Source organism: Nuphar pumila, chromosome 3 (assembly GCF_984573655.1).
Source record: "Nuphar pumila chromosome 3, dmNupPumi1.hap1.1, whole genome shotgun sequence".
In the NCBI taxonomy this organism is placed as follows: Eukaryota; Viridiplantae; Streptophyta; class Magnoliopsida; order Nymphaeales; family Nymphaeaceae; genus Nuphar; species Nuphar pumila.
In genome coordinates, this window is record NC_143251.1 from 95,941,443 (window position 1) to 96,013,531 (window position 72,089).

The following is a 72,089-nucleotide window of genomic DNA, read 5'->3' on the forward strand; positions in this document are numbered from 1 at the left end:
AAATATTATTCCAAGTTTGATTATTACATCTCTGACATAAATCAAAATAAATGAAATAAAAATACAGAGTGTGAAAGAATCAGCATCCTCCAGATTTCCTATAAAATGAGAATTAATACAAGGAATGGATATACAAGATACCCAAGGAAATGGGTATATATAGAACATATACGATGAAATATATAGGTATATATATCTAAATGCTCAAATCTATGCTAAGTGATATGTGATAATGGAGGTATATTTACAAAACAAAAAATATCTACCTAAATGCGTGTATGTGAAAACAAGTGCACATGAAGATATCCATATATATATATATATATATACATGTATATACATGTATATATATATATATATACATGTATACATATAATGAGAAAATACATATAGTAATTGAAATTTCATGGGTAATGCATAAATCAGAAAATACAGGATATATACAATTTCTGTACATGATTTGCAAAGTCATAATTCCCAAATTATAACATAATTTTCAGTAAAATTTGGTATGAAGCTTCTCTGTATACCAATAAAAGAGCATGCCAAAGATGGTCCAGAAATCCTGAATGGATATTGACATATCCATCCATGAATATAGTTGATTATCAAGATTGCACATCTGCAGAAAAGTTGAATGGGTATGGATACACGATGCTACCGTAAGTGATAGTTGTGTCAATAGGTGCACTATGGCTAACGTATACAGGTGAAGGGTAGCTATAGATGAGCATCTAGATTCCATATGGTAATATGAACAGGTAGGGAAGGGATGTGCTTCTGTGGTACTAAAGTGAGATGCTGAAAGTACTAAATATTGGAGAACATACAGGTGGCTGCCATTTACATTAATCAAATGAACCAAAAACGAATTCCTGTAAATTACCTTTGACAGTAAAATAATGTCTCACAGCAGGTCACAAGCTGTAAAAATCATACAAATGAAGGCACTAACTTATACAATAACTACAAAGCCAGGTGGTCACCACTTACATTGATCAAATGAACCAAAAACGAATTCCTGTAAATTACTTTTGACAGTAAAATAATGTCTCACAGCAGGTCACAAGCTGTAAGAATCATGCAAATGAAGACATTAACTTATACAATAACTACAAAGCCAACACACTTCTTTTTACCCTTTTCTTTTAGGCAAAAAAAAAAACAAAATAACAACTTACATAAGGGGAACGACAATTTTGCAGATTCATAAGGGAGGAATGACAATTTTCTTTTAGGCAAATAACTCTACTTTCATTCACTAACAGAGAGTCCAACTTTGTATTTACAAAAAGGGGAACGAAATTTTGCAGATTCATAAGAGAGGAACGATAATTTTCTTAAATCTATTCTACAACAATTTTACCTGACAATACTAGCAATTAGTGTATTCCGTAAGGAAAGAGGGCATCCCAAAGCTATGACCCAGTTCCCATGAAGAAGCTTGAGAGATGAGCCAAACTTTTGTAGTTGAAAGGGGAGCTTCAGATTTTATTTTCACAATGGCAATATCAGAATGAAAGTCTGTATTAACCACATGACTTTCAAATGTTCAACCTTCTTGCATTGTGATATCAACTCTGTGGATCTCCTTGTAGATTCCTTCAATTCCAGCTAAACAGCATTGTAGATCCTTGCTCCAAACGACCTTGTAGACAGCAGGTACGTTCTCTGCTGCTGGGATGAAGGTGGATGAGGAAAACCCTGGATGGACTCCCTGCCGCTGAGCTGAAGAAAGATAGGGAAAGGAACCAGCTGGATCTCTTGTAACCAGCAATGAAGAGGCAATTTCCTGCGGATGGGCTGAAGGGAATGAGATGGCAGCCTGCTGGACCTTCTGCTGGTGGGCTGAAGAAGATGGGAAGGAGCCTTGGAGAGCTCTTCTATGATCTGGACAGGAGAGCCAAAATCCTTAACAGAGAAAAAGGCTTCACGGCCGAGGAGAGGGCACGCAGCTGCTAAAGGTGGAAGAGAGCTCCACGCTGAGAGGAAGACACCTGCAAAACCGAAAAAAAAAATCAATCGGCCTCCTCTCTTTCCATCCAAAACCTCCTCTTTTAAAGAATTTTGAGCCTCCTTTCAAAAAAAAATCGCAACTTCCTTTCAGAGGTTCCATTACATCTTTTTGAAAAAATTTGAAACTGAAATTTCAATGTTGTCATTTTCAAAAGGGGCGAATCTTATGATTTAAAAAAAAAATGGTTCATTTGCCTAAGTTTTAGGTAAAATGAAATAAAAAATTTGGAATGCTCGGCTGTGGTGTCGTTTAATGTTGTTTCCTTTTGAAAATAAATATCTTATGCAAGCAAATAAATAAAAAGAAATAAAAACGAATAGTGAAATAAATGAGAGGCTTTTAGGGAAATGCCACCTCAACCCACTTTTAAAATCCTTTTGAAAAATAAAGTTTTATTTTGTTTTGGAAAATCTTTTATTTTCAAGTGGGGTGCCACATGTGTGTTGGCCCACTAACTATAAAAAAATAAATAACATTAAAAAATTAAAAAGAGGAATTTGCAAATTGGTGCCATCTCCGGGTGGGTCCCGCTTGAGAATAAGAAACTTACCTGAGAATCTGAGTGTGATGCTAGTTCAAAGGCGGGTCCCGCTCCATTTATTTGAAAATAAAATAAAAAAACAGAAGAAATAACTTCTCTTTGGACTTTTTATAATACGAGATAAAACTTTGTCTTTTTTCAAGAATTTGGAAGAAAATGGGCTTTCAGGGCAAAAATATGTATAAAGTAAATGTAAAAAAATTTGTAAAAGTCTTTTTGCAAAAAGTTTTTAGATAAAATCTTTAAAATCAATATCCAAATATCCAGATTGTTTTCCTGATAAAACTTTTGTAATTCAAAGTCCTGGGGGTAAAATGGGAAAGGTTGGCAATTTTGAAACCCAGGGTTTTGAAATTAATTTTGAAAAGAGTTAAAACTTGAATCTGGATTGAGAATTTTGAAATCGAGAGTTTATGGACCTCAAAATGACATGTTGTGCAGTGAAATGATATGAAATGTTCATGCAATGTTATGTAAAGACATGTTTCAAGAAATGCTATTCTGAATCAAAAAATGGGAAATTCTAGCTTTTTGTCAAGAGTAGAATTTTGAAAGTTTTGCAGTTTGAAGATGTTTTTGAACCCAAATATAGAAATTTTGAGGCTCAAGAATAAAATTTTAGACTTTCTGCAAGGTTCAATCTTAGAAAATGACCATTATGCCCTTCATTGCTTCCGGAGAACTGAAATGTGATAATTGGTGGAGATGTCTGGAAGGTGAGTGAAAAATTGGGGTGTTTACAAAACCGAAGTTGAAATTATATGCCACGTACCTCGGATTTCGGTTTGGGTATATCGGCATAACTGGATTGGACAAAGATGATCTGAACCTAGAGTTAGGGTTAGGGTCCTACAACTATTTTTAAAATGATGAATCTTAGAGTCAGCCTTTTAAGGCATGTTGTATGTGCATAAATGTTTGTGCAGGATGTGACTGTTTGTATGTTACCTTTATTTCTCTCATATTTTCTCCAAAATATTTTTCTGAATATCCATACTCTCATCTTTTTCTTTTATTTTCTCAAACCCTGGATGATTTTCCCAAATATCCAATTTCTTTCAAAACCCCAGGCAATTTTTCCATTCTATCGTTCTACTGGATCTCGAACTTCCAACTGCATTTTATATCCTGCTTGCAAATTTTTCAAAATTTCCTATATTTTTATAAGTCTGATTCTGAGTCTTTCTTTGTTTTCAGTCCGATGGCATCCAGTCAAATCGATCCTATTTTTCCTGAAGGTCACATCTTCTACGAGGTGCGACAAGGTCATCCTGAACATCGAGCCCTTAGCACCGGAACTTTCATTCCCCGGTGGTACTATTCATGGCTCAAAAGTTTTTCTCGCATGTTCCCTAACCATTTGAGCGAGTGTGGATTAGAAGTGGCGTCAGCAGTCGGAAAGCAGACCATCAATGGCAACCTGATCCACGCAATGGCAGAGCGATGGAATCCACGAACGTGCACCTTCTGGTTCCCATGGGGGAAGATGACCATTTTAATGGATGAATTTTCAAAAATTATGGGATTACCAGAACCAGCCGGTCAGCCAAGAGATTCGTTAGAGCATCAGTTGCTGATCAATGTCAAAGGTTTGGACCCCCGAGATTCCTTAGCTCGTATGACAGGTCGCCGATCTTGGCCCCTAATCCAGTTGGACGGAAATCAATACGTCAATCTGCTTGAGTTGTACCATTAATACAGGACATTTGTTGAAGTTAGCTTACTATCAAGGATAGCTAGAGAAAGAATTCAGAATGCAATGGTTCTATGCACTGTAGGATTAGCCCTTTTCCCAGACGGACAAAACTACATGGGTATCAGGATAATCCAGCTCATGAGAAGATGGGAAAGTCGACAGACCAACCGTCTTTCCATAGCCATGGCGGCGCTCGCTTTCCTATATCGAGGTTTGACTTATTTCTCACTTGAAGAATCTATTTTAGTTGAAGGATGCATTTACGAGCTTCAATCCTGGTTCTTCCATCACATTCCAGCCCGAGCAAATTCTTTCAGATACAATGGTCAAGAACTCTTTCCAGTGGCGCAGTACCGGTCCATGATTGACAGCATTCAAGAAGATGACATAGTTTGGGACTACTTTGATTGATAATTGTCTCCTCATAGATATACATATGCTTATGGCAAGCGGTTCAAATTGTTGGGACAATTTTTCTGCACTTACTACCAACCGAAAAGATGTGTTTGGCAGTTTTCCCAAAGGCAACAGTACATTGAAGCTAGACTACTATCAGAAGCTATGGCAGAATTCGATCTCACTTCCGCATAATGGTCCAGGGCATATCATTCTGCCTGCTACGGCTGAGATTCCTTCGTTTCTCTTAAATTCTTTCCTGGTCCTAGAGTGTCTACCGACTATCATGAATGGTGAAAAATTGTTTGTCCTCCACCTCTTTGTCAAGATCAATAAAAGTTCAATTTTTCTCATTCCAATGAAATTTTCTCTCCTTCTCTTGTGGTTTGACGACCTCGCCTAGGTAACAAGGCATATTTTCATTGTTCATTTCTCTTGCAAAAAGATGACAACACAATTGTCGTGATTCCTGCGACGACTCAATCCCTAGTAAAGATTACAACAAATATTTCTTCCAAAAACCAATTCCTTCAGAATCTAATCAGGTTTTTGCCCTGCAGAGAGCATCCACAACATTTGATGGTTCGAACAAGATAAGGAAGAAAAACAACATCACCTCAGTACTCCTCAGCCTCAGAAAGAGAAATGGATTCCCCCAGATCCGTCAGAAGTCAAGATCAGCAGCAAGAGGACGATGGCATAGATCCACAGACATATGCTATGTTCTAAAAGATGATAAACAAGATGATGAGTGAGCAGCCCGGGACCAGTTCAGAGAAGAATCCATTTAGGCAGAAGTTCCACGGTCACAAGGATAGGAAATCAATAAAGACTTCCAAGAAGCAGATACAGCCAGAGGAAATTTCAGATGGAACAGAATCGGTGGAAGACACCGATGAAGAATATGAGGTGCCTCCAACATTTCAGAAACATGGCCGAGAGCAAAGGAGGAGCTGCAAACCAAAGAGTGAGGTCGCTGAAGACCCCCTGCAAGCACAGTTCAGGGAAATGGCTAGAGTTGTTAAAGATCTGCAAACCCGCGACAAGGGCAAGAAAGTCTTTACTAGTGAAGACTTCTATGATGGCCTAGAAGGAGACAAAGATCTGGAGAATCTACCGCGCAAGTTCATCAAGTTCGACGGTTCTGGCGACCCAAAAGCTTATCTCGCCACATTCTTCGCAGGGTGCTCAAGATTCAAGAGAGATAACAGAGCACTATTTCTATGTTTCGCCCGCAACTTGGAAGAAGTTGCAGCTAAATGGTATGTTGAGCATATCAATCCCATCGAACTCAAGGAGTTCGATAAAGTTATAAATTTGTTTATTGAACGCTTCCTGTTCAACACGAAAGCACTCCCAACATTAAGTCATCTCTGCAATCTAAGGCAGAATGAAAACGAATAGGCATGGGATTTCATCCATAGATGGAGATCAGCCTGCAACAAAATGAGGGATCCTATATCAGAAAGGCATGCTTTATCACCGATCCTCAACAATTTTTCGCAACCTCTGAGAGGATTAATCTCCACCGCACCATCCCGAACATTCATTGCGCTGACTGAACGAGCCGAATGGCTTGAGCTAAGCGTGGAGAATGGAGTCTATGAAGGCTTCACATTTTCCAAGAATAATCCCCAAGGTGAACAAAAGAAGAGAACTCACTTCACCTACTCTGACAACAACAACTGTTGAGAAACTCTGTTTTGATGTCACATAATATGATACACTGTCTTATTTGATCTCATATAATATGATAATATGTCTTCTTGAAAAATGTTATATTATGACTGGATATGCTTTGCCATATATCTAACGAGTATTTGATGCAAGGATATCTCACTCAAAAAGGATGGAGACCACATGTTCAAGTACAACTAAGGTGCAATCATACTCCTTGAAGAAAAAGCTTGTTGAGCCATGCACTCCTAAAGACCATCTAAAGAGATCGGCTACCTCAAGTTGAAGATTCTTTTCTTCTTTAGAGTCATATGTAACAGAACCTTCAGAAGCATGCATATTGCATATTACATACTCACTCATAAAAACTATTTCATAAAAGTATACGATAGTTTCACAAAGCTCCTTTTTGAAAACAAATAATTGTACCTTCTTACAACCCTTTATGAAAAAGGTATTTTGACATGATTTCAATATGTAATAATTGTACCTTATATCATATACAAGACAACTTGAAAAGTAATGATTTTAAAAGAAGCAAAAAGACAAAACATGAAATCGGCTAAACAAAAAAAACAAATATAATATGTTTTGAAAAGACTCTAGTTACCTTCTTTAAAGAAATTATATGTTTTGAAAAGACTCTAGTTACCTTCTTTAAAGAAATGATTTCAAATATAGGAAAAAGACAAAACATAAAATCGGCTACACAAAGAAAACACATATAATATGTTTTTAAAAAAGACTCTAGTTACCTTTTCACAAAACCATAGAATGTCGACTTACTTAAAGTCATCATTCTCTTTGTATAGCATTAAATACCTCTTGTAAGAAATCTTTGTTAATATCCATCTCAAGAATGTCGACTTTCTTAAAGCCTTCATTCTCTCTGTAGACTTTGAAAAACACAACATAAAGAAAACACTTGACATGACTATGTACAAATAAATATCTCAAAGCATTCATTGTACTTATACTCATTTAAAGTAAAGAAGTACTTATGTACCTCAAATCATTAATTAGAATAAAGACAAAACTACATAATAGCCTACAATCCAACGTTCAATGTACTATTGTAAGAAATAATTTTTTTACATAAAATATATAATACCTAAACTATTACAATGACTACTGTACCCCATATTTTACTTTTATGGAAAGAAGACTTTTTCAAACATCCACGAATTTGGTTTTTGAAATGACATGACATTTCACATCTCAAAAAAGGCTACGATTTCAAAAAGACAACGACTAGTTTTTTAAAGCTATATAAACACACTCAAATGAACTATTCAAACAAGGGAATAAAATAGACAAGTGAGCTTACAACGAGAAAAATACTTATTCGATATTTGAAAGAGAGCCTAGAAAAAGAAAGAGAAAAGAAAGAGAAAAAGTCAAAAATAACTCTTTGACAAAGAGTATCTTCTGAGTGACAAACAGAACATTCTTAGAATCCTTCATTCGTGCATTCATATCATCCTGAAGGTTCTATAGGAAGTATTGTAACTTTCTGTTATTCACTGTATTCCTTCTTTGTTGAAAGAAGTAGACCTCTGAGAAAGAGGGTGTTGCCCTTCTCTGTTGAGAGAAGAAGACCTCTGTGTAAGAGGGTGTTGTCCTTCTCTGTTGAGAGAAGAAGACCTCTGTGGAAGAGGGTGTGCCCCTTCTCTGTTGAGAGAAGAAGACCTCTGAGGAAGAGGGTGTTGTACTATTTATCCGGTGACTCGGATGTTATAGTGGAAAGCTCAAGTGGTTTGCTTGGGGACTGGATGTAGGTCAGGGTTTTGACCGAACCAGTATAAATCCTGTGTTTATTGTGTTGTGCCTTATTGCTTTATTTTTTATTATATCAACTTGTATCGTATTTCACTATTCACCCCCCCTCTAGTGGAATTTCATTTGGTATCAGAGCAGGTTTGTTGGTTTCGACATAACAAGTCTTCCAGCACATATGGCATCTACCTCTTATGCTCGTGATATTGAAGGTCAACACGCATCTCGTCCTCCTTTCTTCAACGGCTCCAACTATGGATACTGGAAGTGCAGAATAGCTATATTTCTCAAATCCATAGATTTTGCTGTATGGAAAATTGTTGAGCATCCATACACATCTTCTTCCGCAGACTATAACTTATGGTCTGATGAAGAAAAGAAAATGGCAAACCTAAATGTAAAGGCTATGAATGCCTTATATTGTGCCATCGATCAGAATGAATTCAATAGAATATCTATATGTGAATCTGCATATGATATTTGGCATTCTTTGGAGGTTATTCATGAAGGAACCAACAAAGTGAAAGAAGCCAAAATCTCATCTCTTGTCAGAAAATATGAGTTGTTCAAAATGAACAAAGATGAACCCATCACAGAGATGTTCACCAGATTCACCAACATCACCAACGATCTGAAATCTCTGGGTGTAACCCACTCTCAGACAGAAAAGGTGAAGAAAATCTTGAGATCTCTCACAACTGATTGGGAGAAAAAGACTACTGCTATTGAAGAAGCTCAAGATTTGTCCAAACTTACCCTGGACGATTTAATAGGCAATCTTATGGCCTATGAAGTTCATATGAAGGAAAGAAGGGAAGAGGAACAACCTTTGAAGAAAACTCTAGCCTTCCCAGCCCTTTCTGAGGATGAGGACTCAGAAAAAGAAACTGAGATTGCGCTACTCACCAGAAAATTCCAGCGCTTTATGAGAAGGAACCGGCTTCCAAATAAGCACAAAGAAAGAAAAGACCCAAAAGAAGATTCTATGTGCTACCAGTGTAATAAGCCAGGTCACCTGAGACGTGACTGTCCTCTTCTCAAAAGAAAATCCAAGACTGAGGAACCAAAGAAAAGGTTCTTTAAGAAAAAGGCTCTGCATGCTCAATGGGATGATTCAGAACCATCCACCAGTGAAGAGTCAAATGATGATGACACAGAAACCGCCAACATGTGCTTTATGGCAGAAAGCTCTGTAAGTGAATCTCTTGATTTCTCCTTTGAAGAACTTCAAAATGCTTTTCAGGAACTTTTTGAAGAATCAGGGAAAACGATTCTAAAAAATAAACAGTTGAAATCTGAGAATCTAGAGCTCATTTTGAAAAATGAAAAACTCAGTATTGAAAATACTGAGTTACAAAAAAAAAATCTTCTTATTACTTCTTAAATCTCTTCTACCAGCTCCAAGACTAAAAATCTGCAAGTACAAATTTCAGAATTAAAAAGTAAAACTGAGAACCTTATGAAAACGATTTTCAAGTTTACTAAAGGAAAAGAGAACTTGGATAAACTCCTATCCTCTCAAAAAGTGTTTTTTACAAGAATGGTATTGACTACTCTCATTTCAACAAGCCTTCTTGTATGAATCAAAAGACCACTTTTGTGAAAAGTTTTTCTAAACCTAATAAGAAGTATTATAATTTTAACTTCTTGAACTCCTCTAAGGCTGTAGACAAACCCAAATCTAAATGGATATGGGTTCCAAAGTCTAACAAAAAGGGACCCGACTGGGTACCAAAAAGAAATTTTACTTAATGATTTGCAAGCTCCAAACAAGAAGAACAGATGGATTCTAGACAGTGGATGTTCAAAATACATGACTGGACATTCAGACCTCTTTGCTGTTCTTCATAAAAAAGAAGGAACTGTCACCTTTGGAGATAACAACAAATGTTTGATAATAGGTATTGGTAATATTGGAAATATAGATAAACCTCTTATCAAAGACGTTCTCCTAGTTAAAGGCTTAAAACATGACCTTCTAAGTATTAGTCAAATGTGTGATACAGGTTATAATGTTAGCTTTAATCATAATGCTTGTCTTATAGCAGACACCAACGAAAATATTATCTTAAAAGGTATAAGAAAAAATAATATATATAAACTATACCTAGAAAACATCACAGAACATTGCCTCATAGCTAATAATGACTCTCAACATCTATGGCACATGAGAATGGGTCATGTCAATTCTAAGTACATGTCTAAATTAGCTAAAGATAAGTTAGAACGTGGGTTACCCAAAATATCTTTTAAAAAGGATTATTTTTGTGATCCATGTCAATTAGGAAAACTGTCTAAATCATCTTTTAAATAAAAAAATATCATTTCAAGCAAAAGACCTCTAGAGCTTCTCCACCTAGATCTCTTTGGTCCTTCTAGAGTAGCTAGTCATAATCACAATAAATACATTTTTGTCATTGTAGATGACTACTCAAGATTTACTTGGGTAATATTTTTGAAAAACAAAAGTGATACATTTTGTCAATTTGAAATTTTATGTAAAAAATTACAAAATGAAAAATCTTGTTCTATTGTTAAAATCCGTAGTGACCATGGAGGAGAATTTGAAAATGAACTTTTTGTAAATTTTTGTAACTTGCATGGTATTTCTCATAACTTTGCCTTTCCTAGAGCTGCACCTCAAAATGGTGTAGTAGAAAGAAAGAATAGAACCCTTCAGGAATCTGCCAGAACTATGCTCCAACACAATAATCTTGCTAAATCTTTTTGGGCAGAAGCTGTTAATACTGCATGCTACATTACAAATAGAGTTTTCATTAGACTCTTATTAAATAAAACTCTCTATGAATTATTCTATGACAGGACTCCAAGAATAGACTATTTCAAAGTCTTTGGATGTAAATGCTTTATCCTAAACACAAAAGATAGCCTAGATAAATTTGATGCTAAATCTATTGAAGGCATATTTTTAGGATATTCAAGTCATAGTAAAGCATACAGGGTTTTCAATAAGAGTTCTAATTCTATTGAAGAATCTATGCATGTTAGTTTCTGTGAATCTATTGATCAATCTGTTCATAAGCAAACTAACGATGATGATGTTGAAAGTACAGATTTATTTTTAGATAACACAGCTAAGTCTAATGAAGATGATCATCAAAGAACATTTGTTGATATCAAAGATCATCCTCAAAAGCAGATTTTGGGAGACCTGACAAAGGGGGTTCAGACTAGAGCTCAGCTAGAACGGATTGCAAATATGGCATTCATTTCTCAACTTGAACCAAAGAAGATTGATGAAGCCATCATCGATGAGTTCTGGATGCTAGCCATGACTGAAGAACTGAATCAATTCCAAAGGAATGAAGTTTGGGATCTTGTACCAAGACCAAAGGATCATCCGATCATTGGGACAAGATGGATCTTCAGAAACAAGCTAGATGAAACAGGTAATGTTATAAGAAACAAGGCCAGACTAGTAGCTCAAGGATACAACCAGGAGAAAGGTATTGATTTTGATAAAACATTTGCTCTTGTTGCTAGACTTGAATCTATTAGAATGTTTTTAGCATATGCAAGCTATATGGATTTCAAATTATATCAAATGGATGTTAAAAGTGCCTTTTAAAATGGTTTTATAAATGAAAAAGTTTATGTAAAACAACCTCCAGGATTTGAAAATGAACAATATCCAGACCATGTTTTCAAACTAAAATGTGCTTTATATGGCTTAAAACAAGCACCTCGTGCTTGGTATGACAGACTCAAAACCTTTCTATTAAAATTTGGTTTTTCTGTAGGCAAAGCAGACTCGACATTATTTATGAAAATAGTGAATAATCATACCCTAATTGTTCAAATATATGTAGACGATATCATCTTTGGATCTACTAACAGCACTCTCTGTGAAGAATTTTCTAAGTCCATGCAGAAGGAATTCGAAATGAGTATGATGGGAGAACTCAACTACTTTCTTGGACTGCATATTAAGCAAACCAAGGATGGAGTTTTCATCAATCAATCTAAGTATGTTCGTGAACTTTTGAAGAGGTTCAACATGAACTCAACTGCTTCAAAAACCACTCCTATGAGCACTACTACTGTTTTGGACAAAGATGAAGATGGTAAGTTTGTGGATACAAAGGTATACCGAGGTATGATAGGATCACTACTATATTTAACTGCTAGTCGTCCAGATATTATGTTCAGTGTTTACTTGTGTGCTAGATTTCAGTCAAATCCAAAAGAATCACATCTTAAAGCTGTAAAAAGAATAATGAGATATTTAAAAGATACAGTTGATTTTGGATTATTCTATTCAAAATCCTCTACATTTGATCTAATCTCATACAACGATGCTGACTTTGCTGGAAGTAAATCTGACAGAAAAAGCACAAGTGGAACATGTCATATGCTAGGGCACTTACTAGTATCATGGTTCAGTAAGAAACAAAACTATGTATCCTTATCAACTACTGAAGCTGAATACATTGCTGCTAGCCTAGCTTGTACACAAGTTATCTGGATGAAACAAACCTTAAAAGATTTTGGTTTAAATTTTGAAAATACAAGTATTTTCTGTGATAATACTAGTGCTATAAATTTATCTAAGAATCCTATTTTACACTCACGAACTAAGCACATTCAAATAATACACCACTTCTTAAGAGAACAAGTCTTAAACAACATAATTAAACTCGAATTCATCCCCACTAATCAACAGTTAGCAGACATATTCACTAAACCATTGAAACATGAAGACTTTACACGAATTAGAAGAGAACTAGGAATATGTAAACTAAGTGACTTATAAATTAATCACACTTATTAAAATTAATACTTCTTATAAGTTATGTTAAAATCTTATTTTAAAGTTTTTTTTCTTCTTATCGATTTTTGTTAGTCAAACTAGGTTTCCATATTCACGTATACTCTAAACTCTTATAAGACACATTCTTTATGTCTTTCAACTTGTCATCTTTCAAGTACACATCCATAATGACTCCTTGTCCTATTTCCTTTCACTCATATCCATAAGAACTAATTATATTAAAGTAAAAGCTATCATGACATTGTTCACATCACTCATCTCATAACTCCTTTATTATTTTTATCCTTTTGTGAAAACTTCTCTTACGATAAGTTGGTTCACCTTAAACATGATAACATATTATTTTATGAGAAATCTCACTTTTCAAATTTTAGTCAAAATCGAATGCTTATCTTTTTAGTTCTTTTTACCTTCTTCTAAAGATCTAGTTGTTATGTTTTACGTATAATTTTTACTATATCATTTGTTATATCATATATTACTTACACTCCATTTCTATCTTGTCTTCCTTTCCTCCTATCGAGACACTCCACTAAAATCTTAATACCTTTTATAAAAAATTCAAATGATTATCCTCTCGTACCACCTTTTAAGTTGCTATATTTCACGTAAAATTTTACTACATCATCTATTATATCATAGCTTAAAGAACAATCTATTATCATCTCTTCATGCTTTACATCTTTTACGAAAAGGTGTTGTAAAATTCTCTTTTCAAAAACTTGTACTCCACTCATAAGTACGATTTGTATCACCTTTTTATCTCTCTCTCTCTCTCTCTCTACATTATACGAAGTACCTTTCCATCCGTGATCATGACTCTCTCATATATTTTATATCTCTCTCCAATCGAGATTCATTAAAACCTTGTCCTTTACTCCACTTTATGTCATACCTCTCCTATCCAACATCAAGTGATTGGTGTCCTTTTTGACCACTCTCATTTCTCTACATATCCGTATCACCCTTCTTATATCTATTCACACTCTTTTCACGTATACCAAAATATACACTTCTTAAATAAGAAATTATTGCATCTCCTCATACTCTCATGTTTGTCCTATTCCAAACTCCCTCTTCACGATTTTGGAATGCTTTCACATAAAGTAAATTCTTGAAAAAGTTGTTTGTTCTTATTAGGCCATTATTCACTCTATATCTATTCTTCATGATCTTCACGAAAATCTTTAAAACTCTTGAATCATTCTCTCTCTCTCGTGTAATATGACACTCCATACTCAATTCATGACACTTCTCACTATTCAAGAAACTCGCCCATAGAAAATTCGAACAATTATTTAGAAACCATGTCATTCTTAACTAATATAATACACTATCTTCCAAAATTGATTTGATTTGTCATTCACAAGCTTTTTCTTTTACAACTCACGCATTTCCTCTTTCCACTAAAATCTAAAAATCCTTCACTTCCAATGTCATTTATTTCTTATCACCATTATTTTTCTTCTTCTATTTATTAGATTGATTCATATCTCATTCCCCACGAATTTCTCTATTCTCTTACAAACTCTTTCCAAGTTTTATTTCTCTCTTGCTCGTTCTTCCTAAAGCTCTTGCCATGGCTTCCTCCTCAAACAATGTAATCACTGCCGCCGATCTAAGGTATCCCGATCTATTTCACCACTACAACTCTCTTTGCTCACGACCAATTCATGAAGGTAAATTGGTTCACTTCGACAACTTCATATTATTTGACTTAAAAAGATCTCTCCCCGAACTTAAACACTTACTAGGATCTTCATCCCAAGCTGCCTACTATCCCGAACTCGTCCGACTCTTCTACACAAATTTTTCCTCTGATCATGAGCAAACTACCATCACCACCAAAGTCCGAGGACGCCTGATGTTCTTTAATGCTTCCTCATTAGGCAGAATTCTCAACCTTCCTTCCACCGGCATAAACCTAGACAACATAGTACCACTCGACCGGTCGGTACTTCAAAAAATTCTTCTCTGCACCAACTGCTCACAACTTCCCTGGCACATAAGGAATCTCCAACCTCATGCTCAACTGCTTGCCCAGATTTTTCTCCACAATATTTATCCCAAATCTCCACGCAAGGGATTAGTATCAAGAAAAATCTCTCTCCTTCTCTACGCAATTTTTTCTTCTACTCAGATAAACTGGTCCAACATTCTTTTCGACCTTTTTATTCGCTATCAAAAATTCCAGCCTCTTCTTTTCGGGTGTTTTATAACTCCCATTTTAAAATACTTCAAAGTACCCCTTCAAAATGAAGTTATCCTCTATCCCTCTCAGGTCCTCGATACTACTTCCTTCAATCTAAGGTCCCTGCACCTTCCCAGCTCTGATGAAGGAGATCCAACATCCAACAACTTATGTTTTAGACTGTACTAGCTGTACTTTATTTGGTCTTTAATAGCTTTACATTATTTTTGTCTGTAATAACTTTATATTATTTTTGTTTGTAATAACTTTACATTATTTTTGTCTGTAATAAACTCTACTTACTCTGATCCCTGCCTTTTTGTCCATGACAAAGGGGGAGAGAAAACCTGTCTCCATTATTGGAGAAAAATACTCGTATTTAACATTTTTCAATATTATTATGATAAGTATTATTTCTATGCATAATGTCTTTTTGACAGGGGGAGCATATTTTGTCATCATCAAAAAGGGGGAGAATGTTGAGAAACTCTGTTTTGATGTCACATAATATGATACACTGTCTTATTTGATCTCATATAATATGATAATATGTCTTCTTGAAAAATGCTATATTATGACTGGATATGCTTTGCCATATATCTAACGAGTATTTGATGCAAGGATATCTCACTCAAAAAGGATGGAGACCTCTTGTTCAAGTACAACTATGGTGCAATCATACTCCTTGAAGAAAAAGCTTGTTAAGCCATGCACTCCTAAAGACCATCTAAAGAGATCGGCTACCTCAAGTTGAAGATTCTTTTCTTCTTTAGAGTCATATGTAACAGAACCTTCAGAAGCATGCATATTGCATATTACATACTCACTCATAAAAACTATTTCATAAAAGTATACGATAGTTTCAAAAAACTCCTTTTTGAAAACAAATAATTGTACCTTCTTACAACCCTTTATGAAAAAGGTATTTTAACATGATTTCAATATGTAATAATTGTACCTTATATCATATACAAGACAACTTGAAAAGTAATGATTTTAAAAGAAGCAAAAAGACAAAACATGAAATCGGCTACACAAAAAAAACAAATATAATATGTTTTGAAAAAACTCTAGTTACCTTCTTTAAAGAAATTATATGTTTTGAAAAGACTCTAGTTACCTTCTTTAAAGAAATGATTTCAAATATAGGAAAAAGACAAAACATGAAATCGGCTACACAAAGAAAACAAATATAATATGTTTTTAAAAAAGACTCTAGTTACCTTTTCACAAAACCATAGAATGTCGACTTACTTAAAGTCATCATTCTCTTTGTATAGCATTAAATACCTCTTGTAAGAAATCTTTGTTAATATCCATCTCAAGAATGTCTACTTTCTTAAAGCCTTCATTCTCTCTGTAGACTTTGAAAAACACAACATAAAGAAAACACTTGACATGACTATGTACAAATAAATATCTCAAAGCATTCATTGTACTTATACTCATTTAAAGTAAAGAAGTACTTATGTACCTCAAATCATTAATTAGAATAAAGACAAAACTATATAATAGCCTACAATCCAACGTTCAATGTGCTATTGGAAGAAATAAATTTTTTACATAAAATATATAATACCTAAACTATTACAACGACTACTGTACCCCATATTTTACTTTTATGGAAAGAAGACTTTTTCAAACATCCATGAATTTGGTTTTTGAAATGACATGACATTTCACTTCTCAAAAAAGGCTACGATTTCAAAAAGACAACGACTAGTTTTTTAAAGCTATATAAACACACTCAAATGAACTATTCAAACAAGGGAATGGAATAGACAAGTGAGCTTACAACGAGAAAAATACCTATTCGATATTTGAAAGAGAGCCTAGAAAAAGAAAGAGAAAAGAAAGAGAAAAAGTCAAAAATAACTCTTTGACAAAGAGTATCTTCTGATTGACAAACAAAACATTCTTAGAATCCGTCATTCGTGCATTCATATCATCCTGAAGGTTCTATAGGAAGTATTGTAACTTTCTGTTATTCACTGTATTCCTTCTTTGTTGAAAGAAGTAGACCTCTGAGAAAGAGGGTGTTGCCCTTCTCTGTTGAGAGAAGAAGACCTCTGTGTAAGAGGGTGTTGTCCTTCTCTGTTGATAGAAGAAGACCTCTGAGGAAGAGGGTGTTGTACTATTTATCCGGTGACTCGGATGTTATAGTGGAAAGCTCAAGTGGTTTGCTTGGGGACTGGATGTAGGTCAGGGTTTTGACCGAACCAGTATAAATCCTGTGTTTATTGTGTCGTGCCTTATTCCTTTATTTTTTATTATATCAACTTGCATCGTATTTCACTATTCACCCCCCCCCCCCTCTAGTGGAATTTCAACAACAACAACAACAATCGTCATAAAGGGCAGAAGAAAGATTACTGCTAAGGCACAGACAATTCAAACAACAAAGGTGATAAAAAAGGAAAGCATGCTCCTCAATATAACAAGCCCCTTTAGCAAGATCAAGGACCAAAACTGCGTGAAAAGGCTAAGCATGAAGGATGGAGCTACGAAAAAAAATTCACTCCTCTCGACCAATCACTTGAAGATGTGCTCGAGTATATGTTGTCAAAAGAAATGATCAAATTGCCTAGACTGGCCGATCCTCTTATGCCTATGGGGAAATGGAAAGACCAATTCTGCAAGTTCCACAGGACAGTGGGACATAGCACGGAGAACTGTTTCGTTCTCAAGAACATTGTGCAAGACTACATTGACAAGAATCTTTTGGTGGAAGGAGATGAAGAAGAAAAAATGGACATTCTCAATCGTCCATTCCCGCCGCACACCACGGCAGTAATTGATGATGCATAAATATCATGTTTTATTAATACATTTTCACTGCATAAATGCATCATCTATAGGTTTAAAGCATACACTTAGGTGCATAATGATGTTAGGGAGCTCTGGTTCGAATTTCATCAAAATCGGAGTTAATTTGAAGGAATTATGACATTTACAGTGTAACAGGTCAAATATCAGATCCGATTTGAGAGATTTGGATCCAGACGCCCATTTGGACTTTGGATCTGGACCAAATTACATGGATTTAACCCAACTCCAGCCCACTTAAGTTTTGTAAAAACATTTTCTAAAAAACCCCTGCAGAAAGAGGCGCCCAGTAAATATTTTATTTTTAAACCTGTTTTTGTAAAATGGCCAAAAGAACCAAAATCGTCAAAAGAGGGGGGGCGCCCATTCCAGCCCTGTCTTTGCCTTGGTTTTCATGCCCTAGGGGCACGATTCTAGCTCCAGCCCCCTTCTCATCTTCCACCTCCTTCCATCTCCATTGAAGACATGGCGAAAAGCTTGAGATCCAAGCCTTCTACCTTGTCTCCCTTTCAAATCTTTTCATTTCTTTATCTTCCATGTTGTTTAATCTCCATTGTTGCTGTGTTTTGCAGGTGCAGCAGAGGTGGGAAGCATCTATTTTCGTGTGGAAGTGCGAAACACTCCAATGAGAAGGGCCGGCTCTACCTCCATCCGGTCTTCTACGCCCCCCGATCGAGAATCGGTTCACATTTCATCCTCGGTGGATTTCCAACGTGTTGCAGCTGTAGGACATGGTACCATGGCGTATTTCCAGCATCAACGAGGTCCCGAACGGTGCAAAGCCAAGCAAAGTCCGCTCTTCTTCATCCCCCCACTCTTCGGATCACCCAAAAGGTAGGTCTTCTCATCCATTGCTTCTAGTTAAAACCTATCATGTGTGTGTGTAATATGTGGGTGTTTTTCTGTATTTTTGTCAGCCTTAGTGTAGATTTTGTTCGTGCAAAAGCCAGCACGTAGGGTGTTTAGGTGGGTGCTTTGTTTAATTATTTCATTTTCGTTCCAACGTTGGATATAGTTGAATATGCGTGTGTTTTAAATTTACTATGTGAAAGGTGTCAGTGTTTTTCAGTATGTCCCAATCTCATATATCTTGTTTGATCGATTTTGATACTTTAAGAGTCGTGTAGGTGTCATTTGTGGTCTTAGGTGTTTTTAGATTTTCAGAAAAGTAAGAGTCGAGTTATGCGTGGTTCATGTTTGTGTAGATCGTCTAAATCGAGTATTGTTTTTCTGATTTTTAGGTAGAAAGTCCAGCAGCCCGTGATATTTTTCTGTAGTTCCTTATTGTATTATTTTAATTTCAATGTATGAGTTATTGTTTGGTTTTGATAAATGTTATTCTTGTCGGATGTTATTGCTGAATTTCTGTTTTGTAAATTTAGGATTAGCCGATTATCTTAGGTTGTTAATGTAGCAGTTTCTGTGTTATTTCAATTCCCAGCATAGGCGTAATTTAATTTTAGTGTGTCTTAGTTTTAAACGTTCAAAAGTAGCATAGCATAATGTAGATCTTGCTTAGGGGGATTCGTTTCATATTTTAGTTTATTGTAGATTGCATATTAGGTTTGTTCAATTCGTGTTTGGTAAAATTTTCTGTAGAAAACAGTTTGTTAGATTCATTTTTGAGATGTTTTGATAGTTAGGTTAGTCATAGGTTAAATAGAATAGTTATAATTCTTAATTTTTGTTTTAGTTAATGTAGTACTAACTTAGAATTGTAATTTTCGTGTAGTAGTTAATAGAGATAGGTTTGATTTTTGGTAGCTTTCCCTTTATGCCCTTTGTTTGATTTGTATATATATTAAATTAGTTAGATTAATTTCATTTTAGTCTAGGTATGTAAATTCGTGTAGATTTGAGTCAAGGGGTAATGTGGTCTTTGTATTGAGAAAACGGTTTTGATATGAGGCACCTCCTTCAATTCCACGAATTTTCATTTAAGGAAATCTCTATTTCCTAGCCCAGTTATAAATGATGTATTTTTCCAACAAGGCAACCCTTTGGAATTCTAAAGGGCCTTTTAATGAGGGTTACACGATTTTTGGAAACCCTTTGGAATTCCAAAGGTCCTTCCAAAAAGCCTTTACACGAGTTTTGTGGAAGTTTTGAAATTCTAAATGGGCATTTAAAAACATCCCAAAACGTGTAAAGGGCTTTGGGAAATGTTTTAAAAAAGGGAATTAATGTTTATGGAAACAATGAAAAATGTATTTCCCAATGGGCTGGACGATTTTTGAAGATGAGCTTTCCCAATATGCATTTAAGGCAATTAAGAGGAGAGCTTCATTTCCCAATCCAATCATAAATGCCTTCTCATTTTCAAAGTTGGAAACCCCTTTTGAATTCCAAAGGTCAAGCTAAATGTGGCTACATGTTTTTAGAAAAGATTGAAAATTTGAAATGAGCATTTAAAGCTAATCCAAAAACGTGTTTGGTGTTTTGGGAAAGGTTTTCAAAAGAAGTTAATGTTTTTAATGAAAAATGGGCTGGACGGTTTTTGAAGTTGAACACTTTCCTAAATGCAATTAATACAATAATGAGAGGAGAGGTTTCATACCAAATTCGTGGATTGCTATTTTTATAACCCTATTTATTAGTGCTTATTTAGGAGTTAGCATTAATTAGGTGTTAATGAATTAATTTAGGTAGTAATAGTGTAGATTTTGTAAAATCGTGTAAGGCTAGTTAGGTATGTTTTGACTTTAGTTATATTGCATGTAGGGATGTTAATTAGGTAGATTAATTAGATGTTCACTAACTTAGTAAGTTGTGCATTAGGATTAGTTGGTCAAAATCGTATATGCTTAGGTATTAACATTAGGTTGCATTTAATTTAGGAATTAATTAGTAGATTAACCCTAAGTAGCTAACTATAGTTAGTTGTTAACCTAGAGTTAGCTAAGGTGGCGTGGACCCTATTCAAGCATATCCAAAACCGCCACCTAGTTCCTCCCTTAACTCTAATTAATTAGCCTACTATTAGTCAACTAACCCTCGTTAGTTAGATTAACCCTAGGTATTTAGTTAACCTAACTAACCCTAGTCGAATTTCCAACTAAACCCTACCTAATCCCAATAGCCGAGCCTAGTTACACCCTTCTAACCCTAACCGACCTTATTTAACCCTAGTCTAGCCCTATCATTAGTTAACTAACCCTATCCTTAGGTAGTTAGTTTAACCATAGTTAAACCTAGTTAACCTAAACCGCCCCAAGCCAAATGCCTTAGTCGACCCTACATTAGTCAAATCTCTAGTTAGTCTTAACCGCCATCTACTAACACTATCCAACCCTATACAACCCAAGCTAAACCCTAGTTGAAGCCGTAGTCAATCTTAGTTAGTTATCTTAACCGAGTCCTAGCCTTAGTTAAATCCTACTACCCAAACCTAGTCGACCCTAGTTAAACCTTAATCAACCTTAGTTAGGAACTAACCGACCCCCTAATCTAACCCTAACTGACCCCTACTAACTCTAGTTGAGTTAAACCCTAGTTACTAGTTAGAATCTAACCCTAGTTAGTGTAACCGTAGATTAGTAGTTGTGTCATTAGGTTAGAATTAACATTAGATTAATTAGTTCATTAGGTAATCATGTTAGTTAGATTATGTTAGATTTAGTTAGATTTGTCATTTAGGTTAGATAGTTAGTGTTTAATTTAGTTAGTAAGTAATTTTAGCTAGTTAGACTAACCGTAAGTTAGAATTAATAATAGAATAGATAGTTAATTTAGTTAGTGATATTAGATGTTATAAATTAGGTTCAATTAGAGTGTAGATTAAATTAGATATCTTATTTAGAGTATTAGTGAGTTTAGGTTAGGTTATTGCATAGATTTTATAATTTAGTTTAATTGTTATTGTTTTCTGTATTTTAACAGTAGGATAGGTTCAGTTAGGACTGTTTTTGTACGTAGTTTACTGTCCAAAGGTCAATTATGGATTCAAAGGGATGAATAGTGCACTGAACCAAAACCCTAATTTTTACCCGATCGTGCACTAGCTAGTTCATGTGAATTTTTCGTGAGTTTTCTAAATATTATTTTTCTATTCTCTACATTGGTGTGTTAACTGTCTGCAGACCAAATTTCAGCTCGATCCGAGTTGATTTGGTCTGGTTTTTAAGCGTATTATGAAAACAGCTTTTTCTGATTTTGAAATTTCGAGTTCAGCGATTTCCCAAATTAGCTTGATTTTGAAACGCTTCGTTCTGGAGATCCAGAACGTATTTTTCACTTATTTAAAATGTGTCAGATTCTTGGATCTGTCTTTTATAGAATAGAAGTGATTTTACTAATTTTGGAATTCGTTTGACCCCTCAAACAGTCATTTTGCGAAAAGCTGTCAGAATCCATTTTTGCCTTCTTTAGGGACAAAACAGTCTTTTAAGTAATTGTTTAATTTCGGGTAGTTTTACTGTTTTCTAGTTGTGTAATCAGTAAATTAAGAGTAATTAGAGTGCTTAGCTTAGTTAGTTTACTCAGTTAGTATAATCTTAGTTTTAGATGTTTAAATTAACTTTAATTTAATTTAGAAATAGTTTAGAAATAATGTAGATATAATCTAGATAAATTCTTGATTTAGTTACTGACTTTGTGTTTTTATTGTGTAGGTTGTTAAGTTAGAACAGGTTCACAGGTGTAATTCAAATATAATGTGCGACTGCACTTGATGTGAAAAGACAGAAATGCCCCTGGAGACCTGCAGAAGACTTAACCTCCGATTTTATTTTATTTTCATAGTTTAGAATGTTATTTAATGTAAATTGTAAACATTGACATAGTTGTAAACTTTTTTTTTATTAATAAAGTGTTATTTTAGAATTAATTCAGAATGTTCCCGTTCCCTGTGGATTCGACCCGTACTCGCCACTTCGGTGGAAAGTCGGTTTTATATCTTTGGTTGACGATTTTCCCATGTTCTTATTGAAAAATATTGTTTAAAAATATCACTTCCAATAGTGCAACCAGTAATCACTGAACAACCCTTTATGCCTCAAGAACACATCAAGCCGTGTTCTTCTCAAGATCTCCAAGTTCAGCATCAGGTTTTGGTGTTACGACAAGCAGCACCAGCCACTAAGAAGATGAACATAATTTCAGCATTCGGCAAGCTGAAAGTATCTGAGGAACCTATAAAGTCATCTCACAAGAAATTAAGAAGAATTCCTGAATTCCTTAATCAGTTTATCAAACCCATGCCGGAAAAGGGAACGTAAAAACCACTGACTGCTTTGTCCAATGTTTCAATTTTGGACTTAGCCAAGAGTTTCTGCAAGCACCAATAAGTACTGGACAATTTGCTCAGAAAAATTAAAGTCAAACCCAGTACCACACCTGAAGACATGGCACAAATCGTAAATTCAGCCATGACAAATGCGCCAATCACCTTCTCGGATGAGGACCTTCCAAAGCCTCACTCCTTTCATAATAATACCCTGTACATTGTCGTTCAAATAAGAGGAATGTCAGTGCCACATGTATTGGTTGATGGAGGCAGCAGTCTCAACATATGTCCTGAAATGACAGCAAAGGCACTAGGCATCAAGGAAGAAGAGTACATTCCAGATCCTATCACTATATATGGATTTGACAATCATGGTCAAACAGCTAAAGGCAAGATATTTCTGGAAGTGTTCATCAATTACTCAGTGCATTCCATGCTTTTTCATGCGGTCAATGTGCCACTCACCTGCAATCTACTGCTCGGAAGAACATGGATCCATAATGCAAATGCAGTACCTTTCACCCTTCATCAATGCGTAAAATGGTCCAAAGGTGGAATGATTACAACAGTATTGGGAGAAGACCCAAAAGAAAGGCTCCCACAACCCATGATCCCTCGACCGTCATTCACAGCAGATATCCCTAGCATCAAAGAAAGTGAAGAAATTAGTCTCAGAGAAAATCTAGAAATACTCCAGACATCAGAGTCATCTTTGTACACTGTGGCCATGACTTGATGGAGAGGTCCAAAATTCTTCAAGATTGGAGGTCGAATCAACTACAGCACTATCAAAGATCATCCATTGTTTCCACAATTCATGAAAGCAAGAAATGGATTTGATTTACTTCTAAAGCATGGTTATCAACCCTTTAAAGGACTGGGTAAAAATGAAGATGGTCGCATCGAGCCAATGATTCAAAAGCATCGTCCCCATAGAGCAGAACTAGGGTTTTTTGGCGAAGGCTTGCAAAAAAAGACTGCTTTTGTTAAGGGGGCACATTGAGAACCATTTGTTATTTCCTTTCTATTCTTTTCAAAATAAATGTTTAATTCTATCAATGTCTTTGATCAATTCAAAATCAATAAAATTTTAAGTTTCTTTGTCTATCTGGATGCCATCTATTTCTTTTCTCTACCTCCTAATTTTATAATTCCAATGTCACTTATCATAGTTCTTTTCAAATGATTGTTTGTCTTATGATGAGCAATTTTATCTGAATCAAATTTCTCCTCCAAAATTTCAGAATGTCTTCCGAGCAATCAAGAAACTCGTTCTCAATCTAAAGGCTTTCCAGAAATCGACAGCAATTCACTGAGTCAAAGCAAGCACAGAAGATGGCAAGGTTATAAAGTAGTCAGATGATTATGCAGAATTTGATCGATCTCTTCAGGAATTGCCAGAATTTTCCTCAATTCAGAAGCAGGATGAACCATCAACTCTAGTACAATATCCGACTGAAGATGTCAATATCGGTTCAGAGGACAATCCCAAGATTTTAAAGATCGGTACCAGTCTAAGTCGGGAAGAAAAGGAAAGGCTTACAAATTTTCTCAAGCAACATAAAGAAGTGTTCGCATGGACATATGAAGATATGCTAGGTTTAGACCCAAAATTAGTCGAACATCGTCTCATTTTGAAGCCAGATGCTAAGCTAGTCAAGCAGAAGCTGAGAAAAATGGATCCCAGAATAGAACAACAAGTCAAAGAAGGGCTCGAAGATTTGCTCAAAGCATGATTCATTCGAACTATTGACTACCCGGATTGGTTAGCCAATATTGTCGTTGTTCTAAAGAAAAGTGGTAAAGTGAGGATTTGCATAGACTTCAGAGACCTCAACAAAGCAACTCTGAAGGATGATTATCCACTTCCAAGTATTGATCTTTTGATCGACAGCACGGCGGGACATGCCATGTTTTCTTTTATGGATGGGTATTCCAACTATAACCAGATTAAGTTGGCCGCCCGCGACCAATCAAAAACTTCCTTTACTACGCCTTGGGGCACTTTTTGTTATACCGTTATGCATTTTGAGCTCAAGAATGCTGGAGCAACATATCAACGGGCAATGGCCATAATTTTTCACGACCAGATGCGCAAAATCATGGATGTGTATGTTGATGATATCCTCGTGAAATCCAAAGAGGAAGATGATCACATCGAAGCTCTTGATCAAATGTTTAAAAGGCTCATTCTTTATAAGTTAAGGCTTAACCCTTAAAAGTGTGTTTTTGGAGTCAAATCAGGCAAACTGTTGGGTTTTCTGGTCAGCAAAAAGGGAATTGAAGTTGACCCAGCCAAAGCAAAGGCTATCATTGATATGCCACCCCCGAAAAATCTCAAAGAACTGTGTAGCCTTCAGGGACGCATGCAATCAATTTGACGATTTATTTCCAACTTGGCAATGAGATGTGAGCCTTTCAATCACTTACTTAGAAAATGAGTGAAGTTTGAATGGAGACCAGAATGTCAGCAATCATTCGATCATATCAAGAAGTATCTTCTTAATCCTCCTATCTTAAAACCGCCAGAATTAGGAAAACCTCTTCTGCTATATATCTCAGTCAATCAAGTCGCATGTGGCGGATTCTTGGCACAATACAAAGAAGGCAGCTTGATAGAGCACGCCATTTATTATGTGAGTAAGACTTTCATAGACTATGAAAAGAAATACTCTCAAATAGAGAAGACCTGCCTAGCTCTGGTGTGGATGTGTCAGAAGTTAAGACACTATCTGCTGGCATCTGAAGTCAAAATCTTGTCTAAACTCAACCCCCTAAAGTACATTTTAGAGCAACCTTTTCTCAGTGGACGAATCGCCAAATGGCAAGTCTTACTGATGCAGTATGACTTAGAATATGTCTCACAGCAATCAATTAAAGGTCAAGCAATTGCCGATCAATTGGCAGATTTTTCTTTGGTAGAAGAAGTAAAAGTCGAAGATGACTTCTCTGATGAGCAAATATGCAATATCCAACAATATCCAATCTGGAATTTATTTTTCGATGGTTCCAAGAACATGGCCGAAATAGGCATTGGGATCTTATTAATCACTCCTGAGAAAGAGAGATTCCATTTTCTCTCAAGCTAGATTTTCAATGCACCCACAATATGGTCGAGTATGAAGCTCTGATCCAAGGTCTAAAGGTTCTACTAGACTTCAATGTCAAGACAGTGCATGCTTACGGCGACTCATTACTCGTTGTCAATCAAGTCCGAGCCGAATGGCAAGTGAAAGATCAAAAGCTATTTCCCTATCAGAAAATCATTTCAGTTCTCGTCAGCAAGTTCGAAAAATTTCAGCTCTTCCATATCAAGAGAGATTTTAATCAAGTGGTTGATAGTCTAGCCAGCTTAGGCTCCATTATGGCATTCAAGAATGGAGAATCTTGTCGCTTTTTTGAAATCGGCAGACTTGACCAACCTGCCTTCCTTTCAACAGAACAAGTAAACCAGGCTGAGCAAAAGAAGAAGCCTTGGTATTACAATATCAAAACTTTCATAGAAACCGGTGAATTTCCTCCAGAACTCTAAAAGAAGGAGCAGCGAGCAATCTAGCGTATGTCTACTCGATATTTCATTATGGCCAATGTCCTTTATCGTCGCGGATTCAGTTCAAAATATTCCAGATGCTTAGACGAAGACGAAGCCAAAGAAGTCATGTGAGAAGCACACGGAGGCATTTGTGGTGGCCACGTCGGTTACCAAACCCTTGTTAAGCAAATCATCCGAGCAGGTTACTATTGCAAGACTATGCAGCAAGACTGTTACCATTTTGTGAAGATGTGTGTTTAATGTCAGATACATGCACCCTCTATTCATGCTCCAGCAACATATCTGCAATCTATTGTCTCTTTATGGCCGTTCTCTATGTGGGTCTTTGATGTTGTAGGTCCCATCACTCCCTCTGCTTCAAATGGCCACAAATACTTCCTTGCCGCAACAGAATATTTCACCAAGTGGGTAGAAGCTATCACCCTCCGCACAGTAGAAGGCCGACACATGGTCTCTTTTATTCACAAGAGAATCCTTTGCCGTTTTGGCATCCCGCATGACATCATGTCAGACAATGGTAGTCACTTCAAGAATGAAAGGATGAAGACATTCTGCTCAAAGTTCAAAATCTATCATCATTTTTCCGCTCTCTACTATCCTCAAGAGAATGGTCAGGCAGAAGCTACCAACAAGATCTTAATTCGTATCTTGGAGTGAACTGTAGAAACAGGCCGTGATTGGCATGAGAAGATCCACGATGCACTATGGGCCTACCAGACCACCATTCGCACTCCAACAAATGCTACTCCATCAGAACTGATCTACGGAACAGAAGTAGTATTGCCACTACATGTTCAGAAGCCCGCTTTGAAGTTTGCATCACTTCTAGAACTACCTCTTGATCAATACCAGCAACAATGATTAATTCAGCTAGACTTGCTCGACGAGAGAAGGCTAAAAGCAGCAGAGCATGCTCAATCCTATCGCTAGAGAATAGCCAGGCAGTACGCAAAGTCTGTCATCGAAAGAAGATTCAAAGTCAATGATTTAGTATTTCGATCCACAACTTATCTCAAGCATCATCCTGGCGGCAAATGGTCGCCAAATTGGGAAGGTCCCTATGTAGTCAAAGAAGCGTTACCCCGCAACTCATATCGGCTCATCAATGCCGATGAGGTAGAATTACCAGATCCCATTAATGCTCGACACTTGAAAAAGTTCTATACTTGAAGCATCTATTCTTCCTTTGTAATCTTCCTATTCTCTTCAATAAGGATCAAACTTTCTTTTCCCAGTTACACTGGGGCATTTTAAAAAAATTGTTCTATATGCAGGTAGGATAAACAAATTCCTCATTTTACACACTTGTGCATTCATGTGCATCAATTTGCATTCAACTGCATTAACATCAATTTGGTCAGTATTGGGATTTCAACAAACAGTCCCATCACAATTCCTAATTGTATTTCAAAATTGAAAAACAATTATTATTACTGAACCAAAATCTAGTGATCGAATTAGTATTATTTCAAAATCTAGTACTCGAACTGGTATTATTTCAAAAAAACCAGTGCTCGAACTGGTACATTTTCAAAATTCAACTTTCAAGATTGGTTTATATTTTTCTTTTGAAGATCCGAGTTCCGACTCGGGTTTTCCTTCAAATTATTTTTTTCTTTGAAGATCCGAGTTCTGACTCGGGTTTTCCTTCAAATTATTTTCTTTTGAAAAACCAAGTTCTGACTCCGGTTTTCCTTCAAATTATTTTTTAATTTTGAAGATCCGAGTTCCGACTCGAGTTTTCCTTCAAATTATTTTTCCTTTGAAAAACCGAGTTCTGACTCGGGTTTTCCTTCAAATTATTTTTTTCTTTGAAGATCCAAGTTCCGATTCAGATTTTCCTTCAAAGTATTTTTCCTTTGTTGATCTGGGTTCCGACTCGTGATCTCTTTACTTCATTCGAGCTCTGACCCGAGCTCTTCATTCTCCTTTGTTGATCCGGGTTCCGACTCGTGATCTCTTTACTTTATTCGAGCTCTGACTCAAACTTTTTATTCTCCTTTGTTGATTCGGGTTCCGACTTGTGATCTCTTTACTTTATTCAAGCTTTGTTCCGAGTCATTTATGCTCCTATATTGATCCAAGTCATTTCGATCCTCAGGGTCAGTCAATTTCTCAAATTTGACCTCTTGCTCGCCAATTTCCAATTTAAATCTTTGGATCGTTCAATTCTTCAATTTTGACCTCCGGGTCACCCAATTTCCAATTCTCAATTCCAATTACCAAATTCTCAATTTCGACCGTCAGGTCATCCAATTTCCAATCTTGACCTTCGGGTCATTCGATTCTCAATTTCGACCTTCGGGTCACTCAATTCTCAATTTTGACCTCCGGGTCACACAACTTCAACCTTTGGGTCAATCAATTCTCAATTTCGACTGTTAGGTCACCCAATTTCAAACCTTCGGGTTGCCAATTCTATCTCAATCATTTTCGACCTGCAGGTCACCTTTGCCAATCATGGTCGTATTCATTCCGCCTATTGGACCAATATCCAAATTTCAATCATTTTCTCTTGCAAGAGACTCTTTTTATAGGGAGAGTTCGAGGGAGCTCGTTATTCTTGCATGTTATCCAATTCGTTCACTTAGCCCCTTTTCAGGGAGAGTTTGAAGGGACTCGCGTCTTTGTGAACCGTTTGCAAAATAATTTCCAATTTCACACAAGGAACCCTTTTATAGGGAGAGGCTCGACAGAGACTCACTTTTCTTGTGGCCACCCCAATTTTCATACTAGACCATTTTCGTCATAAAGAACCATCTTTTTAGGGAGAGTGTGATGGACTCGTTTCTTCATGACCCAATTTTTGACCTCACTATTATCGGTCCCCTTTCCATAAGAGAAGCCTAATATTAGGGAGCTTTGACGAAAACTCCATTTCTCTTCAAAAGTTCATTTTGCAAACACCTTCTCTTCAGGGAAGAGAGGAGTAATTTTCATTTCCCATTCAGGTAAGGGCAAAGCCTGAGTCTTTCTTTTTTTGGGGAAAAGAAGAGGAGAATTTTTGTCACGGATGCATTAAGTCGGACTTCAAATGCTCTCTTTCACCAAGGATTTCAAGAACATGTTGTCGATTTGTCAATCAATTACTTGTTGATTTTAAAATCTTTATTGCACAAATCTTTGCCTCAGTTTACCTTCAGCATTACTTCCAAAAAGAGTGAAGCTTTTGCGAAAAGAGATTCAAAATTCAAATTCTTTCCATTGGCCAACCAAAAGGATGAAGGATAAATCCTCGATATGGCCAGAAAAGAAGATTCAATGTTATTGCAAAGCCATAAATAATTGATATTGATCGCAGTCAATGGCACATCTTTAAAGACCATTCTTGTGAAAATGAGGCAGTGGAAATATCCTCAGCGCTAGAAAAAGAGAGAATTCACCCAAGCCCTGTCTCCTCAAAATCATCTAAGCTGTAATTAAATATCCGCAAAAGGGATCTCTCAATTGTCGTCAAGATGAAGGCGAATTAAGCGAGTAGACCCCCGGGGCCAAAGAAGATTTGAAACATCTCCAAGATGACAGAGTTTGTGATGGATCCTTACAGGGAAATTCCAAAGCACTGTCGAGATGAAGGCAGATGCGATCCTCCCGACAATCCCTAAAAGATATTTAATTTTCGCTATCATCCAAAAACCTCTAAAACCAATGAGCCAATGTCATCAACATGACCCCTGGAGCAAAGAAGGATCGAAACATCTCCAAGTTGAAGGAGTTTGTGACGTACCCTTTTCAAAGAGAGAGAGAGAGAGAGAGAGGGGGGAAAAAGAAAGAAAAGTCAAGACATCTCCAAAATCAAGGAGAATGTAACCGAAACCCAAGAGAGCCAAAAGAGTACAGAAAAATTATCATGAGAGAAGCTCCCAAGATATCAAACTGCCAAATCTATCAAGAATCTTCTTTAAATTTGTGAAATTCTATTATCAATATTCTTTCATAAATTGCTTTCATAATATCAAATTCTCTTTCCTGTTCATATCAAGGAAATTGATAGCTTCCTTGAAGAAGGTCAATTGCAAGCAATTTGAATTACGAATCTTGATTCTATAAAGTCAATCTCGTTTGGAGGTAATACTTCAGATAGAATGAATATTTTTGCAACAATGTGCATTATTTTCAAATATTTTGGATTAACAATAGAATTCTCAACATTTTGATAATATTTTCTAGCTATCCTGAGGTGAAGTGAGAGCTTGATGTCCGTTTTTGATACATCCTGACACCATTTTCAATCCCTCTTAAGGACTTGATTCCTTCCCTTCTTTTATAATTTGAGAGCGCGAGCTCTCAGATTCGCACACTTCCCTGTGTCCCCACTGTCCAACCATAGACAGTCCAATTTCGGTTCGAGGTCAAACCACCAATCATTTTCTCGCAAAAGGCAATTTCAAAAGCTATTTAGTCTCAGCAATGAGACGCCCAAGATCAACCCCTTTTCAAGCTTTAGCGACCCCATTTTCCTTTCTTTTGCAAAAACCTATCAGATTTATTGTGCAAAATCCGAAGGTTTCATCATGGTCTCTTCCTTTGAGGATTCCATTCATTTTTTGCCCGATCAGGTTAAGGGTATAAACTTGAGCCTCCCTTGATGAGGTATTTCATTTTCCGCCCGATCAGGTTAAGGGTATAAATCTGAGCCTCCTTTGATGAGGTATTTCATTTTTCTGCCCGATCAGGATAAGGGTATAAACCTGAGCGTCATTCAAAGATGTATTTCATTTTCCGCCCAATCAGGATAAGGGTACAAACCTGAGCCTCATTTGATGAGGTATTTCATTTTCCACCCAATTAGGATAAGGGCACAAACTTGAGCCTCCTTTGATGAGGTATTTCATTTTTCGCCTAATTAGGATAAGGGTACAAACTTGGGCCTCATTTTGATGAGGTATTCAATTCCCTAATCAGGTTAAGGGTCAAACCTGAGCTTCATTCCATACGAGGTATTTTCTGTCCCATCCAGGTTAAGGGCAAAACTTGAACTTCACTCTCACAGAGCGAATCTATTCCTTTTCGTTCTTCATTTCATATCTACCATCTTCATCGGGCTAATATCTCTATACCCAGTTAGATCCTTCTAACTGAGGCATTTTTTTAGCCTAAATTTGGTGTATTTTTCTTTGCCACTAAGCTCGGCCACAAGCTAGCTTTGTAGCAAAGAGGGGCACCTGTAAACACCCCAAATTTTCACTCACCTCCCTGACATCTCCATTAATCATCACATTTTGGTTCTCCGAGATCACTGAAGGGCAAAATGGTCATTTTCTGAGATTGGACTTTGCAGAAAGTCCAGAATTCATTCTCAATTCTCAAAATCTCTCCATTTAGGCTCAGAAATATTTTTTAACTGCAAATTTTCAAAATCCTATTCTTGACAAGAAGCTAGAACTTCCAATTCATGATTCAGAGTGGCATTTCATGAGATATGTCTTCGCATATTATCGCATGAGCATTTCATATCATTTCACTGCACAACATGTCATTTTGAGATCCAGAATTCCTGATTATCAAAACTATCAATCCAGATTCGAGTTTTAAATATTTTAAAAGTGATTTCAAACCCCTGGGTTTTTCAAAATAGTCAGTTTCATTCGTCTTAACCCCCAGGACTCCGAATTACAAAAGTTTTCTCAAGAAAACAATTGGATGGTTTTGGAGATTGATTTTCAAATTTCGTCAGTTGGAAAGAAGGGGACACAGTTTTAAATGGAGAAGATTTTATTTCAAACTTTTGCAAAAAAGCTTTAAATTTCTTTATAAAATCTCTACATCTTTTTATTCCGCTCTGAAGGACCATTTTTTTGAAGTTTTTGAAATCAAGCCAATTTTTACTTCGTATTTTCTAACTAGCCTACTATTATAAAATCCCCAAAAAAAAAAATTCTTTTATTTCAAATAAATGACGTGGAACCCGCCTTGAAGTGGCGTCACACTCAAATTTTCAGGTATTTCTCTTATTTTCAAGAAGGGCCCATCCGGAGGTAGCACCAATTTAAAAAACTCTTTCTTTAATTTAATTTTTAATTCTATTTATTTTAATAAAATAATCAGTGGGCCCACACCTAGGTGGAACCTCACTAAAGCTCCTTGCCAAGAAAAAAAAAAACTTCAAAAAGTTTTCAAATCCGGAGGTGGCACCACCTTAAAAACTCGGTTTACTCATTTTGTTTTTTTTATTACTTTTCAGTCCCAAATGGAGCCACCGTAAAACCCTACCAAAAGGTTCACTTTACCTAAGTTTTAGGTAAAGTGAATTCAACAGTTTTCATGAGAAAAGAAGTCATCCCCCTCTCAAAACGATGAACATTTCAAAATATTTCAAAAATTGGTTTTTAAAAGTTATCAAAATCGGTCGAAAAAGAAGGAGGAGGTCGGTCATTAAAATCCCCAATCAGCGATTTTTCTAAGGGCTATCTCTGAATCCCCCTTCATCTCTGGAACCCCTCTGCTCCTACTTCCGGTTGAGGCCTCATCACGACTTCCTTCCAGCTTCCTCCATCAGAACAACCAAATAGCAACGAAGGAGAATATATGGATCTCCTTTCCCTATGAAGGGGATTTCTTTTCTTCCCATCTCTTGAACACCCCTAGTTTCCTGCAGCTTTTGGGGAACTCTCTTCTCACGACTACTCCTTCAACTTCTTCTCTCCCCATCCCTCGAATCCCACCGGCCTTTCCTCTTCTTTTCCAGTTCTCGTCCCTTCCCCTAGAACCTTCCTCTCTCCAGCGCCATTCAGCAGATCATTCAAGGATAGTCAAAGTGTAACACCCCATTTAGTTTTTTTGAAAATTCTAACAATTTTTTTTTTTTTAAAACATTTAACTAGATAAATGAGGAGCTACTAAGAACTTCAATCTTATTCCATCATAACAAAGTCTATTACATCAAGTTCAAATATCCATAAACATTAAACAGAAAAGTAATAGTGCCATGATCGCCTGACGATGCCGTCACCCTCACTCTGATTGTACGTTTATGTCTTCACCTGAAAACAGTAAACCATAAAGGAATCAGACTACCACTGTCTGAGTAAGTGATACAGTCCAAAATACATATGTGCAGTGTCATGTGAACAAGTATGTATGAGTTATGATTTAACCGAAATTTAGTATTTATGTAACCATGCTTTTCTTTTTAAGTCCATCATGTCTAATGTGGTTGCTGAGTGAGAACTTCTATGATTTCAACTTCCTATGTATTGTCCTACTAGACCCCTATCGGTCTCATTTGTTATCACCACTTTTATTGGTTTGAATCTTCAGTTCATTCTTACCCTGTGGGTACGCACAGGCATTCGACATCGTAGCGGACCGAGATTATACGGGGGTTCATATGACCCGTATAACTAGCCATACGGATACCCAAAAGGGGCACGGTGCTCGACCGAGAGAGACCCCTAATTGGCAAGAACTAGCATTGGATGCACCCATAATCTCTTCTGCAGAAGACTCGGACCCACCACCTAGGACTCACTGGTGGTCCTGGTCCCCTAACTCCGAGGACTGGGGACCGGGGGAGACGCCTTGCTCTCACAACACAAAAAAATGTCCCACGGAGTGTGTACCACCCACTCTCTCCAAAGTGGACCATGGATCCGGTAACATACACTGTGATCCAGTGTACCCAGAATCCGGGAATCCAGTAACATACACCGCCTTGGTGTACCCAGAAACCCAATAAGAACTAGTAACATATACCCATTTCGGTATACCCAGTTCTCATAAAACTTTTATTCTTTATTTTATCTTATTTATATGTATGGCTAAACTGACGAAGTTTTCTTATGCCAGTTAGCTTATCGGATTCACATGTCTCTCTATTGACATATAATTCTATCTCGAGTTAGACTGTGTTCCAGTCATGCTCTACGTCCCCTTAAAGGTGAAGGAGCTTTCGAACTCTTCTGGTTCTTACAATCTTGTGCACTCCACCATGGTTTACCCACATGAATGGTTCTCATTAAGGAAGTGGCTATTATTAGCTCGTTTCACGTAATACGGTAATGGTTAATTCCTTATGCGACATACGGTGGAAAGGAAAAGACAATATATATATATATATATATATATATATATATATATATATATATATATATATATATATATATATATATATATATATATATATATATATACATATATATCGTCAGCTACAGTTGGTGTAGCATTCCAACCCTCCACTCCATCTAAGCCACTGTAACTGGCATGAACGGTCAAATTGATTGATGTGGGAATACCAATAACAATGGATTTAATCCGCTGACTCCCCTTTGTGAGTTTTCCAACAAAAGTCGTTGACCACTGTTGGACTCGGTTCTACTGAGCTCAACCATACCAACCACCATTATCCATCCAGAACTACATGCTGCTACAACAATTTTCAGCACCTAAGACAGACCCATTATCGTTTGGGTTAGATTTTGCCGGTCTCAACCCCAACCAACCACCTTGTCGTGGGTTTTATTTATTATTATTATTATTATTATTATTTTATATAGTGATGTTCTAACACCTGAATTAAGGTATTCTTACTTATTACAATAACTGGAAACTAGTTTACACTTTCCCAATTCAGCCTTAATGTACGTAAGAGTGAATGGCTTCCTAAGACTATGGTTTAACCCAAAGAATCATCTTTACATCAACCCAGCTGATCTAATAAATAAAAATTCTGTACTAATATTCACCTACGTGTACCTGTAGTGGTTCAAAAGCCTACCTGCTGTACTGGGATGGATGGTAAGCCAAGCATTCCCATATACGCTGATCCAGGTGGCCCATTACGCTGGACCAAAGTTAATTCTAGTTTTCTTTTTTCTTTTTTTTTTTTGACGAAAATTCCAGATGGACAAGTTATTTATGCATCGCTCTAGTTGAACGCTAAATCTTTAGCAACTTGGATTGGTAATACCCTAGTGTACAGATCTGATCATTTCCATTTTTTTTTTTATCTATAGGTTGAGACCCCTACGATTTAACATTCAATGCTAACCATCGTTTAGCACAAAAAAAAAATGATTTACATCATCACTACACAAATCGACTGTCATATATCAACATTTAAATTTATGTATTCATTTCTCAGTTCAGCCACTAACAGTCATGGTCTCATCGTTCTCTTATGAGATCGGCCTACCCTAAGCATGGTTTAACATGGATCAAAAAATGAGTCTAAGGTTGAGAAAAACTTCCAGAAATTTAATATGCAAACTGAAGTGCGCCGCTGCCTAACCTGATACTTTTGAGTATCGTTTTTCCTTGTTAATATACCTTCAGCTGTATTAAAACCAATACAGACATAGCCACGGTTGAAACACATCCTCTTTTGAAATACTATATTTTTTTTTTCTGTGTGTGTGGCGATTAAACCATGTGCCACCGATATCATCCAACAACCCTGATCGAATTTCCTGTCCACATCTCATGAATGAAATATCCCTCATGCGAGTATGCGTGATATACTGGAATGCATAATATGACTCCAATAACAGCAAAAAAATGAATTTGACTTAGATGTGTATACACATAAGGAATGTGATAGCTATATCTCCATGGCTACGTAGACGTTAAATAAAATCACAATCACCCTTAAACGCATATGAACCAAACCCTTGATTTCCCTATACATAGCATACCAGGTCAAATGACAAAACACACATATATGAAGGGACAATAACACCTACCTCGTGAAGCTGTGTATTCGAAGGTATGGCGCTCTTCCTTCTTCCGGACGTCGGGTATCCACGTGCGAGCTCCTCGCCGGAATCAATGGTGGATGTCGTCAACTCTTGCACGGCTGGCTGGGGAGAATAGGCGTGAGGGAGGGGAAAACCTGAGGTGGGAGATGATGTGTTGGCTAGGGGAAAAATTGGAGGGATTTGTGAGAGTAAAGTTAGAAGAACGAATTCCAAGGGCTCTCTCTCTTCTTCTTTTTTTTTTTTTGTAAGCTCCAGCCCACCATCCGTTCCCAGCCCCTTAAAGTTTCACTTTTCGTAACTCCTCCCAGCCCACCATCCGAATTCCCAGATTTTCTTTCTTGCTTTTTTTTTTTCATTTATTATTTGGTTGGGTTTCCCAATTGGGAAAAACGCCCAGCCCTCTTTCCTTGGGCGCCACCCCTTCCCCATTTAAGTCGTCTTAAATGGGAAAGGTGAAACGCCCCTGTTATTAAATTCCAAAAAAAAAATACGTTAATCGAATTATTTTGCAAAATACACTTTATCATAGGTGCCCCGGGGATTTGAACTGAGGTCCTCATCCCAAGGGGTAACGAGCCCCTCCAGTGCACCAACTTGCTTTTCGTTGCAATACCTTGCAACGCCAATGTATTTATCTTTGTAATGCCGAAATGACCCCATTAAATGATTTTCCTAAAATAAAACGTTATGTCACTCAGGGTGTTTGAACCTGTGACCCCAACTCTGTGAGTCGTCATCCTACCCAATGCACCGACTCCTCTTTATTGGCACCTTCTTGCAACTAAAACTACTTAAATGATGAGTGACGTTTTAAATCGCGTAAGTATGACGTATAAAGTGGCGAGCGTACTGTTCATGAAGAACCAAGTCTCGAGAATTATAAATCAAATTCAAAATACCCATGACTAGTAAATCCCCGAATTTGGGACCCAAATGAGGAAAAAAACCTCTTTATTTCATGTGAATTACCGGAAAGCGTGTATAAATCGGGTATGGTTCTGACGATGGCGATATTCGCAAGAGATGATATTTTCGAGATGCGCTTTGTGAATGTAGTTGAAATTGACAATTTGAAACTGGATTTTATTTTTTTAAGTGGGTTTCGACTCCATCCAAGATCTAAATCCCTATATACTGTTCGAATCCGATTGTTGGATCTGTTTGATCCATTTGGATCGACTTTTCATCCTTTTATCGTATCCATTCCAACAAATTTAACCTTTATTAAATTTGAAAATTGTCAGAAATTTTGCAGGTTTTACATCCTTTCCCCCTAAAAAGAATTTCGTCCGCGAAATTCGTTACAAGTTAGATATAAACAGGTCAGGGTATCTCTCTTTCATTGCTTCTTCGGGCTCCCAGGTACATTCTTCGAGCCCATGGTGTTGCCAGCGAACTTTAACTAATGTGATGGTCTTATTTCTCATCACTCTTTCACGACGATCTACGATTTCCACGGGTCGCTCCTCTACCGTCAAGTCCTCTTGTACCTGTAGATCCTCGAATTGTATCACATGGGAGGGATCTGGCACATACTTTCGCAACATTGATATGTGAAATACATTGTGAATGTTTGCGAATTGCAGAGGTAATTCCACTCGATATGCCGTTTCGCCGATCCTCTCTAATATGCTGAATGGTCCTACATATCGAGGACTAAGCTTTCCCTTCTTACCAAACCGAAAAACACTCTTGGTTGGTGATACTTTCACAAATATCCTTTCTCCAACTTCAAATGCTAGCTCTCTGCATCGCTGATCCGCGTAACTCTTTTGTCGACTTTGAGCGGCACGCAGTCTATGCTGGATCTTTTGGATTTGTTCTGTATAATGTTGGAGTATTATAGGGGATTCAATTGTTCTCTCTCCTACCTCATTCCAATGTACTGGCGATCTACAAGGTCGCCCATACAGAGCTTCAAACGGTGCCATTCCGATGCTTGCATGGTAACTATTGTTGTACGCGAACTCTGCTAGCACCACGTGAGTATCCCACTCACCTTTCCAATCCAACATGCAAGCCCTCAACATATCTTCCAATGTTTGTATGGTCCTTTCTGATTGTCCGTCCGTCTGGGGGTGAAAAGCTGTACTAAACTTTAATTTGGTACCCAGCGCAGACTGAAGTTGTCGCCACAATCGAGAAGTGAATCGAGGATCTCGATCGGAAATAATGGAGATTGGTACTCCATGCAATCTGACTATCTCTTGAATGTACAACTTCGTCAAGCTTTCCAATGATTGACCCTTCCTCATCGGCAGAAAATGTGCCGATTTGGTTAGTCTATCGACGATGACCCAAATGGCATCATGTTTTCTCCGTGTACGGGGTAATCCCATTATGAAGTCCATGGTTATGTTCTCCCACTTCCATTGAGGAATTTCCATCAATTGCATCATACCTCCGGGTCTCTGATGTTCAATCTTGACTTGTTGGCAAGTCAAACATTTCGCGACGTATCTAGCGATATCGCGTTTCATTCCGTTCCACCAATATCCGCGTTGTAGATCCTTGAACATTTTTGTACTTCCCGAGTGAATGGTGTATTTGCTTTTGTGGGCTTCACCTAGTAATTCTTCTCTCAACTCTGGGTCGCTGGGGACCCATAGTCTTTCCCGCATCCATATGCTTCCATCCTCTCTTCGCCTGAATTCATTATCTTCTTGTTGAACCAGTGTCTCCATCTTCCCGTACTGAGGATCTTCCTTCTGCTTTGCTATCACCTTCTCTTTGAATTCTGGTTGTATAGTGAGATTATTCACTTTTATTGTGCCGGAGCTTGTTGTGAATGGACTCCATTCTGCAAGGTCTTCTATCAACTTCCATTCTATATTTATTAAACTGGCCAATCCACCGCCCGACTTTCGACTGAGAGCATCTGCTACGACGTTCGCTTTTCCTGGATGGTAGGAAAGGGTGAACTCATAATCTTTTATGAATTCGAGCCATCTCCGTTGTCTCATATTTAATTCTTTTTGCGAAAACAAATATTTTAAACTCTTATGATCTGTAAATATTTCGAATTGCTCACCATATAGGTAATGCCTCCATACTTTAAGAGCGAACACTACTGCTGCTAACTCCAGGTCATGTGTAGGATAATTCCTCTCATGGGTCTTCAACTGCCTTGACGCATATGCTATGACCTTGTCATGTTGCATTAATACACAACCCAATCCGGTACCCGAAGCGTCAGTATATACCACAAATCCACCGCTTCCCGAGGGTAACGCCAGCACAGGGGCTGTAGTCAGTTTTGTCTTGAGGGTTTGAAAACTTTGTTCACATTTTTCGCTCCAAGCAAACTTCACACCTTTTCGCAAGAGTTTCGTCATTGGCATCGCGATTCTGGAGAAGTCTTGAATAAACCGTCTATAATATCCTGCCAATCCGAGAAAACTCCTGATCTCGCTAACATTCTTTGGTGGAGCCCAATTAGTTACAGCCTCCACCTTTGCTAGATCCACCGAAACACCGTCCTTGGAGATAACGTGTCCAAGGAACATAACTTGGTCGAGCCAGAACTCGCACTTTGAAAATTTGGCATACAACTGGTGTTCTCGTAGAGTCTCCAGTACAGTCCTTAAATGCTCTCGATGTTCATTCACACTTTCTGAGTATATCAATATGTCGTCAATGAAAACAATGACAAAAGTGTCCAAGTATGGCCTAAAGACTCTATTCATCAAGTCCATGAAGGCAGCAGGGGCATTCGTGAGTCCAAAAGGCATCACGACGAATTCATAGTGGCCGTACCTAGTGCGGAAAGCTGATTTTGGAATATCTTCATCTTTAATTCTCAACTGATGATAGCCAGATCTCAAGTCGATCTTTGAGAAGACTTTAGCATTCCTTAATTGATCAAATAGATCCTCAATGCGAGGTAATGGATATTTGTTTTTCACTGTCGCTTGATTGAGCATCCTGTAATCAATACAGAGTCTCATGGATCCATCCTTCTTTTTCACGAACAACACGGGCGCTCCCCATGGTGATATGCTTGGTCTTACGAACCCTCGATCCATCAGTTCTTGAAGTTGTTTCTTTAATTCTTCCAATTCTGCTGGCGCCATTCGGTAAGGTGCTCTGGAGATTGGCTTGGTACCTGGTACCAAGTCAATTCCGAATTCCACTTCTCGAGGTGGAGGTATCCCCGGTAGTTCATCCGGAAACACATCGGAAAAGTCTCTGACGATATCCAGATCGTGAATCTGGACTTTAACTTCACCTCCAGTTATGTTTACTAGGAAAGCAGTATCTCCCCTCTGGACATACTTATTTGCTCTTAAGGCCGATATCATCCGCTGCTTGATGATTGGTCTCGAAAGGCGAAACCCAACTTCTGGTTCGTTCGGTCGGGATATGATCACCCTACCTTCTCTACACAAGATTCTGGCATAGTGTTCATACAACCAATCCATACCTAATATGACATCATATTCCGTCATATCGAGTAGGATTAGGTTTGCAAGCAGTGTTTGTTCTCCTAACACGACTGGTATGTTTGGCATGTAATTTATACATGGTTCATTGAACCCGATGGGATTATAAACTACCAATTCATGCTTCAGTGATTCAGTGGGTGCCCTAAGTTGTTTAGCAAAATTAACAGATATGAAAGAATGTGTTGCTCCACAATCAAAGAGTACTAAAGCGGCTTGTCCAGATATGAGAACTGTACCTTGGACCAAATCGCCCTTCTGAAGTTCTTCTGCCGAGGTCGCATAAACTCTCCCAACCATCTTCTTCTGATTTGCTTGCTGAGATGGCGGTGCCTGCAGCTGTGATTGTGGTTGTTGACCTCCACTTGCCCTTTTTGCATCATCTGCCTGTTTCTTGCGGCACTCCCTGATATAGTGCCCCAGTTTTCCACAGTAAAGGCAGCCGCCAGTCTCTCGAGGGCATTGTTGTCCCGGATGGAAACGGTTGCATTTCTGGCATCGCTGGCCTTGGGTCTGAACCGTTTTGTTTTCTCCGGAATGCCTTGGTTTCTTAGCATAGGGGTGGAACTTTTTCCCACTGAACCTCTTCTTGAATTCTGGCTTTTGCACTCCAGGGCGATTCTTCTGGAACTTCTGTCCTTCCTTCCAATCATCCTCAAGTAATGTAGCAACCTGGGTTGGTGACAATCACCGATATAAGTTAGGAATTTTTTTTTTCCATCAATTATCTATTAGTTGTGTTTTACCTGAATAGCCTCATCGAGGGTTTTTGGCCCTCGTGTATACAGGCGATTTCTGAGTCCTGCTTTCAGTCCTCGGGCAAATTTCATTGCCCGGTCTTCGTCTGTCGTGTATACATTGGGACAATAACGCTCTAGGCTGTGAAACTTCGTGATGTATTCTGCCAATGTCCTTTCTCCTTGTTGCAGGTCGAGAAATTCCTGCATCTTCTTGGTTCTCTCGTGTTTCGGAAAGTAGGTGTTGTTAAACACTTCCACGAACTGCGGCCATGTCACGGGTCCATTCTGAAACTTCACTGCATGGGTGGTTTCCCACCACTTCTCTGCATGTTCCTTCAGGCGATATGTGCCAAAATCTACCTGTCATTCAGCCGGAACTTCCAACACTCGAAAAATCCTCTCCATTTCCCGCACCCAGGACTCCGCTGCTTCAGGATCGGTCTTTCCTAGAAACGCAGGTGGATCCATATCCATGAATTTCTTGTACGACATGGTCCCGATTGCATTCGATTTGTCATGGGCCACTTGTTGTAAGTTAGTGCCCATTTGTTGCATTGCTGTGGCCTGTTGGCCCACCACTCCAGCCAGGTTTTGCAGTGTCTTGAGAATATCGTTGCACCTGTTAGCCCATGCCATCTAATTGGCATCGACATAAAAAAATTTAGTGTTATAGTTATTCCATAACGTAGTGGTTTTCAGATACTTGATTAATGTTAAATATGGCCAAACCAAGCACAATTTTAGTGGATATATTTAAATTATATACTTACAGAGTGATGGCAGACCGTCGAGGCTGTCATGACTACTACTTTTCTGTCTGGCTCTGATACCATAATTGTAACACCCCATTTAATTTTTTTGAAAATTCTAACAAAATATATATTTTTTTTAAAACATTTAACTAGATAAATGAGGAGCTACTAAGAACTTCAATCTTATTCCATCATAACAAAGTCTATTACATCAAGTTCAAATATCCATAAACATTAAACAGAAAAGTAATAGTGTCATGATCGCCTGACGATGCCGTCACCCTCACTCTGATTGTACGTTTATGTCTTCACCTGAAAACAGTAAACCATAAAGGAATCAGACTACCACTGTCTGAGTAAGTGATACAGTCCAAAATACATATATGCAGTGTCATGTGAACAAGTATGTATGAGTTATGATTTAACCGAAATTTAGTATTTATGTAACCATGCTTTTCTTTTTAAGTCCATCATGTCTAATGTGGTTGCTGAGTGAGAACTTCTATGATTTCAACTTCCTATGTATTGTCCTACTAGACCCCTATCGGTCTCATTTGTTATCACCACTTTTATTGGTTTGAATCTTCAGTTCATTCTTACCCTGTGGGTACGCACAGGCATTCGACATCGTAGCGGACCGAGATTATACGGGGGTTCATATGACCCGTATAACTAGCCTTACGGATACCCAAAAGGGGCACGGTGCTCGACCGAGAGAGACCCCCAATTGGCAAGAACTAGCATTGGATGCACCCATAATCTCTTCTGCAGAAGACTCGGACCCACCACCTAGGACTCACTGGTGGTCCTGGTCCCCTAACTCCGAGGACTGGGGACCGGGGGAGACGCCTTGCTCTCACAACACAAAAAAATGTCCCACGGAGTGTGTACCACCCACTCTCTCCAAAGTGGACCATGGATCCGGTAACATACACTGTGATCCAGTGTACCCAGAATCCGGGAATCCAGTAACATACATATGTATATATATGTATATATATATATATATATATGTATATATATGTATATATATATATATACATATATATCGTCAGCTACGATTGGTGTAGCATTCCAACCCTCCACTCCATCTAAGCCACTGTAACTGGCATGAACGGTCAAATTGATTGATATGGGAATACCAATAACAATGGATTTAATCCGCTGACTCCCCTTTGTGAGTTTTCCAACAAAAGTCGTTGACCACTGTTGGACTCGGTTCTACTGAGCTCAACCATACCAACCACCATTATCCATCCAGAACTACATGCTGCTACAACAATTTTCAGCACCTAAGACAGACCCATTATCGTTTGGGTTAGATTTTGCCGGTCTCAACCCCAACCAACCACCTTGTCGTGGGTTTTATTTATTATTATTATTATTATTATTATTTTATATAGTGATGTTCTAACACCTGAATTAAGGTATTCTTACTTATTACAATAACTGGAAACTAGTTTACACTTTCCCAATTCAGCCTTAATGTACGTAAGAGTGAATGGCTTCCTAAGACTATGGTTTAACCCAAAGAATCATCTTTACATCTACCCAGCTGATCTAATAAATAAAAATTCTGTACTAATATTCACCTACGTGTACCTGTAGTGGTTCAAAAGCCTACCTGCTGTACTGGGATGGATGGTAAGCCAAGCATTCCCATATACGCTGATCCAGGTGGCCCATTACGCTGGACCAAAGTTAATTCTAGTTTTCTTTTTTCTTTTTTTTTTGACGAAAATTCCAGATGTACAAGTTATTTATGCATCGCTCTAGTTGAACGCTAAATCTTTAGCAACTTGGATTGGTAATACCCTAGTGTACAGACTTGATCATTTCCATTTTTTTTTTTATCTATAGGTTGAGACCCCTACGATTTAACATTCAATGCTAACCATCGTTTAGCACAAAAAAAAAATGATTTACATCATCACTACACAAATCGACTGTCATATATCAACATTTAAATTTATGTATTCATTTCTCAGTTCAGCCACTAACAGTCATGGTCTCATGGTTCTCTTATGAGATCGGCCTACCCTAAGCATGGTTTAACATGGATCAAAAAATGAGTCTAAGGTTGAGAAAAACTTCCAGAAATTTAATATGCAAACTGAAGTGTGCCGCTGCCTAACCTGATACTTTTGAGTATCGTTTTTCCTTGTTAATATACCTTCAGCTGTATTAAAACCAATACAGACATAGCCACGGTTGAAACACATCCTCTTTTGAAATACTATATTTTTTTTTTCTGTGTGTGTGGCGATTAAACCATGTGCCACTGATATCATCCAACAACCCTGATCGAATTTCCTGTCCACATCTCACGAATGAAATATCCCTCATGCGAGTATGCGTGATATACTGGAATGCATAATATGACTCCAATAACAGCAAAAAAATGAATTTGACTTAGATGTGTATACACATAAGGAATGTGATAGCTATATCTCCATGGCTACGTAGTCGTTAAATAAAATCACAATCACCCTTACACGCATATGAACCAAACCCTTGATTTCCCTATACATAGCATACCAGGTCAAATGACAAAACACACATATATGAAGGGACAATAACACCTACCTCGTGAAGCTGTGTATTCGAAGGTATGGCGCTCTTCCTTCTTTCGGACGTCAGGTATCCATGTGTGAGCTCCTCGCCGGAATCAATGGTGGATGTCGTCAACTCTTGCACGGCTGGCTGGGGAGAATAGGCGTGAGGGGGGGGAAAACCTGAGGTGGGAGATGATGTGTTGGCTAGGGGAAAAATTGGGGGGATTTGTGAGAGTAAAGATAGAAGAACGAATTCCAAGGGCTCTCTCTCTTCTTTTTTTTTTTTGTAAGCTCCAGCCCACCATCCGTTCCCAGCCCCTTAAAGTTTCACTTTTCGTAACTCCTCCCAGCCCACCATCCGAATTCCCAGATTTTCTTTCTTGCTTTTTTTTTTCATTTATTATTTGGTTGGGTTTCCCAATTGGGAAAAACGCCCAGCCCTCTTTCCTTGGGCGCCACCCCTTCCCCATTTAAGTCGTCTTAAATGGGAAAGGTGAAACGCCCCTGTTATTAAATTCCAAAAAAAAAATACGTTAATCAAATTATTTTGCAAAATACACTTTATCATAGGTGCCCCGGGGATTTGAACTGAGGTCCTCATCCCAAGGGGTAACGAGCCCCTCCAGTGCACCAACTTGCTTTTCGTTGCAATACCTTGCAACGCCAATGTATTTATCTTTGTAATGCCGAAATGACCCCATTAAATGATTTTCCTAAAATAAAACATTATGTCACTCAAGGTGTTTGAACCTGTGACCCCAACTCTGTGAGTCGTCATCCTACCCAATGCACCGACTCCTCTTTATTGGCACCATCTTGCAACTAAAACTACTTAAATGATGAGTGACGTTTTAAATCGCGTAAGTATGACGTATAAAGTGGCAAGCGTACTGTTCATGAAGAACCAAGTCTCGAGAATTATAAATCAAATTCAAAATACCCATGACTAGTAAATCCTCGAATTTGGGACCCAAATGAGGAAAAAAAACCTCTTTATTTCATGTGAATTACCGGAAAGCGTGTATAAATTGGGTATGGTTCTGACGATGGCGATATTCGCAAGAGATGATATTTTCGAGATGCGCTTTGTGAATGTAGTTGAAATTGACAATTTGAAACTGGATTTTATTTTTTTAAGTGGGTTTCGACTCCATCCAAGATCTAAATCCCTATATACTGTTCGAATCCGATTGTTGGATCCGTTTGATCCATTTGGATCGACTTTTCATCCTTTTATCGTATCCATTCCAACAAATTTAACCTTTATTAAATTTGAAAATTGTCAGAAATTTTGCAGGTTTTACACAAAGAGAGTGTGATCCTCTGCTCTCTTTGAAGATTCGATTCACCACCAAAAGGAGTACTTCTCTCACTCGATTAACGATATGTTTCTTTCTCTATTCCTCTCTGCTTTGTCTTACTCTCTTACCCTTCTTTGTTTTCTGTGTTCACCCCTTCCTCATTGACGCAATAGAAAGCATTTTCTGTAATATCGGACTGCTTATATAGCAACCTCGAATTATAGATGCTATATATCAAGGGAATGAGCACATTTCAACACCCGAGTTTCCTCTCGGATTAGTCCCCGTGTCCAATTGACCCCTCACCTGTTTCTAATCTCATATTTCATTCTGCTCAACATCTTATAGCCATTAAGCCAGTATTGGATGTGTTGATCCGATGTGCCTGAAAGAGGATATCTAAACCCCTTTATGAGTGGTTTTTTTTATATAACTGTTGTATGGACATTCGGTGATACTAATGCGATTCCACAATGCCGGATTGGGTTAACACCACATCATCACAGTGTAAGCAATTCTCTCTATATCGTGAAAGCATGCTATTGGTGGACCAAAAGGGTGAATTACTGAACAAAGGTCGATTTGGACCTTTGTCACTAGCAGCTTGTTATTAGTTTTCCATGAGAATTGGCTCAATTTTATAGTGGTTGATATGCCAAGTTCAATTTTGCTTTGTTTGGTTTCGTCTGGAAGTAATTTAGGATCGATTGATATGCAGACATTCAGTCTCTCTGGGTTGTATAGCCTTCCCGTCATTCATTTTACCCTTTTCTAAGCACGCATCACATGTCTCTTTAATCTCTGCATTTAGTCATTTTCCTTAAATCTGGCTGATAAGGTAAGATTCATCTTTTCATCTATAACATTCCCTTTACACTAACATGCATTTCATCTATGCCTCTTCGTTGTTTATTTATTTATTTTTGTCTAACTGAATTTAATTCATGATGTATATCTATTGTTTGTATGTTGTTATTCAAGTAATGGAGATTCAAGAGTGGATAAGCTGAATCTTCCATTCTTTTACCTCTTGTTTTTGTCATTACAGTTTACTGTCATAACACAGTATCTATATTTTCATATCTTGTATTCATTAAGTTCTTTTTCTTATGCATCTTGCATTTCCAAAACCACATACATTTTTTTTGGTGTGTTTCAGTATCGTCATTTAGCCTCTATCCCATCCTCACTCCTAATGTATCATGGATGTATTGCAAGAACTCATTGGTGATTCCCCACCTTATTTGTGTTTTTTTTTTACTCTTAAACCTATGCCGTCATAAACCTGTGTCAGTAGAATCGTCTGCATTTTACTGATAACCCAGGGTGTTTGTGATCGTTTATTCTGAAAATAATTTACATGCAAGGGCATTATAGACAGTAACAATCCATCAGTTGATTGTGTTTAAAAAAAAAAAACTTTGATTGATATTAGTCTAATATGCTGTCATCGTCCATCAATCTACCTTACTGATTACGGTTGAATGTTCTGCTGTAATTTCGCTTATTATGGCCTAAGATTGACTGTGTTGAGAGGTGTGCATTGGTTTTGCATCTGCTGCAGTTTATGTCCAATATTGCATTATTTAGTTTCTTTCTCTTTTGTGTGTTTGACCCATGCATTACAGCCCCTTGCCATTCGATTTTTTTTCTTTTATCTACCTTATCAAGCTCTGTACTAGTGTAACATCTAACATAAAATTTCATTTCCATTCAGGCAATGTGTATGATGCATGCCTATCATATATGCATATTTAATTCTCAGAGGAATTCTCAGGAATACATATATATATATATATATATATCTTCATATATTCCTCTCATACATATCCATGTAAATGTACTCTCCTATATATTTTCATTTTCCAATCGTTTAGGCTTACGTATGTACATTTCCCATTTGGCTTAAACATTGCATGTAGGCATTTTCACAGGCATTCCACTCATGCTTTAGACAGTAAATTGCGCATTTCTATCATAACCTATACATAATCGTTAGTGTTTTGCCATTAATGTGAGACCTTCCCTTCTCTATATATTGTACTTCTTGTGCTAACTTATACTTGCAGGAAAATCTGGAGGATGCTGATTCTTTTAACTCTGTATTTCTTTTTTTTTATTCATTTAGTTTGCTTTATGTCAGAGATGTAATAATCAAATTTGGAATAATATTTACTTTTACTGTTTAGATTAGGATGCATATTATATAGTTTGAATTCCTGCCATATCCTGATTATGCGATTCATGCATTACATTTCAAAATCACTGTGGATGTAAACGAATGGCACGTGCACCAACTCTTAGGGAGTTGATGAACTCGGTGGAGTCCATATTTACGGCCCTAGTCGGAATATGGACGAGACCAAGATTCATCATCTTTCTACCAGTCACATTGAACCTTCACTCTTAGGCTATCTTCCAAAATTTCACTGCATACTTTCAATTTTACCAAATATTTTAGAATTAGCTAAGTAAATTACTAGCACATTCACGGCCATAGTCGGAATATGTGGTAATATTACCTTAGTTTAATTCTAAAATTGCATATTTTCCTGAAAAGATGTTTTCTAAAAAAAAAAACATTCATCCATTCAAGTCATTTGCATCATGAAATCACCCGCATTTCTCTCAAGAAAATTTCAGTACAAGGAAATTGATTTCTCAAGGAACTCTGAAAATTTTCAAAGTCGGATTTCCCAAGTCAAGTTTTTTCGTGATTTTCCCTGGAAAATGTTATTTTCTTAAGATTCATTTTCAAAAAGAGTTTCTCATCTTTCTCAAGAATCAAAATCGATTTTCAAATATTTCAAGGCTAAGATTCTCAGGATTTCAGTTTCCTGAGTGTAAACACCACAAATTTTCCTCATCCATTCTCAAATAACCCTCCTCGTGCAGTGCCAACCCTATTAGGTCAGTGTAGGAGACAAACCTCGAGTCAGTTTCAAAAAATCACCATTTTACCAACTTTTATTAGGAAAATTACCATTTTACCCCTAGGTCATCCCGAACCTCAATCAGTCGGAGTCAATCGAGCTCATTGGTCAGTTCAGAACATTTAGAATATCAGACATTTCAAGCTCATCTGAGCTCACAATGAACAAACCAGTTTCATTTCTGACAATTCCTGCCAAAATGGGATCATTTCTTCAGAAATGAGCTCATTCTTTGCTCAAATTCAAGCCAATTGTCTCTGAGTCAGTCATACTCCCCAGAGTCTAACTTAAGCTCACAAGGAGTTCGAGTTCTCCCGTTTCAGTTAAAAACCATTTCTAAGTGTCCAGGAGCCCATTTTAGTCCATTTTAGCTCTTTTAGCTGAAATTGAGCTGAGTACAGTCAGTTGAGCTAGTGTTTGAGCCTCGATTGTAGTTCATCTCAGTATTACTGACCTTTGTTTCAGCTCAAACCCAGTTCAGGTTTGTAATTCACTTCATTCCAGAGATCATTCCATACCATTTCTCTAAAAATGGCAGCTTTTCTTGAAAATTCAGTCGGAAAGGTCAGTTGAGTCAGAGCCTGGTCAGTTCATTTGAGTTCTGAAACTCTAGAACCCAACTCAATCCAGCTTATCTCAGTTCAATCTAGCTCGAACCCTAATTTCTAGTGTCATTCTAACCCAATAGAGTCTGAAAACCATTTCTTCAACCATTTTGCAAATTTTATCAGTTTTTATGCTTTTTGAATTGGTACAACTGCCAATCGGGGTCAAATATCCAAAATTCTTCATTCAGGGTTAGCATTTCGCATATCATTTCATGTCATTTCTCATCATTTCATATCATTTCTCAGCATTTCATAACATTTCATCACATTTCATTTCATTTTCGAAGTCCAGAACTCCAATTTTATAAATTTCAATCCAGATCGAGTTTTAAAAGCTTTCAGAAATCAATTTCAAACCCTGGGTTTCCAAAATTGACATTTTTACCCCTGGGAGTCTAAATTTGGAAATATTTTCTCAAGAAAAATAATCTGGATTTATTTCAAACTCAAATTTTTGAATTCTACACTGGATTTGTTTCGCAACGGGGTATTGAACTTCAAAATCTGAGCTCGTTTCAAAAACTTTCAAAAATAGCTTGTTTCGTTTGGAAATAAATTTGGAAGTATTTTCTTGAGAAAAACAATATGGATTTCTTTCAAAATTAAATTTTCAAATTCTACATTGGATTTGCTTCGCAACAAGGTATTGAACTTCAAAATCCGAGCACGTTTCAAAAACTGTCAAAAATTGCTTGTTTCGTCTCAAAATTTTCTAAAAAGACTATTTTACCCCTCTAATCGTCAAAATGAATTTCAAAAGTGGAATTTGGACCCGCTCTGAGATGGCCCATTCATTTACATTTCTATTTTATTAAAAAAAAAGAGATGTTTCTTTTTATTTGTTTTTGTTTTTGTTTTTATTGATTTTTATTTATTTATTTTATTTTAGAGAGGTGGGACCCACAAGGTGGTCGCCCAAACCTCCAGCCCCCTCTCCCTTCCTTTCTTTCCTTTTTCTTTTTCCCTTTCTCTTTCCCTTTCTTCTTCCTTTCTTTCCTTTTCTTTTTCTTCTTTCTTTCCTTTCTTTTCTTCCCTTTTTTTCCTTCTTCCCTTCCTTCCTCCCTTCCTTTCCCTCTTGCCCAGCCATTCACGTAGAGGGTTCTCTCCCTCTTTCATTGTCTCATTAAACCCTAGGTAAGGACCAATTAAAGACCTAAGTTTTTTTTTCTCTTGGAGAAAAGAGAAAACACAAGACACGGCTGCCCCCTTTTCATCCTTTTCTCTCCAACTCTCCCTCTCCCTCTCTCAATCTTTTCCAAACACCCTTGGCTTCAACCCTCTAGCTTGAGCAATTGCAGCCTACTCCAGCCATCATCAGCCTCAATCTTGGTGGCTACAGCCACCTCCAAAGCAGCAGCACCATCATCATCTTGGCAGCTACTCCAGCCAAGCAAGAGCATCCAACTCCTTCACCTCCTCCAGACCACCTTCAACCTTCAAGGCTACCAGCCATTGCAGCATCCTCAAATTGGTGCAGTCACCACAGTAATCCCTCCATTGCAGCCATTCCAGCTGGTGCGAGCAAGGTCTTCCCCAAGGTAATAAACTTCATCTTCTTTTTATATTTTACATGGACTTAGAGCTATATGGATGAGATGGTTCATCCGTTCAATGGATGAAACCCCTCATTCCGAATAGCTTAAATAAATATCAAGCCTATTTCCCTGATTGTTTTAGTTTTCTTATTATTATTTTTATGACTTTCATGTTTTAGACAGTAGGTTTAAGTTTTATTGCATCATTTATGTCATTTATTTAATTTAGTTTATTGAAGTTTCATTAGTAGCCTGTAACTTTATGTCCATGCATCCAGTCTAGTCATCATTTCATGCAGACATTTTCTTCTATAAATCTTGAAAAATTTATGATAGTTATATTCTTTTGTCTATGATCTCCTGTCGAAATCTGGATCAATTTGGATTTCGGAAGCTCATTAAACAAAACGGATTCCAAACCGGGTCTTTCACCCTTGTGGAATTTCCAAAGTCCAGTTTTAGCAGACAAAAACCTTCGGATTCACTCTTGTGGGGGATCCGAATTGTTCTCCAAAAATCACAATGGATTCATAATTGAATCTACTAATAATCTGGAAATTTTGAGGTTTTTCCAATTTGTTTTGACCTCTGTCTATACCCCTGGGAAAATCTCGATTTTCCTTCGTTAGGGTATAGACAGACTTTAATGCACCAAGTCCGCCCAATCCGTAGCCTGTCTGCAAAAACTTTCAACACTAAAGTTGTTCCTAACATGTTTTCTTGTCATTTCCCAAAATTTGGAGATTTTTGGAACTGTTTCAGTATTTTTCCCAAAATTTTATTTTCTATCTGACAGATTTCAATATCCCGAAATTCCAGAGATTTAGGTCTCTCATAACAGCATGGCCTTTTCCAAACCGTAACCCGAATCCCAGTTCTGTAAAAATACAAAATTTTCTATGTTTGTCAGAGACATTTTCCCACAATTTTAGCCTTTTCCCCATCTGTTTACAATTTTTCCCATATTTTCTACTGAAACGTGTCTGTTTCCCCTAAATCCTAGAGTCGCCGAATTCTGATCCGACTTGCCGGAGTGGCACAGCTCCGACCATAAATCAAACCAGAAAGTGTAAAAGGAAAAAATCCTTGCTTTATTGTCCTCTGTCACCCCATAAAATTTAGGAAATTTTTATGGAAGTTTGATATCCGAAATCCCCTTTAGAATCAACATTTTAGGCAAAAATCATAAAATTTAGGGTTTTTATTTGAATTTCCATATTTAAAAATACAAAAAAACATATTTTCGAGCTCCACTCTGTTTCTAGGGTTATTTTAGGTGTTCATGCCAAATTTGGTTTAATTCCAAGTTCATTTCCTCCATGTGTTAGTTCATCTTTAAATTCAGAAGCGAAAGTCAGGCGAAAATCAGATTAAATTTGATATTTTATGATATTTTCGTCATTTTAGGGTTTTATTCATGTAAATTAGCATGATAGAATCATATTAGGGTTAATTTCAATGTCATTTGCATTTCACATTTTCCATTTTTGCAAAATTTATTTCAGAAAACCCTGATTTCAAGGCCATAGTCTTGTTGTCGGGGGTATTTTGGTCATTTTGACCTAAATTTCGAAATTTCAATCTTTAATTTTATAAATTTTCATGCATATCATCATATTTCATTATATTGTATTTGATTTATTTCATTTGATTTTCAAAAATCCAAAATTTACAAAATTTCTTTTAGAAAACCCTAATTTCAAAATCATCAGGGGTATTTTGGTCATTTTGAACCCAATTTGGAATATTCAAGATTATTTTCAAAATTTATTCATTATTTGTCATGTTTATATCAAAGGGGGCATGAATTTGGGTTTATATCTGAATAATATCTGATAATTTCCCATATTTTCGGATAAATTCAGAAAAACCTATATTTTTGTGCTAACACTGTTTTCTAGTTTTGCAGGAACATTCAATAAGAAGAATTAGCTTTTATTTCTTTTATTTCAATTCAATGTAACATCAAATGTAATAATTTGGAATAAGAGTTACATTTCTGCTTAGAATAGGGTTGCATTGCATATAGTTTAATTTCTACAAATTTCAATATTTGATGTATGATTCATGCATATTTATTTTAAATTCACTATGGTTTACACGAATGGCATGTGCACAAGCTCTTATGGAGTTTGTAAACTCGGTGGGATTCGTATTTATGGCCATAGTCAGAATACGAAGAAAACCAAGATTTATGATCTTCATATTAGCCACATTCAGCCTACACACTTAGGCTAACTTCAAAAATGCACTGCATTTTTCAAAACTTCAAAAGGATTTCTCAATTCCTCAATGAAATTCCCTTTTCAAATTCATATTCATTCATTCATATTATTCAAATTGCATTGTTTTCAAATTCATTTTTCAATTTCAATTTCAGAAAATTCAGTTTTCTCAAGAATTTCCAAGTCTTTCTCAAGATCTGATTTTCTCAAAATCCTAAGTTTTCAAATGACATTTCAAAGCATTTCCTAAGTTCAAACCAAGATTTTCCAATGTTTTAAAATTCTCAAATTTCAAAATCCTAAGTTTTCAGAAATCGATTTTCTCAGAGTTCTCATTTTCCTAAGAATCCATTTTCCATTTCAAAAAGTCATTTTCTAATGAATTTCTTGATTTTCTGAAGATTCTCAAATCCATTTTCTCATAAAAGCAATTCCAAGTTTCCAATCTCAAAACCAATTTTCTCAGATTTTTAAGTTTTCCTGAGAAATCACTTTCCAATGCAAATTTCTGATTTCCAATGAAATTCAATGATTTTCCCAGAAACTCCAATTTCAAGCACTTTTCCAATCATTTTCCAAATGCATTTCAATTTTCCAAAGCAAACATCATCCTTTCAAAACTTGCATTATTTTCTAAATTTCATAGCACAAGCCTGATTCTTTGTGCATTCTAGGAAAAATAGAGCATAATTTACATATTTGAGTCAAGTTAAAGCACATAATTGATCCTTGGTTCAATTACCCCTGGTAAAGGCGTCAGGAACGGTTAAACCTTGTACCGACAGGCGGATCCCATTCCACGGAATTTCCCGCAAGTTTTCAAAACGGAGGCGAGTTAATTTTCAAAAACCATTTTCAAAACTTTGGTCGAGTTTGACTCACGAAATTCGTTTCTCTCTCGCAAGAGAGGGGAAAAATTTTGCGATGATAACAGGTTTGACGATCGTGATGGGACCTGTCTTCGCCTGATCAATTATGTGCTTTACTTAGCTCAATTATCAAAATTATGTTCTATAGAATGTCAGCTTTTGCTTCCTGATATCATGTGAACCTAGGAGCCTAGACTTGAACCCAGCTAACATGGATTGCATGTAGACTAGGCATGGTTTGGTAGGACCATATTGAGGAGAATTATGCATGCTCACTTAGACTTAGGTCTGAAATACAACACTCTTCAATCTAGGATTTGTATGAAAACAATGTTTGCTTCTTCAAAATTTTTTAAAATTCTATCTCTTTAGGACTTAGAGCCCTGTGTTTGTCTGCATGTGATCATTTTTCAAAAACCACCCCACCTATGTCTACCCGGTCTTCACGTTGCTGGGCTCTCTTCCAGAACCATAGTTCGGGACAGAGCCTCACAACTGGGCCACTTATTTGGGCTAACGCCCCCCTGCCACGTACCAAGGGCCATAGTCCAACGTATATCGGCAAGTGCTCAAGGATGTTGGGAAAACGCAAGCTTAGAACCGAAGATGAATTTTTATGCCACGTACATCGATCCTCGGTTCGAGTATATCGGCATAGCATGATTGGACACAGCTGATCTAAGCCTAGAGTCAGGATTAGAGTCCTAAAACTCTTTCAAAATTGATGCATTTAGAGTCAGCTTCTTAGGGAATGTTGTATGTGCATAATTGTTTGTGATTGAATGTATGATATTCATTTCCATCTTATTTTCCCATATTTTTCCCAATTTTTCCAAAATACTGGATAATTTGCCAAAATACTTCATTTTTCCATTTATAAAGCATTTCTTTGTAAACCCTGGACGATTTTTCCAAATTATTCACTTTTTCTTCAAAATTCCAAGTGATTTTTCATTCTTTCGTTCCTCTGGACTTCGAATTTTCAGCATTTCACTTTATCCTGTCTGCAATTTTCAAAATTCTTATATTTTTCTAATGTCTAAATTCCAATTTTCCTATCTTTCAGCCCAATGGCATCTAGTCAGCTCGACTCCATTTTTATTGAGGGTCACATCTCCTATGAGGTGTGACAAAGTCTTCCTGAACATCGAGCTCTCAGCACCGGACCCTTCTTCCTCCAGTGGTACTATGTCTGGTTCAAAAACTTCTCTCGTATGTTTTTGAACCACTTGAGCGATTGCGGGTTGAAACTGGCATCTGCAGTGGGAAAGTTGACAGTCAACAGCAATCTGATCCATGCGCAGGCGAGATGACACTACTGATGGATGAGTTTTCAGAGATCATGGGATTGCCTGAGCCAGCCGGTCAGCCTGGAGATTCGTTAGAGCAGCAGTTTCTGATCAATGTCAAGGGTTTGGACCCTAAAGAAGTCGTGGCTCGCATGACAGAGCGTAAGTCTTGGCCACTGATTAAAGAAAATGGGAATGAGTACGTGAGCCTGATCTAGGTCTACCGACAGTATAGAGAATTCGCAGAAGTCAGCTCGCTGTCCAGAACAGCTCGAGAGAGAATTCAGCATGTGATGGTTCCGTGCACTGTGAGACTCACCTTCTTTCCAAATGGACATAATTATGTGGATGTCACAATAGTTCAACTTCTGAGGAGGTGGGGAAGTCGACAGACCAGCCGTCTCTCGATAGCCATGGTCGCGCTTGCTTTTCTATATAGAGGACTGACCCGCTTCACAATGGGAGAGTCCATCTTAGTCGAGGGATGTATCTATGCTCTTCAGTCTTGGTTCCTTCAGCATGTACCGACTAGAGCGAGTTCGTTCAGATACAACGACAAGGAGCTCCTTCCAGTTGCGCATTATCTGTTCCTGATCGATTATCTACAGGAAGAGGATGTGGTATGGGTCTATTTTGATCGACAATTATCGCCTCCCAGATACACCTATGCATATGGCAAGAGATTCAAGCTGCTTGGTCCATTCTTCTGCGCCTATTATCATCCAGAGCGGTGTGTCCGACAGTTTTCTCAGAGACAAAAGCACATAGAGATGTGACTGCTATCAAGAGTCATGCCAGAATTCGACCTTACATCAGCATAGTGGTCCGGAACATACCATTCTACCAGATATGGCTGGGACTCTTTTGTTACTCTTCCACTTTTTCCCGGCCCTCGTGTCTCTGCTAGTTATAAAGAGTGGTGGCAAATTGTTTGTCCGCCCCCTCTTTCCCAAGTTTATTATTGATACAATCATGTTTTCCTTTCAATAAATAAAAATCTTGCAAATTCTTCAATTCCTGGTTTGACGACCTCGCCTAGGTAACAAGGCATAATTTTCAGTTGTTTATTTTCTTCGCAAAGGAATGACAACGCAATTATCATAATCCCAACGATGACTCAATCCCTAGTAATGGGATACTCTTTCAATTGTCTACCAAAATTCTCAGCAAGTATTCTATTCCAATCAAAATCTCTTTCAAAAGCCTAATCATCAATTTTTCCCTGCAGAGAGCATTTGTGATATTTCATGGTTCAGACAAGGTCAGGGAAAAAAACGGCACCAGTCGAAGGCATCGCATATTCAACAGCCTCAGACGAAGAGATGGATTCCCCGCGCTCGGGCAAAAATCAAGGGCAGCAGGTTGAGGATGACATGGATCCTCAGATATATGCCATATTCAAAAAGATGATGAGCAAGATGCTGGCAGAACAAGCTGAAGCCAGTGAAAAGAAGACCCAAGTCAAGCAGAAGGCAAAGGGTCGGGTAGTCAAAAAGGTTTTGAAGTTGTCTAAGAAGCCTATTCAGGATACTGATACAACAAATGAAGAGGAATCAGTAGAGGACACTGATGAAGAATATGAAGCTCAGCAAGCATTTCAAAGATCCCCTCATAGACAAGGGATAGCCTATAAATTGAAGAGTCAAGCAATGGATGATCCAGTCCAAGTGGAGTTGAAGAAAATGGCTAAGAAGATTAAAAATTTGCAAGACCGTAACAAGGGCAAGAAGGTCTTTGCGAGCAAAAACCTCTACGAAGGCATCACTCCTGTCAGGAATAATCAAGATCCAAAAAAGAAGATGAACTCTGCCTTCTTTGTTAATGCCAACCGCGATGATTGCAAAGATAGCAAAGGCAATCATACAAGTCAGAAAGAGAAATTTTCTAAGCAGATTGAAAAATTAAGTCAACAAAAAGAAAAGATAAAACAGGACGGCTGGGGTTACGATCGCCAGTTTACTCCTCTCGAGCAGTCTCTCGATGAAATCCTTGAATATATGTTGGCCAAAGAATTGGTAAAACTCCCAAAAGTCACAAATCCTCCCACAATCATGGGAAGATTTATGGACCAGTTCTGCAAATTCCATCAGGCGGTAGGGCATGATACCGACCACTGTTTTGTCTTCAAGAACATTGTCCAAGATTATATTGACAAGAATTTCTTCGTTGAGAATGAGAAAGAATATTGGTCAACTATCTCGGCCAAGTCTCAACAGAAGTCAAGCAATCAGCAAAAAGTACAGCATGACGGTCGGAACCAGGACCGCAAGATGGCCCCATTGGATCAAATACTCGAGAGTTTTCTTGAATACATGCTCACAAATGATATGGTCGGATCTCCAAAGGCTTACTTTACTCTTACTGCCGATGATTGCAATCATGATAACTATTCAGAGGGATCTAAGGGCCAAAAAGGAAAGTTCTCCAACAATAATAAGCCTCTTCAATCTAGTTCTCAGCATAAAGAGAAAGGTCAAGAAAAGCCAAAGCACAAGGATTAGAGAAAGAATCGAAAGTTCACCCCTCTGGATTAGACACTAGAGAGTGTTCTGGAATACATGCTTGCAAAAGATATGATCCGTTTACCTAAAGTAGCTGATCCTGCAACAGTCATGGGAAGATTCAAAGAAAAATTCTATAAATTTCATCGGGCAGTAGGGCATGACACTGAGAATTGTTTCGTCCTGAAGAACATCATTCAAGATCGCATCGACAAGATCCTTGTTGAAAATGAGGAAGATACCAGTTGACCATCCTGATCAAGTTTTCCAAGAAACTGATAATGTCAAGGCTATGTCATCTTTAATCATTTTGCTTTTGGTCATTTTAAAAGAACAATACAGTCCCAGTTTTCTTACCAACTTGTTATTTCTCTTCAATGATTGAATAAATTACCCATTTTCCTCATAAACTTGATGTCACCTTTTATTCTCCTTCTCTGCAAAATGTTCTTTCATGAAGAATGACCCTCTTCAGAGTCCCAGAATCAATCCAAAGTTAAAAAGCATTCTTCAAATATCAATTACTTATCCTTTCATCCAACTTCTCACTCCCCAGTTATAGTGGGGCATTATTTTGAAAATTGTCTTCAAAACATCCTGTATGCAGGCAGGATCAAACAAATCTCTTATTTTGCATGCATGTGCATTCATTTACATTATTTTGCATACATTTGCATTTACATGCATTCATTCGCATCCATTTACATTCATTTGCATCAAATTCATTTCCCCTTCAGGTTAAGGGATAAACCTGAACTACCCATTCAGGATAAGGGATAAATCCTGAGACCCCGACAGTTGTCTAAGTCATCGTGAGGATGAAGATTGAAAATCTCTCATCAAAATCAGTTGGGTAAATTTTCAAAAATCCAGTGTTCGTGCTGGTAAGATTTTCAAAAACCAGTGTTCGTGCTGGTAAAATTTTCTAAATCTATTGTTTTTGCAGGTAAATTTTCAAAATCCAGTGTTCGTGCTGGTAAGATTTTCAAAAACCAGTGTTCGTGCTGGTAAAATTTTCTAAATCCAGTGTTTGTGCTGGTAAATCTTCAAAATCCAGTGTTCGTGCTGGTAATTCTTCCAAAAACAGTATTCGTACTGATCCATTTTCAAAATCCAGTACTTATATTGGTTTATTTCCAAAATCTGGTATTCACACTGGTACATCTTTCAAAATCCAATTGTTATTGGTCGGACTTTCAAAATCCAATTTTTATTGGTCAAACTTTCTAAATTTGGTTTACTGGTTAATGTTTTCAAACCTAATCCATGCTAGTCTAGTTTTTCTTCGAGATTCAAGTTCCGACTTGAAATTCCTTTCCTTCTAACCGGTCTAGTTTTCCTTCGGGATTCAAGTTCTGACTCAAATTTTCTTTCCTTCTAATTAGTCTAGTTTTCCTTCGAGATTCGAGTTCCGACTCAAATTTTCTTTCCTTCTAACCGGTCTAGTTTTCCTTCGGGATTCGAGTTTCGACTCGAATTTTCTTTTCTTCTAACCGGTCTAGTTTTCTTTCGGGATTCGAGTTCCGACTCGAATTTTCTTTCCTTCAAATTAGTCTAGTTTTTCTTCGGGATTCGAGTTCCGACTCGAATTTCCTTTTCGTCTAACCGATCTAGTTCTTCTTCGGGATTCGAGTTCCGACTCGAATTTTCTTTCCTTCTAATTAGTCTAGTTTTCCTTCGGGATTCGAGTTCTGACTCGAATTTTCTTTCCTTCTAATCGGTCTAGTTTTCCTTCAGGATTCGAGTTCCGACTCAAATTTTCTTTCCTTCCAATGGATCTAGTTTTCCTTCGAAGATTCGAGTTCCGACCTGAATTTTCTTTTCCTTCTGAATTGGTCTAGAAAATTAGAGTTCTGACTCAAATTTTCTTCCAAATCCAATTCAAATGTCTAGAATTGGTCTAGAAAATTAGAGTTCTGTCTCGAATTTTCTTTCAAAACCCAATTCATTTAGTTTTTCTTGAAGATTTGAATTCTGATTTGAATCTTCCCTCAAAACCCAGTTTAGCACCTAGTCTATTCAAAGCTCACAAGTTGAATCCTTCCTTCTTAAACTATGGTCCTTAGGTTAAATCCCTATGGAATTGATAGTTCGTAGGTTGAACCCCTGCAGAACCAATGTGATTTGTAGGTTGAACCCCTTTCAAACCAGTCTCATCCTGAAAAATTCGATCTGTAGGTTGAATTCTTATTGATCCCCGATTCTTAGGTTGAACCCCTTCGGAACTAATCCCATTGCCAAAAATTTGATCTGTAGGTTGAAGTCCTCCTGATCCAATATTCTTTACAGTCCTTAGGTCGAACTCATTTTGGATTGGTATTTTTCAGATATTTGATTTGTAGGTTGAAGTCCTCCTTATCCACGTTCTTAGGCTGAATTCCTATTGAACTCATGTTGTTCCCAGTGAACCAATGTCGTTCTCAATTGAACCAGTGTCATTCTTAGGCTGAATTCCTATTGAACCCATGTTGTTCCCAATAAACTAATTTCCAATTTCGACCTTCGGGTCAATCAATTTCAAAATTTTCGATTTCCAATTTCCAATTTTTAAATTCAAAATTCCAATTTTGGCCCTTGGGCCACCCAATTACCAATTTGAGACCTCCGGGTCAACCAATTTCCAAATTTCTAATTTCGACCTTCGGGTCAATCAATTTCCAAATTTCCAATTTGAGACCTCTGGGTCAACCAATTTCCGAATTTCTAATTTCGACCTTCGAGTCAATCAATTTCCAAATTTACAATTTCAGACCTTCGGGTCAACCAATTTCCAAATTTCTAATTTTGACCTTAGGGTCAATCAATTTCCAAATTTCCAATTTTGACCTCCAGGTCAACCAATTGTCAAATTTTCAAATTCGACCTTTGGGTCAATAGATTCCAATTTCGACCTTCGGGTCAATCAATTTCCAATTTCCAAATATCAATTTCCAAATTCCAAATTCCAAATTTCCAATTTCCAATTTCCAATTTCCAATTTCCAATTTCCAATTTCCAATTTCCAATTTCCAATTTCCAATTTCCAATTTCCAATTTCCAATTTCCAATTTCCAATTTCCAATTTCCAATTTCCAATTTCCAATTTCCAATTTCCAATTTCCAATTTCCAATTTCCAATTTCCATTTTCAAATATCAAATTTCAAAATTTCAATTTCCAATTTCGACCCTTTTGGTCACCCAATACCAATTTCAGTCATTTCCTCTTGCGAGAGACCCTTTTTACAGGGAGAGTTCAAGGAAGCTCATTCTTTTCGCATGTTATCCTTTGTTCACCTAGCCCCTTTTCAGGGAGAGTTTGAAGAGACTCGTGTCTATGTGAACCGTTTGCAAAACAAAATTCCAATTTCATACAAGGAACCCTTAGTTCAAGGAGAGCTTCGACGGAAGTTCGCTTTCCTTGTGACCATAATTTCGTACTAGACCATTTCATCGTGAAGGACTCTCTTTTCAGGGAGAGTGTGATGGACTCGCTCATTCATGACCAATTCACCGACCTCACCATTACCGGCCCCTTTTCCATAAGAGAAGCCTAATATTAGGAAGTTTTGACGAAAGTTTAATTTCTCTTCGAAAGTTCGTTTTGCAAACACCTCCTCTTCAGGGAAGAGAGGAGTAATTTCTATTTCCAAATTCTGAATCTTCTTCTTTGGGGAAAGGAGAAGAAAATTTTTGTCATGGATGCATTGCGTTGTGCTTCAAATACTTGCTTCCACAAAGGATTTCAAGAAAATCTTGCCAATTTGTCATTAAATATTTGTTGATTTCAAAATTTTCATTGCACAAAAACATTACCTCAGAATACCTTCAGTATTATTTCCGAAAGGTCAAAGCTTTCATGAAAAAGGATTCAAAATTCAAATTCTTTCTATTGGCCAACCAAAAGGATGAAGAATAAATCCTCGATATGGCCAGCAAAAGGAAATTCAATGTTGTTGCAAAGCCATAAGTGATCGGTATTGATCGCAGTCAATGGCACATTTTTAAAGATCATTCTTGGAAAATAAAGCAGTCGAAATATCCTGGGTGATACAGAAAAATCCATTAAATCCCTATATCTCCTCAATCACCTAAGCTGCAATTAAATCTCTGCAAAAGGGATCTCTCAATTGTCGTCAAGATGAAGGCGAATTAGGCGAGTAGACCCCCGGGGCCAAAGAAGATTTGAATCATCTCCAAGATGACGGAGTTTGTGACTGATCATTCCAGAGAAAGTTCAGAGCACCGTCAAGATGAAGGCGACTGCGATGAGCCTCCCGACAAACCCTAAAAGATATTTAATTTCCGCTATCATCAAGAGATTTCCAACCAATGAGCCAATAACCGTCGATATAATCCCTAAGAGAAAAAGAAGGATCGAAACATCTCCAAGATGAAGGAGTTTGTGACGTACCCTTCCAAAAAAAAAAAAAGAGAAAAGTCAGGAAATCTCCAAAATGAAGGATGATGTAATAAAATCCCCCAAAGCCTAAGAGAGCTCTAATTCTGCCAAAAAAGGGAAAAAAAAGAAGAAAAAAAAAGTGGGCAGAAAGATCATCATGAGAAAAGAATCCCAGGATATCAGACTGCCGAATTTGTCAAGAATCTTTTTTAAAATTTGTGAAATTCTATTATCAATATTCCTTCACCAATTCCTTTCACAATATCAAGAATACTCTCTTTTCTATTCATATCAAGCAAATTGATAGCCTCCTTGAAAGAAAGTCAATTGCAAGAAATTTGAATTCGAATCTGGATTCTACGAAGTTAAGCCCAGTCGGAGGTAATACTTCAGGTAGAAAAGAGAGAATATTTTCAAAACAATGTGAATCATTTCCAATTATTTTGAATCAACAACAATTTTTCAACATTTTGACAATATTTTCTAGCCATCCTGGCGTGAAGCGAGAGCTTGAGGTTCATCTTTGGCGCATCCTGACATCAGTTGTTATCCCTTTTAGGACTTGATAACGGGAGTTTTCAAGATTCCTTCCCTTATTTGGTATAATCTGAGCGCATGGGCTCTCAGATTCGCACACTTTCCTATGTCCCCACTGTCCCACCATAGACAGTCCAATTTCAGCTTGAGGTTAAGCCACAAATCATTTTCTCGCAAAAGGTCATCAATTTCAAAAGTTGTTTAGTCTCAGCAATGAGGCGCCCAAAATCAAACCCCTTTTCAAGCTTTAGGGACCCCAATTTCATCCTTTTGTAAAACCCCTATCAGATTCATTGTGCGGAAATCCGAAGGTTCCATCATGGTTTCTTCCTTCGAGGAATCCATTTCATTTTCCACCCGGTCAGGTTAAGGGTTAAACCTGAGCCTCATTCTGATGAGGTATTTCATTCCCAGTCAGGTTAAGGGTCAAACCTGAGCTTCGTTTTTACAGGCGGTATTTCCCGTCCCATCCAGGTTAAGGGCAAAACCTGAATCTCACTTCTTTTGAAGTAAAATTTTCTTCTTCATTCTTCATTTCATATCTACCATTTTCATCAGGGCTAATTTCTTCATATACAGTCAGATCCTTCTAAATGGGGCATTTTTATAGCCCAAATTTTGTGTGTTTTTCTTTGCCACTAAGCTCGTCTTCAAGCCGGCTTAGTAGCAAAGAGGGGCATCTGTAAACACCACAAATTTTCCTCATCCATTCTCAAATCACCCTTCTCGTGAAGTGCCAACCCTATTAGGTTAGTGTAGGAGTCAAACCCCGAGTCAGTTTCAGAAAACTACCATTTTACCAACTTTCATTAGAAAAATTACCATTTTACCCCTAGGTCATCCCGAACCTCAGTTAGTCAGAGTCAATCAAGCTCATTGGTCAGTTCAGAACATTTAGAATATCAGACATTTCAAGCTCATTTGAGCTCACAATGAATAGACCAATTTCATTTCTGACAATTCCTGCCAAAATGGGATCATTTCTTCATAAATGAGCTCATTCCTTGCTCAAATTCAAGCCAATTGTCTCTGAGTCAGTCATTCATAGTCAGTCACACTCCCCAGAGTCTAACTTGAGCTCACAAGGAGTTCGAGTGCTCCCGTTTCAGTTCAAAACCATTTCTAAGTGTCCAGGATCCCATTTTAGTCCATTTTAGTTCTTTTAGCTGAAATTGAGCTGAGTACAGTCAGTTGAGCTAGTGTTTGAGCCTCGATTATAGTTCATCTCAGTATTACTAACCTTTGTTTCAGCTCAAACCCAATTCAGGTTTGTAATTCACTTCATTCCAGAGATCATTCTGTACCATTTCTCTAAAAATGGCAGCTTTTCTTGAAAATTCAGTCGAAAAGGTCAGTTGAGTCAGTGCCTGGTCAGTTCATTTGAGTTCTGAAACTCTAGAACCCAACTCAATCCAGCTTATCTCAGTTCAATCCAGCTCGAACCCTAATTTCTATTGTCATTCTAACCCAATAGAGTCCGAAAACCATTTCTTCAACCATTTTGCAAATTTTATCAGTTTTTATGCTTTTTGAATTGATACAACTGCCAATCGGCGTCAAATATCCAAAATTCTTCATTCAGGGTTAGCATTTCGCATATCATTTCATGTCATTTCTCATCATTTCATATCATTTCTCAGCATTTCATAACATTTTATCATATTTCATTTCATTTTCGAAGTCCAGAACTCCAGTTTTATAAATTTCAATCCAGATCGAGTTTTAAAAGCTTTCAGAAAACAATTTCAAACCCCGGGTTTCCAAAATTGACATTTTTACCCCCAGGAGTCTAAATTTGGAAATATTTTCTCAAGAAAAATAATCTGGATTTATTTTAAACTCAAATTTTTGAATTCTACATTGGATTTGTTTCGCAACGGGGTATTGAACTTTAAAATCCGAGCTCGTTTCAAAAACTACCAAAAATAGCTTGCTTCGTCTGGAAATAAATTTGGAACTATTTTCTCGAGAAAAACAATTTGGATTTCTTTCAAAATTAAATTTTCAAATTCTATATTAGATTTGCTTCACAACGAGGTATTGAACTTCAAAATCCGAGCTCGTTTCAAAAACTGCCAAAAATTGCTTGTTTCGTCTCGAAATTTTCTAAAAAGACTATTTTACCCCTCTAATCGTCAAAATGAATTTCAAAAGTGGATTTTGGACCCGCTCTGAGACGGCCCATTCATTTACATTTCTATTTTATTAAAAAAAAAAGATGTTTCTTTTTATTTGTTTTTGTTTTTATTGATTTTTATTTATTTATTTTATTTTAGAGAGGTGGGACCCACAAGGTGGTCGCCCAAACCTCCAGCCCCCTCTCCCTTCCTTTCTTTCGTTTTTCTTTTTCCCTTTCTCTTTCCCTTTCTTCTTCCTTTCTTTCCTTTTCTTTTTCTTCTTTCTTTCCTTTCTTTTCTTCCCTTTCTTTCCTTCTTCCCTTACTTCCTCCCTTCCTTTCCCTCTTGCCCAGCCATTCACGTAGAGGGTTCTCTCCCTCTTTCATTGTCTCATTAAACCCTAGGTAAGGACCAATTAAAGACCTAGGTTTTTTTTTTCTCTTGGAGAAAAGAGAAAACACAAGACACGGCTGCCCCCTTTTCAGCCTTTTCTCTCCAACTCTCTCTCTCCCTCTCTCAATCTTTTCCAAACACCCTTGGCTTCAACCCTCTAGCTTGAGCAATTGCAGCCTACTCCAGCCATCAGCAGCCTCAATCTTGGTGGCTACAGCCACCTCCAAAGCAGCAGCACCATCACCATCTTGGCAGCTACTCCAGCCAAGCAAGAGCATCCAACTCCTTCACCTCCTCCAGACCACCTTCAACCTTCAAGGCTACCAGCCATTGCAGCATCCTCAAATTGGTGCAGTCACCACAGTAATCCCTCCATTGCAGCCATAACAGCTGGTGTGAGCAAGGTCTTCCCCAAGGTAATAAACTTCATCTTCTTTTTATATTTTACATGGACTTAGAGCTATACGGATGAGATGGTTCATCCGTTCAATGGATGAAACCCCTCATTCCGAATAGCTTAAATAAATATCAAGCCTATTTCCCTGATTGTTTTAGTTTTCTTATTATTATTTTTATAACTTTCATGTTTTAGACAGTAGGTTTAAGTTTTATTGCATCATTTATGTCATTTATTTGATTTAGTTTATTGAAGTTTCATTAGTAGCTTGTAACTTTATGTCCATGCATCCAGTCTAGTCATCATTTCATGCAGACATTTTCTTCTATAAATCTTGAAAAATTTATGATAGTTATATTCTTTTGTCTGTGATCTCCTGCCGAAATCTGGATCAATTTGGATTTCGGAAGCTCATTAAACAAATCGGATTCCAAACCGGGTATTTCACACTTGTGGAATTTCCAAAGTCCAGTTTTAGCAGACAAAAACCTTCGGATTCACCCTTGTGGGGGATCCGAATTGTTCTCCAAAAATCACAGTGAATTCATAATTGAATCTACTAATAATCTGGAAATTTTGAGGTTTTTCCAATTTGTTTTGACCTATGTCTATACCCCTGGAAAAATCTCGATTTTCCTTCATCAGGGTATAGACAGACTTTAATGCACCGAATCTGCTTAATCCGTAGCCCGTCTGCAAAAACTTTCAACACTAAAGTTGTTCCTAACATGTTTTCTTGTCATTTCCCAAAATTTAGAGATTTTTGGAACTGTTTCAGTATTTTTTCCGAAATTTTATTTTCTATCTGACAGATTTCAATATCCCGAAATTCCAGAGATTTAGGTCTCTGATAACAGCATGCCTTTTTCCAAACCGTAACCCGAATCCCAGTTCTGTAAAAATACAAAATTTCTCTCTGTTTGTCAGGGACATTTTCCCACAATTTCAGCCTTTTTCCCATTTGTTTACAATTTTCCCATATTTTCTACCGAAACCTGTCTGTTTCCCCTAAATCCTAGAGTCGCCGGATTCCGATCCGACTTGCCGGAGTGGCACAGCTCCGACCATAAGTCAAACCATAAAGTGTAAAAATAAAAAATCCTTGCGTTATTGTCCTCTGTCACCCCATAAAATTTAGGAAATTTTTATGGAAGTTTGATATCCAAAATCCTCTTTAGAATCAACATTTTAGGCAAAAATCATAAAATTTAGGGTTTTTATTTGAATTTCCATATTTAAAAATACAAAAAAAACATATTTTCGAGCTTCATTCTATTGCTAGGATTATTTTAGGTGTCCATGCCAAATTTGGTTTAATTCCAAGTTCATTTGCTCCATGTGTTAGTTTATCTTTAAATTTAGAAGCGAAAATCACGCGAAAATCAGGTTAAATGTGATATTTTATGATATTTTCGGCATTTTAGGGTTTTATTCATGTAAATTAGCATGATATAATCATATTAGGGTTAATTTCAATGTCATTTGCATTTCACATTTTCCATTTTTGCAAAATTTATTTCAGAAAACCCTGATTTCAAGGCCATAGTCTTGTTGTCGGGGGTATTTTGGTCATTTTGACCTAAATTTCGAAATTTCAATCCTTAATTTTATAAATTTTCATGCATATCATCATATTTCATCATATTGTATTTGATTTATTTCATTTGATTTTTAAAATTCCAAAATTTACAAAATTTCTTTTAGAAAACCCTAATTTCAAGGTCATTAAGGGTATTTTGGTCATTTTGACCCCAATTTTGAATTTTCAAGATTATTTTCAAAATTTATTTATTATTTATCATGTTTATATCATAGGGGTATGAATTTGGGTTTATATCTTAATAATATCCGATAATTTCCCATATTTTCGGATAAATTCAGAAAAACCTACATTTTTGTGCTAACACTGTTTTCTAGTTTTGCAGGAACATTCAAGAAGAAGAATTAGCTTTTCTTTTCTTTTATTTCAATTTAATGTAACATCAAATGTAATAATTTAGAATAAGAGTTACATTTCTGCTTAGAATAGGGTTGCATTGCATATAGTTTAATTTCTACATAATTCAATATTTGGTGTATGATTTATGCATATTTATTTTAAATTCACTATGGTTTACACGAATGGCACGTGCACAAGCTCTTGTAGAGTTTGTAAACTCGGTGGGATTCGTATTTATGGCCATAGTCAGAATACGAAGAAAACCAAGATTTATGATCTTCATATTACCCACATTCAGCCTACACACTTAGGCTAACTTCAAAAATGCACTGCATTTTTCAAAACTTCAAAAGGATTTCTCAATTCCTCAATGAAATTCCCTTTTCAAATTCATATTCATTCATTCATATTATTCAAATTGCATTGTTTTTAAATTCATTTTTCAATTTCAATTTCAGAAAATTCAATTTTCTCAAGAATTTCCAAGTCTTTCTCAAGATCTGATTTTCTCAAAATCCTAAGTTTTCAAATGACATTTCAAAGCATTTCCTAAGTTCAAACCAAGATTTTCCAATGTTGTAAAATTCTCAAATTTCAAAATCCTAAGTTTTCAGAAATCGATTTTCTCAGAGTTCTCATTTTCCTAAGAATCCATTTTCCATTTCAAAAAGTCATTTTCTAATGAATTTCTTGATTTTTTGAAGATTCTCAAATCCATTTTCTCATAAAAGCAATTCCAAGTTTCCAATCTCAAAACCAATTTTCTCAGATTTTCAAGTTTTCCTGAGAAATCACTTTCCAATGCAAATTTCTGATTTCCAATGAAATTCAATGATTTTCCCAGAAACTCCAATTTCAAGCACTTTTCCAATCATTTTCCAAAGAAAGTTTTCCAATGAATTTTAGTCATTTTCCAAAGAAAGTTTTCAAATTTGACAAATAGTTCCTCTTCAAGTATTTTCTCAAGAATCGTTTCTGCTTTCTCAAGATTTTCATCCATTCATGATTTTCTCAAAATTTCATAAATTTTCTTGAGATTTCAAATCCTTTTATCAAAATTCCCTGAGAAATTGATTTTCATCTTTTGCCTGAGAAAGACTCTTCCAATTCCAAAAGGTTTCCAAGCATACATCATATTTTCCAAATTGCATTTTTTTACAAAACTACATAGCACATGCCTGAATTCTATGTGCATTTAGGATAGAACACGATTTTGATAATTCAACTAAGTCAAGCACACTTTTGGTCCTTGGTTCGATTACCCCTGTTAAGGGCGGCAAGAACGGTCGAACCTCGTACCGACAGGTCGAGCCCCATCCTATGGATTTTCCCGCTATTTTAAAAAACGGAGGTGAGTATTTCAAAACAATTTTCAAACTCTGGTCAAGTTTGACTCGCGAAAGCGTTTTCCTCTCTCTCCCGCAGGGAAGGGAAGAGAGAAATTTTTGCGACGACAACAATTCCCAACAGACATTTGAACAACTTTCATTTTTGCAGTTCTAGTATTCGACTCACAAACAGAGAAATATAAATACGATTGTGCATGTATAACTCAGAAAATTAAAGATGCACCATGAAATTGTAGTTTGACTTTAAAATTACAAGAAGGGCATGCAGCTTGTTCTAAAAATTGTAAAATTTTAGATTGAAATAGTAGACATCTAGAACATAACTTTCCTCTTTTATAGATCCGGATTTGGAGTCACCCTGAGGGAGCACCAATTGACTCAAGTGGATCCAGAGTCTCAAGAGCTTGTATCAGGCTCTGACACGTGTCCTGTGGTCTCGGATTTTTGACAGGAAGTAAAATAATTCATAAAAATCTGATAAAATTAGATTAAGCACTATATTCAATCTTGAATTCAGGGCATTTTTCAGATTAGGAATTAGATCTCCCATGAGAGAGATCTCGATTTTACAAATCGGGATCCGATATCCTTGGCGTTTCCCGGGTCTTAAAACCCGATTCAGCCCTTTGGGCTTTGAATAAAGTAAATAAGTTCAAATGATTACAATTTTTTTGCAGAATATCAGAGACAGCTATCCGTATGCTACATGATTTTTTTGGGATTTTTAGAATAGTATACGAGCATTAAATGATGAAGGGACCGACTGCTAAAATCAGACTATCACAGAAATCAAAACAGGAAACAATGAAAGTGTGCTATATGCATATCATATCGAAACAAGCTCTGATAATATTACTGACTAATATAGAAAATGCATGAGCATGCTGTTATGATGCAAATGAATCAGGGAGGCATGAATTTCTTTTAATGTCCACCATCGGGAAAAGGGGTTTGATCCATTGATTCAGACGAATCACCCTCTCATTTGGTTCTCGGAATCGAAACTCACATGGTGAGTTCATGGCCTTTTATAAATTCGGTTCGCGTCTGGGCTTCTCCTTGCATCCTCAACCATCGTTTTCAAGGTATCTTCATCTTGAGTATTGCCTAGGTAAGTTCGGTAGAGTGAGATAAAAGAGAGGAAGTCGAAGTTACCTTGGTATTGACGATGGCAGCAGAGGTTGACCTTTGGTGATGGATTGCTACCTGGGTGCTGAACCAAAGGGAGGGTGTAAATCCCCAGGGGTGTGAGATGGAGAGGGAAATGATGGCTCCAAATGCTAGAAGCTTGGATGGATTCCAAAGATGTTGGCTACTCTTAGGTGATTTGAGGGAAGGTGGGAGCTAGAGGGGCGTGTAGTAGGAGAGAGAAAGAAGAATGAGAGCCCAAAAAAAATTTTGATCCTCCCTAGGTCAACCTCTGGGGAGTTTAAAAGGAGTTAGGGAAAAGCAAGGAGCGAGCTTGCTTTTCCTAACTTTTAGGGAAAAAAATAAGGGGCGAGTTTGGCTCCTTTTGAACTTTTTTGAAACTTTGTTTTTCTTTTGTTTTTGCTTTTTCTAGAAAGGTCCTCCATGTGGCGCCACCTCAGTGTGGGCTCCACCTTATTTTTGAAAATCAAATGGCAAAACTCTGGAGAGGTGCCACCTCAGGGGGGCGAGTTTCCCTTTTTTGGATTTTTTTTGAACTTTGTGGCTTTTCCTAAAACCATGCTAACAACCTACTTTTATGGGTCTTCAAGGATGGCGCCACCTCGGGGTGGGACGCCCCTCTCCTTTCCCTTCTATAGGTGTTTTGAAATTCAAACTTGTAGTTGCTTGAAGGGTGGACTATGTGGCACCACCTCATGATGGTCCCCATACTGCCACATGGCTAGTGAAGGTGAGGAGCACCAGATGGCGCCACCTCACGGGATGATGTTTTTTTTTTTAAGTCTTTTTCAAAACCAAGCTAATTTCAGGGGACTTCAATTGGGGCACCACCTCAGGAGGGGCTCCACTTTATTTTGAAAATGATAAATAATAAAATGAATAATAAAAAAATCTTTTTGGAGGGGCGCCACCTCAGAGAGGGGTGGCTTCTCATTTTTAGGCCTTTGAAAAGTTAGAACAAAACCTATTTTTTTTAGGAAGATCCAAGGTGGCGCCACTTCAGGGTGGACCCCATGGAATTCGGATTTTTAACAAAATAAAGAACAAAACAAAAGTAAAGGGAACAAATTCCAGATGTGATGCCACCTCATGGTGGGCCCATATCCAGCTCTTTATTGGTTGAAAACTGAAATTGAATACAAAAAGTAAAAGGTAAAACTTGAAACCTCTTTTTGGAATTTTCATAAAAACCTATACTAATAGCCAATATTTGACCTGATCATGGAAAATTTTGGAAGAAAGTGACCCCTCAGGGCATATTTATAAAACGATTTTGAAATCACCCATAAAAGGTTTTACAAAATTCAAAGTCCTTTTTTGCAAATTTGGAATGAAAAGCCTTGTCCCCTTTTTTAGGCATAGTCGGTCCAACTGGTAGAATTTAAAAATCAATACTGAAAATTATCCATACTGTTTTCCTGAGAGAACATTTTGAAATTTGGAGTCCTGGGGGTAAAATGGGAAAAGATGGCAAATTTTGTAGACCCAGGGGTTTGGAATCAATTTTGAAAGAGTTAAAACTCGAATCTGGATTGAAGATCTTAAAATCAGGAATTCTGGACCTTGAAATGATATGCTATGCAGTGAGATGATATGAATTGTTGTGCGATGATATGCAAAGACATGTCTCAGGGAATGCAACTTTGAATCAGGAATCAAAGATTCCAGTCTCCCATCATGAGTGAGACTTTGGAA

The 72,089-nt window shown here is 37.2% G+C and overlaps 1 protein-coding gene across 1 annotated transcript; it reads right to left on the minus strand.

The window, feature by feature from the left end:
- Positions 1-1,614: 1,614 nt before the first annotated feature.
- LOC149843155 (uncharacterized) lies at positions 1,615-44,004 on the minus strand. Its single transcript, XM_090000843.1, has 7 exons — positions 43,943-44,004; positions 41,981-42,185; positions 41,573-41,926; positions 40,141-41,498; positions 39,416-40,062; positions 38,786-39,283; positions 1,615-1,997 (listed from the first exon to the last, which is right to left on the minus strand). The coding sequence occupies exons 1-7, from the start codon at positions 44,002-44,004 to the stop codon at positions 1,615-1,617; spliced, it is 3,507 nt and encodes a 1,168-aa protein (XP_089856969.1).
- Between the last annotated feature and the right edge of the window lie 28,085 nt (positions 44,005-72,089).

Excerpts from the sequence above, each read along its gene's own strand:
- LOC149843155 (XM_090000843.1), bottom strand. The coding sequence starts at position 44,004 with ATGGGCCACCTGGATCAGCGTATATGGGAATGCTTGGCTTACCATCCA. Across the intron at positions 42,186-43,942 it reads CATCCATCCCAGTACAGCAG|GTGCAACGATATTCTCAAGA; the intron begins GTAGGCTTTTGA and ends ATGGGCTAACAG. Across the intron at positions 41,499-41,572 it reads CCCTCGATGAGGCTATTCAG|GTTGCTACATTACTTGAGGA; the intron begins GTAAAACACAAC and ends TCACCAACCCAG.